This window comes from Rosa chinensis, chromosome 5 (genome assembly GCF_002994745.2).
Source record: "Rosa chinensis cultivar Old Blush chromosome 5, RchiOBHm-V2, whole genome shotgun sequence".
Lineage (NCBI taxonomy): Eukaryota > Viridiplantae > Streptophyta > Magnoliopsida > Rosales > Rosaceae > Rosa > Rosa chinensis.
This window is the reverse complement of record NC_037092.1, coordinates 32,268,024-32,340,112: the sequence shown is the minus strand read 5'-3', so window position 1 is coordinate 32,340,112 and position 72,089 is coordinate 32,268,024. Positions and strand designations below refer to the sequence as shown.

The 72,089-nt window shown below is 38.3% G+C and overlaps 4 protein-coding genes, 1 long non-coding RNA gene and 1 pseudogene across 16 annotated transcripts in view; 1 reads left to right on the top strand and 5 right to left on the bottom strand.

Moving 5' to 3' along the window:
* The window catches only part of LOC121053059, an 8,433-nt gene extending 1,030 nt beyond the window's left edge, over positions 1-7,403 (bottom strand). The window contains exon 1 of the long non-coding RNA XR_005810600.1: positions 7,192-7,403. This is a non-coding gene — a long non-coding RNA (uncharacterized LOC121053059). The remainder of the gene's footprint in view (positions 1-7,191) is intronic.
* Positions 7,404-8,093: 690 nt separating this feature from the next.
* Positions 8,094-9,188, top strand: LOC112168127 (protein NDR1). The gene has a single exon (XM_024305246.2). The coding sequence runs from the start codon at positions 8,274-8,276 to the stop codon at positions 8,901-8,903; it is 630 nt and encodes a 209-aa protein (XP_024161014.1). The 5' UTR covers positions 8,094-8,273; the 3' UTR covers positions 8,904-9,188.
* Positions 9,189-11,010: 1,822 nt separating this feature from the next.
* On the bottom strand, positions 11,011-16,062 carry LOC112201930 (annotated as a pseudogene).
* Positions 16,063-17,917: 1,855 nt separating this feature from the next.
* On the bottom strand, positions 17,918-21,984 carry LOC112202167 (putative F-box protein At1g19160). Of its 6 annotated transcripts, XM_040519439.1 has the most exons (6): positions 21,808-21,984; positions 20,719-20,944; positions 20,266-20,311; positions 19,776-19,934; positions 18,686-19,470; positions 17,918-18,449 (listed from the first exon to the last, which is right to left on the bottom strand). In XM_040519439.1, the coding sequence occupies exons 4-6, from the start codon at positions 19,820-19,822 to the stop codon at positions 18,403-18,405; spliced, it is 879 nt and encodes a 292-aa protein (XP_040375373.1). In that variant the 5' UTR covers positions 19,823-19,934; positions 20,266-20,311; positions 20,719-20,944; positions 21,808-21,984; the 3' UTR covers positions 17,918-18,402. The 6 variants fall into 6 exon arrangements, with proteins under 6 accessions (XP_040375373.1, XP_040375371.1, XP_040375372.1 ...); XM_040519437.1 differs by having other exon boundaries at positions 18,686-19,934; XM_040519438.1 differs by lacking the exon at positions 20,266-20,311.
* A 12,273-nt stretch (positions 21,985-34,257) lies between these two features.
* Positions 34,258-36,285, bottom strand: LOC112201976 (polyubiquitin). The gene is made up of 2 exons (XM_024342903.2): positions 36,130-36,285; positions 34,258-35,576 (listed from the first exon to the last, which is right to left on the bottom strand). The coding sequence occupies exon 2, from the start codon at positions 35,574-35,576 to the stop codon at positions 34,431-34,433; it is 1,146 nt and encodes a 381-aa protein (XP_024198671.1). The 5' UTR covers positions 36,130-36,285; the 3' UTR covers positions 34,258-34,430.
* Positions 36,286-52,004: 15,719 nt separating this feature from the next.
* Positions 52,005-56,316, bottom strand: LOC112202627 (putative F-box protein At1g19160). Of its 7 annotated transcripts, none has more exons than XM_024343624.2 (4): positions 56,058-56,316; positions 55,877-55,963; positions 52,188-53,328; positions 52,005-52,022 (listed from the first exon to the last, which is right to left on the bottom strand). In XM_024343624.2, the coding sequence occupies exons 3-4, from the start codon at positions 53,296-53,298 to the stop codon at positions 52,015-52,017; spliced, it is 1,119 nt and encodes a 372-aa protein (XP_024199392.1). In that variant the 5' UTR covers positions 53,299-53,328; positions 55,877-55,963; positions 56,058-56,316; the 3' UTR covers positions 52,005-52,014. The 7 variants fall into 7 exon arrangements, with proteins under 7 accessions (XP_024199392.1, XP_024199394.1, XP_040361290.1 ...); XM_024343626.2 differs by having other exon boundaries at positions 55,877-55,948; XM_040505356.1 differs by lacking the exon at positions 55,877-55,963 and adding an exon at positions 54,625-54,704.
* Between the last annotated feature and the right edge of the window lie 15,773 nt (positions 56,317-72,089).

The following is a 72,089-nucleotide window of genomic DNA, read 5'->3' as shown; positions in this document are numbered from 1 at the left end:
GCCAGTTGATTTCCAAAACTCACAAACCGTGTCTTCATTGAACCATCTTGGATTTTATCCCTAATATGGTGACAATCCATTTCTATATGCCTTGTACGTTCATGAAACACTGGATTTGCTGCTATATGTAAAGCAGCCTTGTTGTCACAATAGAGCAATGCCGTTTCCTGGTGTAAAATCCCCAAGTCTTGAAGCAAATAACGTAACCAAGTCAACTCACAGCACGCTCCTGTCATAGCACCATACTCTACTTCAGCTGAAGAAAGAGAGACTGTTTTCTGACGTTTCGACCTCCACGAAATTAAAGAAGGCCCTAGGAACACACAATACCCTGTAGTAGACCTTCTTGTAAGTGGACATCCTGCCAAATCTGAGTCACAAAAAGCTCGTAGCTGAAGATCACTATTTGAGGAAAAGAACAAGCCTTGACCAGGAGCTGACTTGAGGTAGCGTACTACTCGCAAAGCTGTCTCCCAATGAGCTTTTCGAGACTGATGCATAAACCTGCTTAATATATGAACATGATATGTAATATCTGGCCTTGACACTATGAGATAAATCAATCTTCCAACCAAACGCCTATACTTCTCTGGATCTTTGAGTAACTCAGTCTTATCTGACAACTTTAATCCATGTTCCATGGGTGTGTCAACAAGGGCAGCACCCAATAATCTTGCATCTTTTATAATTTCTAATGCATACTTACGCTTACAAATAAATATCCATTTCTTAGATGCTGAAACCTCAATGCCAAAAAAATACTTTAAACTGCCAAGATCTTTCAAACGGAATGTTTTATGCAAATATTTCTTGGCATTAGCTATACTCACAGGATCATTGCCAGTAATTAATATGTCATCAACATATATCAATAAGACTGTAAAAGACTTGCCTTGCCTCCTGGTAAAAAGAGAGTAGTCTGCTCTAGATTGCACAAAACCAGCAGACCGAATAACTTCTGAAAATCTAGAAAACCACTGCCTTGAAGCCTGTTTCAGACCATACAAGGATTTATGCAACCGACAAACCAAATGCTCCTCCCCCTGTCTCCACGAGCCCAAGCGGTGGAGACATATAAATTTCTTCATCCAGGTTGCCATGGAGAAAGGCATTGTTGACATCGAGTTGAGAAAGAGACCAACCACCAGACGCAGCTAAGGCAAGGAGACAACAGACTGTAACGATTTTAGCAGTAGGAGAAAAGGTCTCCTGATAGTCAATACCTGCCAATTGCGTGAAGCCTTTGGCCACCAACCTGGCCTTGTATCGTTCAACCGAACCATCAGACTTGTGCTTGACCTTGTAAACCCATCTACAACCAATAGGGATCTTCCCAGGAGGCAGCGAGGTAAGAGTCCACGTACCGTTGGCCTGCAAGGCCTCCAACTCGGATCTCATGGCATCCTTCCATTCGGGAACAGTAGCCGCCTCAGAATAAGAGGTCGGTTCAGTGACTGCACGAAGCTGAGCAACAAAAGAGGAGTAGGCAGGAGTGTAGCGATGATAAGAGACATAATTTTCCAACGGATACCGCGTACCTTTGGGAGGACCTGGAGGGAAGGAGGGCGATTGGTAAGTGCAAGCATTGGATTGAGGCTTAGAGAAGTTGATATCTGCGAACTGAGCAGGCGGCGCAGTGGAGCGGTGGTGGGCCGAGAGGAGGCGGGTCTGGAATAGCGTCGGGTAGAGGCGAGGGAAGAGGAAATGGAGAAGATGGCGGGGAGGGGGACCATCCTGGCACCGGGGACGATAGAGGGGTAGGAACAGAAGTGGAGAAGGACAATGGAGGAGGGACGAGGTATGGTGGGACAGGCGGCTTGGGTCGGCGGGAATACTGACGAAGAGGCGGAGGTGGAGGTGGTATAGAGGAATCACCAAGATCGGCGTCTATGGAAGGACGGGCAGGTTGAGAAGAAGAAGGAGGGGTGGGCAGGTGGACCTGGGAGTCATAACTAGAGTAAAAAAAGGAATCAGGGAGAAGCGGAAGTGGGCCTGGGTCATGGGCCAACAAAGCAGAAGGAAGAGTGGGCTGATTGGAGGCATAAGGAAACACATCTTCATGAAATATAACATCTCGACTTGTAAAATTTTCTTAGTCGATAAGTTAAAGAGTTTGAAGGCTTTTTGTCCCACCAAGTAACCAATGAAAATGGAAGGAATTGCTCGGGTGTCAAATTTATGAGTTGGGTGCACATAGTGGCATAAGCTAAGCAACCAAAAACCCGAAGGTGAGAAAAAGAAGGTGGTTTTGAGTAAAGAAGCTCAAAAGGAGTTTTGGAAGAAAGGATGGGTGAGGGCAACCGATTGATTATATGAACCGCTATGAGAACACACTCCCCCCAAAATTGTGGAGGAAGATGAGCCTGAAATTTGAACGCATGAGCCACCTGGATAATATGGCGATGCTTGCGCTCCACAACCCCATTTTGTTGAGGCGTGTAAACACAAGAATGTTGGAAGGCAACGCCATTATCATGAAAAAAAGAGCGAAGTGAAATAAATTCACTACCATTGTCACTTCGGAAAGTTTTAATGCGAGAGTCAAATTGAGTGAGAATGTGAGCAAAAAAATGCTTCAAAGGTGGTTGTGTTTCATCTTTGTGCCTCATTAAGAAAACCCAAGTAAACCGGGTGAAATCATCCATAATAGTAAGAAAATAAATGGCACCAGAAAGAGAAGGGTGTCGATAACGACCCCAAATATCACAATGAATCATTTCAAATGGTCTTGTAGAAGAAATAGAACTAAAACTAAATGGTAATCGACTCTGTTTAGCCAAGGGACATACATGGCAATTAGTAATTGGCTGAATGGAAAAATGCAGAAAATGCTTTGCTATGTGACTTAAACATGGAGAAGAAACATGACCCAAGCGATTATGCCAAAGATTGGTAGAGGAAATGGCAAGGTTGCGGTTTGTTCCGTCGCTAGTGCCATCAAATAGTATAGCCCATCACGTTCTTTACCCAAACCAATCGTCCTCTTCGTAGCCAGATCCTGCAAAACACACCAATAAGGATAGAATGTCACGGAACAATTCAGACCTCTTGTCAAACGGCTAACCGACATTAAATCTACTTTAAACTTTGGCACAAACAGTACATTATGTAGATAATATGCGGTACTCAGAGGCAAAGAACCTGTGGCTTCAATATGCACTTTTTCTCCACTACGTAGCAAAACAGGAGGTAATGCATATTTTTTATTTTTATTCAACAATTTAGAGCACGAAGTAATATGATCTGTCACCCCGCTATCAATAATCGAATTGTGGGAAGCAACTCTAGACAAACCTGGCTGCATTACTGCATTTGCTTTGGAACTTGAGTCAGTATTTGGATTGGGCTTTTGGGCTTGTTGGAGAGCAGCTAAAAACTGCTTGAATTGGGCCTCAGAAAAAGTAATTGCTGATCCATTCTCCTCTTCTACGATGCCTGTCGCACTAACCTGGTTAGCAGAAGGAGAGGGCGCGACTGGTGAAGCAGCGTGCTTCTTGGGGAAATTTCTTGATCCTTGCTTTGCTTGGGGATGACCTAGAGGAAAACCAACCAAGTGAAAGCATGTTTGGACCCAATGTCCTGGATCACCACAATAGGGACAGTGCGGCCTTCCCCTTCCTCGACCTGAACCAAAACGCGGGGTGAAGCCTAGTTCTGCATCCCGACCGGTCTAAAAATTCGGTCTGTCACCACGACCGCCTCTGCTGCTGATCTGGTTCGGCCGGCCGCCACTTCGAATTGCCATGGCAGCGGCGCTTGAACTGGACTCTGCTGCTGCAATGAAACGTTGCTTTTCTACTTGTGCAACGGCAGCATATACTTGTCTGACACTTGGAAGAGGATTCATCAAGAGGATTTGACCGCGGGTTGCACTGTAAGTCTCATTTAATCCCATCAAGAACTGCATAAGCTTTTGTTGATCTGCCTGTGCTCCTTGTGATGCTTCTGAATAGGTTGCCAATTCATCCCATAAACTTTTCAATTTCGTGTAGTATGCTGAAACTGATTGTTGTTCCTGCCTGACTGAAGCAATGTCTCGCTGAATTTCAAATATGCGAGGTGCATTGCCTTGTGAAAAACGCTCACTTAGATCTTCCCATACCTCATGAGCTGTAGGATAGTAGATGATACTGTCAACAATTTCAGAACTGATTGTGTTAACGATCCATGAATGGACCATGTCATTGCATCTTGACCAAGTTGCATATCCTTCTGGATTAGCTTCAGGTGATGAAACTTTGATTGAACCATTCACAAAGCCGAGCTTGTTTTTAGAATTGAGAGCCAATGTCATAGCCCTCTTCCAACCTGTGTAGTTGTCTCCATTCAACGGTTTGGAGACTAAGACCAATCTAGGATGGTCTGAATGGTGAGTGAAGAATGGATTTGAGATATCAGATGTTGAATGATTGGACTTGCTAGGATTGGTTGGTGGTGATGGGACTTTATCACCAGCCATGGTGATTGTGGTTTTTGTGAATTTGTTGCTGGGAAGGCTAGAGAAGAGTCAGGATCGTGAGTCCTACTCTGATACCATGTAAAACAACAAAGACTGATCTGCAGGAGATATTTTGCTCTATTGATCAGTATAACATATATACAAGAATACAGCTTGATTCTAGGATACAAAAAGGAAAACTATTCTATCCCTATTAATGCCTAATAACATAGAATCAATGTGATGATTCAGAGTGAATGTGTTAAATGTTGACAGCTTAGTGTTGACAACTATACTAAGCTAATTTTGCTCTACTTTCCAACAACCAGTTCAACAAAATTGCAACAAATTGTTACCTGCATGTAAAGTAGATCTTTTCTATTTACTACAACAGGAACTACCTATTTAGAATGAACAATCTCTCTATTTACAATTACTTAAAGGAATCAATTACAAAAAACATAAATAGATTACAACTAACTTCATAGAGGGTTTTGCAATTTCGGTGCTTCAAACATGAGCTTTAATCAACAAATTTGATTCTTGAATATTTAAGTATTTGAGACTTTACTTATCGTGTTTCAAATAGCTACAATACGCTATTCATATTTTCCAAAGACAACCAAACAGGAACTCACCTTATTAGAATACATGATCAATCCTGCTTAAACATATAAACTCTCATGGGGTAATAATGGTTAGTCAATTATTGAAGAATATGAAAACGATGCATGCATAACCATGTGAACCACACCTTAAATTCAAGACTATTTGGGAGGGAAAACACTTCACCTTTCCAATCAAAACTTCATTAGCCTGTGCTCTATAAACATCAGATGTATCGAATAATGTTATTCCTCGTCATATGCACACTTGATCATTCATATGTTAAAACTTTCAGGCACGGTACATTATAGTCCCAAACACTGATGTGCTCATATTTTCCTACATTTCTATGCCTCTTAATCTTGGTATTTATATTTAGTTATCTTTATTTATGATTTATTTATGTTATTTAAGTATTTTTGTAGGTTTGTTCCATAGAAAGAAGAAAAGAAGCTAAAATGAGCTAACTAGGATTCAAAAGGCAATGTGCAATACCAAGTCTCAGAATCTGGCTGTGCAAAGCACCCAACTTCACCTAATTACTGAGAAATTACCACATCAAATCAAACAATGATCCTTATATCATTGGAAAGCTACATATGTCTATTTTCTTTATAATTTTACGGATCTCGATTTTGATACTTCTAGACTAAGTTATGATTGTTTGAGTGAAGATAGGTCAAAACAGAAAATCTACTTGGCATTTTACAAACATTTGTGGAGAACTCAAGTTCCGCGGCACAAGATAGTCAATCCTAATGTTTCGAGGAAGTTAATTCAGATGAAGATTCAATGATGAACTTATTCCTACTTTTACTAGAGATATTTCAAGCTTTTCCCATTCCAAATGAAGAAAGAAATATAGCCTAAGTCTTACAAGGAAACTTAAAGCCAAAGATGAGTATGAATTTTCCGTATGTAAGGGAGCACAAATTTCACATGAGAGGACGTTTCGGGAGCACATTGAAGATGTCTAAGGAGCAGAGACGACTCATCCATCTTCCCCTTATTTTTCTTTTCCATCTTTTTATGTTTTTCCTATGTTTTATTTAGTTATATGTTGCTAAAACTTTTTCCAAAGTTAGAATGATGCCCTAGTATGATTGTTTATGTAACTTGATGTTATATTGATGGATTTATAGTTTCTTTATGAAGAATTCTTAGTCACTATTTGAATTGATGCTTTATGTTTAAGTTCTTTGATTGATCACCTTAGCACTTTGCATCTAGTAATTAGAAGGTGAATTTGAGGCGTACCTGCAATATAATTTAAATTAGCTTCTTGTGTGAATTACATTATTGTCGTATCTGAAGTAATGGTTTGCATGATTCCCTTGTTTTCTAGAACGTAATGAGTCATGTGCGTTAAATTTATGCCGTACCTAGATAGACTGCATGCTGGGATATACGACTTTTGCTATACCTGGAGAGAATCATACACTTAAGGAAAACTATGGTCTAAATGTCGTACCTGGACTTAGATACGAGAATTGTCATAAAAAAAAAAAAACAAACGAATTTGTTAATTACATCAAAACATAAAAATGATTGTTAGTAGTTGATTCTAATACCCTTTGTCCATCAGTTTTGCTTTTGAAATTTATAAATTTTGCTGTTTGTTTCTTTCTTTAATATTCACATTATTTGTTTATTCAAAAATCCAAAAACCATATATTTTTTTATTAATTGTTTTTGTGATTTTGTGTTTGGATTAATTGAGATAGGATTTAAATTGGAAACCTGCATAGACAAATGGAAAAACAACTTACTGCAATTCAACTGAGAAACATAACCATCCTTTAATTCTAAGTCATCTGGACTAAGCCTAATCACTTTGGTGCAATTTGTGTGTCTTTGAACTCTGGAAGCTACAAAGTATAAAAACCAAGGGAGCTAGGTGTACTTAAACTTAAGTAAGAACATAATTTTAAACTATCTATCCAACTAAAGCTATTTCCTCTCCATTTCAATTTTCTACCACCTAAAGTTGCATGCACCGACAGTTTCATTAATCAAGGTTTGAGGGCAGCCGCACCAGCCCTTTATTCAAAAAAAAAAGTTGCATGCACCGAAATTCAAAACCCAATCAATCGCACCCAAAATTCAAAACCAAAATGTCAAACCATTCGACCAAATAAGAAGCTTACCTGAAGCTTAATCTCTCACATATCTCTGATTGTTCAAACGGATCCTCCGATTTGATCAAATGGGTGCCAGCTCAATCGATTTGATCAAATGAGCTCAATTTCACAAAATCAAAAGTTTGAAAACTTCCCAAAATGAATAGTAAAGAAGGCTTTCAAATGATATTTGAAACCGGTCCAATCGATCATCGAGGTCTTAGACTCAGCACAGACAAAACCCCTAAAAGATGAAAACTCATATCGGTTCAAAACTAACGAAAATAAAAAACCTAATAAAACAATAGCAAAAGGAGATTTCCAAACCTCCGACAGTTACTCTCCCCCACACCCAACTCAGACCAATCCCTCTTTTTCTCATTTCTATTCCAGCACTGTGGCGTCTTCTATTGCCTATACACACAGATGCCAAGCATCGACCTTCTCATTTGTACACCAATGACAACCTGAAATTGTGGAAAAAATAAAGGGCGAAATTGTATTTTCATCTCTTATAAACAGGTGTGAATAATTACCCGGGGCTTTAGTATATGTTCATTTCCTCGAAATATAGAAAAAACTATCACATATAAGTGATGAATAGTTTTGAGGGTTTCACATTAGAAAAGAAGCTTATCTGTGAATTTATAGTTTATACATCTTAGATTTCCATTTTGCAGAAGGAGACTTTACTTTTCTGCTGTATTAATATCACTGAGTTTAGTCTTTAGGTCATTTTCCCAGTAAAACTCACCCTCCTTCCACCAAGTTAAGTTAGAGTTTCTACTTTCTACCATCAAGACTTGACGAATGCAGAGTCAAGTCAATACGCGCGAAAACACCCACCAGCAACACGCCCCAAGTAACATTTCCCCGTAACCAGTTAAAGCAAAAGCTACACGCAAGAATACAAAACCCGGTACCAGAGAGTCAGGAGACTTTTCTTTATTAAAGCCAACACCAACCTCACTCACCAATAATTATATTCATCTAATCACAATTTCCCGGCAATTCCCTGCTATATCCCTTTCACTCTCTCTATACTACTCTTATCTTCCTCTTCTTCTTCATCATCATTCTCTCTGAAACTCCATCGATCTAAACCAAACATGGGATCCAGCGGCGGCGGCTGCTGCCAGTGCTGCTTCAGCTTCATCTTCACCGTCGGCCTCACCGCGCTCTTCATGTGGCTCAGCCTACGCACCTCCAAACCCAGCTGCTCCATCCAGTACTTCTACCTCCCTGCCCTCAACAAAACCCTAAACGACACCGGAAACAGAACCCTCTACGTTTCCCTCTCGTTAAAAAACGGCAACAAAGATAAGGGCATTTACTACGATAACGTCAACCTCAACTTCAGCCTCCCCAACACCAGCAAGCCAGTAGGAAACGCAAGCATACCCAAGTTCTACCAGGGCCACAAGAAGAGGGCCCTCAAGAAGGTGGATTTGGGGTCCGATAAGCTCAACTGGACGGCCGTTTCTGGATCGGTTTATCCCAACGGGTCGACTTATTTCCGGGTGGATTTGGAGACTAAGGTGAGGTTCAAGATCATATTTTGGAGGACCAAGAGGCATAAGTTGAAGGTTGGGGCGGATGTGGAGGTCAACGCTTCGGGGACCAAAGTCAACAAGAAGGATGTTAAGCTTTCTGCTGCAGATCATCAGCTTGCTTCTTATTCTGGGCAGCTCTGGGTTTTGCTCAATTTCTTGGTCTTCATTTTGCTCAATCCTTGGTGATTTTTCTTTTTTATAATATTCGACTTGAATTTTTTTTTTTCCCAAGAAGTATCTCTCAGCTGCTTTTAGTTTAGGAAGACACTGTTGCTAATTGCTTGTAGGCAGAAGATTTTCTAGGTAAAAATAGCAGATTTTTGAAATGCGATTTTCAATTTTTGGTGGCGAAGTATTTGGCTTGTATTTTTTATATTTTATTTTTGTATTATTGCATCAGTTTTCCATGCTTTAAAGATTAATTGTATTGTAAATTAGAAAACCCACATTCATGTGTGTGAATTTTGGGTAGCTGATCGTTTTGATGTTTGGTTTAGAGCTTAATAGGTCACTGTAATGTTTGGTTTTAACCCTTAGCGAGCCCATCACCAAGAAAACTAGACTTGAACCAAAACAAGCCCCACCGAATTCGAGGTAGTAGTAATCAGTTTCGATCTATATTATTTCCACTATTTTATACTGAAATGGATCAATATCACATAATTTTTAACTATGAACACAAATGAATTTATTAAAAATGAATGCGGATCACGGTATAGTATCTCAAAAAGTTTCTTAATTTATATTAATTATTTCTTTTCAAATCGCTAACTTTCTTTGTAGTCCTTAAGTTTCAAATCATTAGTTTCTTAAAAAGTTTCTTTATGTAGTTCTTAAATATTCTCAAATAAAAGCAATTATAGCAATTTTTTTAAGTTCAAATATAGTTAGTTAGTCTATTTATGTACCCCTGTGTTTCTCCACAAATTTTTGTTTTGGTCATTGTTATGTGTCAGCGGGTGGGTATGTAATGGCATTCTTGACATGCGCTATTGTCAATGGAATTACCGTTACTTCAAAAATAAATAAATGCAATTATAACAAAATATATATATATATATACAGATCCAATCCAGAGCGGAGCTCCGCTTTAAAATTCACGTGTAAAGTTCGAGTTTTGGGCCACTTTTCGGTCGCATATCCACATCTCGACCGTTCAATTTTTAGGTACTAGTGTATAGATCATCTCTGCAAATTTTCAGCCAAATTGATGATCGTTAAGGTATCTAACTCGCTTAAACTAATGGACGGACTGAATCTGTCAACATGAACCGTACTAGCTTTAAGGCAATTATCAATGCCTTAACGATCATCATTTTAGCTGAAAATTTGTAGAGACGATCTATATACTAGTACCTAAAAACTGAACGGTCGAGATGTGGCTATGCAACCGAAAAGTGACCAAAAACTCAAACTTCACACGTTAATTTTCAAAGCGGAGCTCCGCTCTAGATAGTATCTGTATATATATATATATTTTTTTAGAAAACATATATTATTTTTGTTTGATTAGCTTCAATTTGAGCTACTCGTGAATCCGTCCAAAGCAATTCTAAATCGGTTTGATTCAGAGTATTAAATCAGATAAATTTTTAACATAAAAGCGAGTACCAAACCAAAACTTCCGGTTGAATTTCCGTTAGTTTTGGTAGGTTTGAACCGGTTTCTGCACACCCTTAGCCAAAAGTCATATTCACATTATAACTTCAGAAAATTCCTACCATTTTTCTTGGTAATTGCCCAGAGGTATAGTGGATCCCACATGTTTCTTCTTCATTTGGCTGTCAATTGACGATGTTCTGGGAATCACATACGCTGTAAAGGCCTAGTGTGGAGCCACTGGACCACTCATTTGTGTTTTTAATTGGGTGAAGGGAACTGGCCATTCATTGGATTCTTCAGATTTCCAGCCTAGCTAAAATAAAAATAGCCAGGGACAATAGCCAGGAATAGAAGACTGTCCTCTGCCCAGGTTTAGGACCATGTTGTGCCTCTTAAATGCATTTCCTTTGTGTATTACTAAATTAATTTATTCTATATATACTTTGGTAGACCAAGTTCGTACCGTGATAGATTAGTATTCTACGTGTATGAAGTTTTATATCGATGTACAAGGTCGTCTATCTTTGTATTTTAGCCTAACTAGCGAGAGTTAATGTATTGATGGATTAATGCAGTTAAGAGAAACCCAAAGATGCACTATTATTGAGTTATGCAAGGCATGGTAGGAAAACTTTGTGACATACTAGCATGCTCAATCAAGGTGATTACAATATTTGTGTATCAGCAAACCTAAATGATTTTCACCTGCAATGAAAAATGCACCTAAATACAAATTCCTTTTCATATTGACAAAACCTCAGCTAACCAATTCAAAGACTACAGTCCATATTTTATGCAACATTTCCTTAATATCTGGTCACCATTTCTACCTTGGAGGTGAGCTACCAGTTTGTAGCTTTATCACCGAGTAGTATGCTCCGCTGCGCCCTAATGAAATCAGTTCGTTATGTGAACCTTGTTCCGCAACCTTTCCATTCTTGATCACAGCAATGGAGTTTGCCTTCTGTATTGTGGATAGCCGGTGAGCAATGACTATACATGTTCTCTTAACCATCATCTTCTCTAGTGCTTCTTGAACTGCGTTTTCTGACACGCTGTCAAGTGCACTTGTGGCCTCGTCCAGGAGGAGGATTGATGGATTCTTCAGAATCGCCCGAGCTAGTGCAATCCTTTGTTTCTGGCCTCCTGATAGCTGAACTCCTCTCTCTCCACAGTATGTGTTATAACCATCATTCATCCCACTGAAAATTTAGGAACAGAAAAGTGAAACCAATTATTAGTATACTTGATATGAAGCTAACATAGCAATGCTCTACATTATGTAAGCTATAATGTCATACCTTATAAATTCATGAGCATTGGCCAGAACTGCAGCCCTCTTTATATCAGATTCCTTTGAATTCTCTTTACCATAGGCGATATTTTCACGGATAGTTCCAGCAAACAAAGTAGGCTCCTGACTAACCAAGGCTACATGTGCCCTCAGCAGTCTCAAGTTGTAGTTCTTAATATCCTGCTCATCTATAAATACTGATCCCTTCATTGGATCATAAAACCTCTCAATCAGCCCAATAATGGTGGATTTTCCTGAACCACTCTGCCCAACTAGTGCCACAGTTTTGCCTGCATCAATTCTGAGGCTCAGTCCCTTAAGAATCATCTGCTGAGGTCTTGTTGGATATGCAAAGAAAACATTTTTGAGCTCGACACGCCCCTTCATCCTCCTCTTTATCTCCAGTCCCCATTTGTTGTCCGGATCAATCTCAGTTTTCCTATCTAAAATTGCAAAAACCGCTTGAATGGCACTGGCCCCTTTAGATATATCAGAAGTCATGCTTCCAGCTTCTGCAATAATATAAGCAGTGAACAGCAATATCAAGAAGGCCTGAAAAGATGCTTTGGGGTTATCAACTCTAGCACCAGTAGCCTCCCACCATACCAGTAGGCTAAAGCTGTAGCCGCCGTGTTAAAGAATTGGGAGCTAAATAAGCCAGCACCAGAAACATAGGATTGCTTGATACTCTCCTTCTTAGGACCAGCCAAGGTTGCACCAAACAGCCCCAGAATCTTTTTCTGTGAAGAGAAGGCTGTTATAGTTCTGTGGTTAATAACGGCTTCACTTGCCAATTGGCTTCCTTCTTTTTGAGCTTTTCTCGCCTTCTCACCCATACTCTTCATCAAGATACTCCTTGCATAAAAGCTCCCAATGACTAGTGGCTGCACTGCTATCATCACAAGGGATAGTCTCCATGTCAGCACAAGTCCTACTGTGTAAGCAAAGGTAGCCCCGAAAACTGCTTGGACCAGCAATGACATTCTGTCACCAACAAGAGATCGAACCATGTTTACTTCAGTGGCTAGCCTTGCACAGATAGCTGCACTTGTGTTCTCATCTTCATCAAACCACCCAATTTCAAACGTCATAAGCTTTTCAAGCAGTTGCTCTCTTACCCTCGTGGTCAACTTTTCTCCCATAATTGCAAAGTTATAGTGTTGGATGAGATTGGTGAAGAAGTTGAAAACACCAATGCCTATGAAAACAAAGGTCAAGACTCTTGATTGGGACTTGATTTCTGATTTATCCTGGAGGAAGTAGACTGATATAAGTGAGCCTACACAGTAGGCATTAATAGGTTGTACTGCCCCAGAACCTATTGCACCCAAGCATCCAAGTAATGCTTGTCCCCACTCTGGTGCATTCATCTTCAGCAGGCGCCATTGAGAAGGAGGAGGATAAGTTGAGTTCTTTAAGTCTTCATCATAACTCCCATCATCAGGATCGTATTGGACAGAGAACGAATAGGGTGTGCCCATGGTAGACCTGGGTGTCCCCATGGACACGGGGGTACCCATAGAGATGGACATTCCAGTACCACTGAAGGAGTATATTGGAGTGTTGTGAGTACTTGATCGGGCACTAATGGGGCTTGGTGCAACACTCCTCCTACGCCAAGGTTTATCATATACTTGACTATCTTCCGGAGCTTCATTTTGGGTTGCCATCTGCTGCAACTGGACCATCTTGAAGTATTCACCTCCCTTCTCCCCATTCTTTCTCATTAACTCATTGTGTGAGCCTGATTCAATTACTTTCCCAGCTTGAAGAACCACAATCAAGTTTGCTGTTCGGATTGTTGATAGCCGATGGGCAATAATGATTGTTGTCCTCCCTTTTGATGCTTGATCAATTGCCTCCTGAACTACCCTTTCAGACTGTGCATCCAATGCACTAGTTGCTTCATCCAGAAGTAAGATTTTCGGATCCCTGAGTAGAGCTCTCGCTATGGCTATTCGCTGCTTTTGCCCACCAGACAGTTGGAATCCAAATTGACCAGCCTGCAGGGGAAAACCACAGAAGTCATATTAGGACTAAACATTACATAAACATATTTGAGTTGAAGAAAACCAAAATTTTAACACTGAATGATAAACATACTTGAGTTTCATATCCATCAGGTAACTTGACAATGAAGTCATGTGCGTTTGCAGCTTTAGCTGCATTTATTATTTCATCCATTGAAGCTCCTTCCTTTCCAAAAAGTATGTTCTCTCTTATGGAAGTTGCAAACAGAACAGGTTCCTGATTAACTAAACCCATTTTGGATCTCAACCATTTCGGTTGAAGTCTTCTGATTGCATGCCCATCCAAGAGTATTTCTCCTTCAACCGGGTCATAAAATCTTTCGATCAATGAAATGATTGTCGACTTGCCAGAGCCACTTCCCCCAACTAGACCTACACTCTTACCAGCCGGAATCTTAAGATTCAAGCCTTGTAAAACTTGGCTGTCAGGTCTTGATGGGTAACTGAAGTATATGTCTTGGAACTCTATTTCTCCTCTCACATGTGACAAAGCCTTCCCCTTTCTGTCTTCAGTTTCAATACTAGGAACACGGTCAATCATTTCAAGAATTCGTGTTGTAGCAGCTAATGCCTCTGTGATGGCAGTTAAATTTGGAAGTGCACTTAAAATACTCCTGCAATTGCAAAGCTAAATTATGAGTCCAAGTCTGAAGGCAAGTAAAGAAACAGTAAACAAGGATCAGTGTTTCGGAAGCAACTCACAGGCCTCCCATGAGGACATTGAAACCGGCTACGAAGACATGCCCTCCATCTTCTCCTTTTTGAGTAACCAAATAAGTCCCAACCCATGCCTGAAAACCCCAACCGACGTAAATGATTCCCATGCTTCCCATCAGGATTCCTTTCACAAGACCCACCTTGATTCCAATTTTTGTAACAGTCTGAAGTGCAATGCTGAACCTCTTTAGTGTTTGGTTCTCCCCAACATATGAATATACAGTTCTTACCGAAGAAATTGCTTGTTCAGCAATCCCTCCGGCAACTCCATAAGCCCCAATCCCCTTCATTACAAGGCCCATCAAGATACTTCCAAAGAAAAGCCCAGGAGCTATGAACGAGATTGAAAGTGGCATCGCAGCCAAGGCCAACCTCCATGAAAGTGTGAAGGCAAATATATGGCAGAAGAAGAAAGTTGACATGTATGCTATGCAGTCAGGTATCTACATCCAGGAAAAAAAATATCTCATTTAGTCTAAAACTTAAATACATATAGATGAAAAACAGGGCTAATATAGGTTCTGTGATTCATATTTCGACTCATAATTATTTGATGCTAAAATTCTGTATGCTAGATTCAATGCTTGATTTAAGTGCAGGTTGCTGCATAAGTTACAAATCAGTTTGTCATTTTCCCACCAGATGGGCATGTATTTATTTCCTTTCAAATTAGAGTGCCTAATCCTCTTACAGACATATCTAATAAACATGCTAGGACTTTTATCCTATACAATCTTTGATCAAGTCCTGAGAACTAAACTCTGGCCTCTATATAAATGCCTTGCCAGATCCATGGTATGTTATGGCGTAGAAGAAGAAAAAGAGAAAAGAAAAACATGGTATGATATTAATATCAGACTAACAATCCAATCTGCACATTCAAATAAGAATATGCGATCAATTATTGACAATTAGTTTGACAACATAACATGCAACATTGTTTAACAAGGGAACATTAATATTAAGTTTTTGTGATCAAATCAGAACATCTTTGGACTTCTATCATGTTCATCTCATCAGCATGCTTTTAATTTTAGTTGTCCTGACTAAGAAATCTAACCTTCTCACATAAAGCAACTTGCACTGCATTGGCATCGGAGGAGATGATTGAAATAACTTGGAAGGTTGTTGAAGAACCAGCAGTTTGGGTGTCAAAGAAGGAAACTTCTTGTTTGAGAACAGAATTAAGATACTTCATTCTCATTCTTGAAGTCTGCCTCTCTGCGGTTCTTGTCCAACATAACCCTTCTGCAGAAGCAGTTGTCACAAAAACAATATCAGTTCAAGTTCTAATCAATTAATCATTCATTCAGCTCCAAACTATACAAGATAGATGATTGGATATAAGTTGTATACCAACAAATGCAGCAAGTCCAACTCCAATAGCAACATAGAATAGCCTGAGTGCAAACTGCAAAAATGAAAAGAAGAGTTGGCAAAATCTGTCACAAATTGATATGGTACTAAAATGCTTTGTACTAAAGCAATGCTATGTTATCAATAGAGTTTGCAGTCCTTACCTTGTCTACATCAACATTAGTCAAAGCGCCACTGGAACTTCCATATGAGTTGATCACCTCACTAAGAATGAACATCATGAGAGGGTTCTGCAACCCATCACCAATGCTTCCTAGAGTCCCAAAAACATCAGCAACTTGTCTGTGCCGTCTGCATAGCGAAACATGCTGTTTTTGAGCCCCATTTCTCCGAGGAGGACGGGTTGATTAACAACTTGGTTTCAGGGCTTTAAGTTTTATAAAAGTATGTACTTCATCACCTATTTAACAAGACAGAACTAAGATTGATATTGCATATTTGATGTGTAGTTTACTATTTCTAGTTTGGAAGAATATCGGCAGCTTTTTATCTTATATTGTGTTTTATATTCGTTCTGCTGATGCCATTGCCATTATGTTATAATGGATTATTAAAGCCGGCACCCCCATCTTGTACCTTGGCAAGCAATGCATGTTTGTTACCCTAATTCCAACTAATAATTAAGCAATAATTCACTTAGTTACTGTTAAATTTGTCCCCATGCTTTTCTACTTCTTGATCAGAATTATTCCCCAGTTGTTTCATTACTAGAATTTATGTATAGCCCTTGCTAGCCATTAATCATTTCACCATTTCATAGAAACAATGTTTTGTCGATTTTTTGGATCATGTAATTAGATAACCAAGTACGACGGAAATGAAGAGGAAAGACGTATTTGCCACTAGTAGTGGACACAAAATCTTTACAGATAGGCAACCCTGCAAGACAGGTATTAGCTTAGAGAACAAGATGCAATCCCCATATTTGCATCATAAGTAACGTAAGGAACTACAATATTCGAAAACGAAGTGATTTGAGAGGATTTAGAGGCTTTTTGTTCTCATTAGTTGTAATTTTCTGCCAAATTTGTATCTGGGGAGTCTCATTCTCCGTTAAGAACCATGTACCTGTTTTCTTTTCCAACCATTAGATACCTAAGCCTGCAATTTTCCACTAATTCCAAAACAGAAAGCCAAACTCCATTCAACGTGTTCAATTCAGAGAAACATCCGTATTATTATAAGGTGAAAGCTCTTTGTAAAAGCAACCCCTAAAGCCAAGTCCAGTTCAACATGTTCAGTTCAGAAAAAAAATCCCTATTATTATAAGCTCTTTGTAAAAGCAACCCCTAAATATAGTCACTTGGTTATGCTGATAGTTCAGCTTCAGCAGTCCAAAGAGCATAAAATTAAAAAATAGATTGATCTCATCTTCTTCATTGTTTTTCTCTCGTGTAATTCTCCAAGGTAGGACCATTGAATGTTGTCACCTATAAGATCTCTCTTTTAGGACATGTAGGCGTAGCTGGAAATGAGTCTCCACTGTTTTTATTGAATCTGTCAAATGAGTCATTTTCTGCTGGACCGCTGGTCAAATGACTCAACACTATCAACTCAATGGAAAGTTCTGTATATGTTAACATATGCTATACCAACAATTACTACTTTTAGGACTCAGACAAACCTATTTTACTCTAATGACAACCTTACTTACCTTAACAATGACTTTTTCATAGTTACCACATGAGTTGTCTTTGTATCATGAGTTCTCAAGTGGTAAAATATTAAATGAAATAGGACAGTCGTGTAACGTAATGATCAACCCACTACATTCGTGTTAAACACAAGTGTTACTATCCTGTCAATTAAACCAACCCCTATCTTTACCACTTTGTCCAAACCAAAATAATGATGCTTGTCAAATCCAAAGTAAAGATGCTTGTCAAATCCAACGTAAGCCTAATGGTACAGAAATTTGTGTGTCACAGTCACATGACTTATCATACGCATAACATTTCACCTGATATTGCAGTTATAAGGAGCCATGCCATTGTCAGCCAACTGAAAATCAAGCTGCTGCTGTTAGCACTTTGCAGCAAAGATGCTGTACGAGGGTCTCTTTCATCCAAAGATGAAAGGAGGAATGAGCTGAAAGATGTAGGAGAGCCATCAGGCAATCTAGCCAATATTAAATCATCTTGTCCAACATAAAGCGTAAGATGAAAAGCAACCAATACAAATACCTGATGGAATTGAGTTTGTTGATGAAATGATTCAAGAGTTTGCAGCATAGCATCTTATGCCAACAGTTTTTCCACAACTCATCAATAAGACGAACAATATGACTTTTAATACAACTCAGAAAAAACTCTCATTTCAAACATACTATTGGGAAAAAGTAGCAGTTGTTGCTCTGATTAAATCCTACTTCAAGCTGTAAAACTATACGGATACAGAAATGAAGAAGATGGATATTCCCGGGCATTTCAAAAAAGAAAAATCTAATGACTTACGATGTTTCATAAATATTCAGACTAATCAAGTTCTAGGATGTCATGGTAGTAATCCCCAATTTCTCCAGAGGAAAGGTGGTGGCCCCTTCTGCAAAAATCCAAATACAGGCTTCTGGACTTTTAACTCGCAAGATAAAAGCAAATTCAAGCTTCAACATCCAAGGGACATCAATCTGGAAGAGAAGACAGAACAATCAGAACCAAAACCAGAATCACGCTGCTCTTTGATTGTTCACCTCCCCTACAAACCGTCCACTACCTGTTTAAGAAGTTCAAGGACAAGTCAGAAGATGCTTGAGTTCATAACACTTAAATATAACCTAGGAACTGCTCGGTTAATTCCATACCCAGAATATCAGAATGGTTGCATTATAAGTCAAGATTGCCTACTTGTTTCAGATTACTATAGGATTTTCTACTCATTTAAAACACAAGATATAATATTCAATTAAACTGTTAGGAAAAAGAGAAATCTAATGTGATTATCATACTTACAAGGGAGGAGGCTTTCTGTGTATGGAAAAACAGCGTGAGCATTAGGTTCAAACTCTTCAAACTCAACAAGTTCCCAGGAACTGTCATCTGTGTCTAAGATAATATAATCGTGTGCAGTTATGAAAAAAATGTCACTTTCTCTAGCAGCTACAGAGTGAAGTTCCTCCATCATTCCTTTGTAGGGAATACCAGCACTGCATTTCTTCTCCCAAACATATTCATTTTCATTCTTTAAAATCCAAATAACCACAGGCTCATCTTTATCAAAAACCGCGACTACTGATAAGCAGCCTTCAAAATCAATTAAGAAGGAGAGTTCTGTGAGTGTATCTGGAAGCCCGACAACTTCAAAATGTTCCTCCATATCAACTGATAGAATGGATCCAGGGATATCATAATTTTCTTCTGAGGGAATAAACCAATAAACTTTTCCGTTAACAAATACGTGATGTGCACCCATAGGACGATGCTGAACAGGACCTATGCAACTCCAGGTTCCAGTTCTGGATGAATATATCTCACACTCTGGAGGGAGGACTGTTTCAGGTCTGGATGTGGGAAGCAAAAACCAATATGGCACAACCTCTGAGTCAGGGAGGACTATTTCAGAATTGGATTTGGAACGGAAAAACCGAAATACTTTATACTCACTGATCTCTGGGCCAAAGGCAACACCAATGCCTAGGTCCTCTTCCGATGGGCTACATTTTGGAAGTAAACCAACTTCATGAGTGGCGGGATTGCAGATCAGGATTTCCAAGTCTGCCACTGCCACTCCTTGAGAACTATATGAGTAAAGAGTCACGGGAAAATTGGTGAGACAAATCAAACCATTATAGGAACAAACCATACTAAGAGTTGATAGATTCTCATCAGTAGGAAGAGTGACTGTTTCAGTGACTACCGCATCAGCATCAATGATGTATATGTTTCTGTTAATTGGCATAAAAGGGAAAAATATATACAAGGCATTTTCTCTTGACCGACTTAAATGCAATCTAATGAAAGCTTGACTACGAATCAAATCACGCAAGAATTTAGAAACAGCCTTAACATTTAGAAGGCACTTGACAGGAAGCGATGAAAGTACATTATCAACCACACCTTCGAAAGATTCCAGATCCAACCACTCAACATTCTTCCTTTGGATACAATTACCAACAAAATTCACCATTTCCATCTTCTCTTAATGGTTTTGCTTCAAGAGAAATTCACACTCTGCCACTTGGACAGTGAAAATGAAATCTGACTGCATTATGAAAGGTCAAAAAAATTTTGGTTCAGATTTATGATTAAGTAACAAATATCAATAACTGCACTCAAAAGCATAGAAACAAAAAGGAATGTAGATTTGATTCTGCTTAATCCTTATATTTTCAAAATTTTTATTTTGAAAGAAAAAATTTGCAAACTCTCAACTGGGAGATGAACAGTTTACACATGGAGATGTCACAGGTCATCTCAAGATTTTGTTAGTAAATATAAATATAGCTCCCTGTCCAAATGATTAACAGGACATGATAATGAACTTCAGTGAGTTTGTCTTTAAAAAGAAATATCCGCATTTAGTATTTACAAACCAGTAGGATTATATCTTGGATGAAGCACTCCATGTCTCATTTGAACCTGATAAACCAACATTATTAAATCCTATCAAATTGACCAGGATAACCATCAAGAAAAGGCAACAGCCAAAAAATTTCTAGATCCGTATTGGACCAAGGATGTATATAGCTTGCAAAATTGCAACCCTCACATGAAATGGGAGTGAGCAACAAGTTTTACCAAGGTCAAGGTCTGAAAATTGATCAAGACTATGCACTCTAACAACCATGTAAGGAAGTCTATTTTGTCAAAGACAATTTTGCAATCTTAGATGATGAGATCCGTACTCATTTTTCCCTCTTTCAAGATACAAGCTTCATTTGGCTAATGGTTTTGTTTAGTGCATCAAGCAATAAAAACTGGTAAATCATGAAACGATTATCAATTGAAAACATTATTTAACAAAAAGAACAAAATAGCAAACTCACCGATGCTCAACCCTAGAGGTCAGCGTTCAGAATGAGACTGGAAATTCTTCTCGAATGGGTGAGAAAGAATCTCGAAAAGAAAACTTATAAAGCTCATCAACCTGCACAATTTTGCAACCTGGCAAGTGACGTTCCATGCACTGGAACAAGTGGCTACCTTGTTAGACATTTATCACGCTCTCGCAATGAGACAACTTTTAAGGATTTTTTCTGCACCTGGTTGTAACTTTACCAAGTAAATTTAGTAATATATTTAATAACATACTAAATATGATGAATACTATATGGGGATGCCGAAATAAACGTGCAATTCATTGAACTCTAACATAGTCCAATGCAAGTTAATTCTACTGCCTAAAGTATATATAATTAAAATAATTTCAGCAATGCCCCAAGGCTGAGATAAGACCTGGACGAAAAATGTTGTGTATAGCAGTGTGCAGTCTTATAAATGGGATTTCAAGCAGCATTTGTGGCCATCTAATCCCCTTCAATATAGTTTCATAAATCACCTATTGTTTATCCCATAGATGTCAGTTTTTCCTTACTCTTCATATTCAAGATTCACAGATGAGTGCCATTGCCTACTATTGTGAGTTTCAGTAGCCATAATAAAAGACTGAAATATTTGAAAACACCAATACGGCAATACTAACACATCCATTTCACTTACATTGCATTAAATTCTTCCATTCCTTAGATATCTTTTAAAGAAGAATTCATATATTCACAATTTTAATTCAACCACGAAACTGAGATTCCTTCAAAAGTGTACAATTCATTTTGACCATCAAAACTTAGAAAACACAAAACCCAACTTGTATAATGGTCATCGCCAATTGTATTCATATGAACTAATAATTTTCATTAAATATCAAAATTCACAAAAATTCCTAAATTGTGTGTCCTTATTCACATGATCATCATTAGCAATACAAAACTAACATTCAAACATTACAACTAGTAAAGAATTCTACAGAGGTTGAGAAACCAATTCATGCAATGCTTAGACTAAGAGGGATTATGTAACTGTTACAATGGAAAGCTAAAAATGGTTAACAAAATTGTGAGAAAAAGTGGAAATTGTACCTCCGGTAATGTGTGAGTTTCCATGCACAGAAGAGGAGAAAGTTGGGCCTGCAGCGAGCCCATTTCCCAGAGAGAGAAGAAGAAGAAGATAGGAGCGCAAAGAGGAAAAAGGGTGTTGAGCATGTTGATGGAGAAATTGAGAGATTGAACTGGCTTTGGTTGGAGAAGACGAGAGAAACTGAGAAAGAACCATTTGGAGTCGGAACACTAATCGAAGGCGTTTATAGTTGAAAGTTATTGGGCCGAAGCCCAATTCCTATGCGGAACAACTCTTTTCACCGTTTTCGTCGAGGAAAAAAGAGGAGGAGACCAAGATACAAGAATTTGAATACATTAATAGTTGACCGGTCTTCATAAAATATCTGAATGATTGACTTTGGATTGAAGGGAGGTCTGAAATTAACATAAAAAAAACCGAGCTGCATCTTCCACTGGGATCAACTTCGAAGGGGCTATCTTCGTAGTTTTGAATATTTTAATTTCTTTCATCAAAAGAAATATGTTCGTGACAAAGAAATATTAGAATAAAATGCAACCTTGTTATGCAAGATAGCACAATACAAGTCATAACACTCAGAGCCTTAAGTTCACAGTTTGAAGCAAAATTAAGGGGCAAGGGAAACATTTGGGGCTTTAGCGTTCCACATTCTGAATGTAGTCGACACAAGTTCGACAATCACAGTTCTTGAAGTGGCACATGCTGCAACCCAAACACACACGAGGTGCATCTCTTGCATGCTGGGGTACGAGGGCTGCTCTTATAGCTTTTTCTACCGGCACACTCTTTATTTTGGTTAAAGCATACAAAAAAACCATCTATTTTTTGTACTAGTAGTGCGCGCGCGCGCGCGCGCACACATATATATGAGAGATCGAAGATGAAATGTCAATAAGAGAGGCAACTCACTTGTCATAGTGGTCAGCACATCTCCAATTTATGTTTGTCGAGGTGTTGTGGAAAGCTCTGCACTCATCCATTGTGCGCAGATGAAACCGTCGCTCTTTCTGACACTCACTACAGTGAAGGAATTCATCCCGATGGACGAAATTTGATTTGCGATGGTCCCAGTGGCTTTCATTCGCAGCATGCTTGTAATATCTCAACATGCCTTATTTCTGAAGAGAGACTGTTTTTGTCTTCCTTTTTAACCCATATGTTGCCCTTCCATCTCCTCACTCCACTCCTTGCATGGCACTCAAGTCTACCCTTGGCAAGCCAATACTGTTCATTACTTTTTGCCTTTCATTTCCATCATCTAGGTTGACTGGTTAATACTGTTCACAAAAGGTCACAAAATATCAGTTGGCAGGTTAAGAAATTGACCCAACTAGAGTAATTTTTTGTGAATAGTATCTGACCAGCCAACCTAAATTGTGGAAATGAAAGGCAAAAAGCAGTGAATAGTATTGACTGGCCAACCTCAACAGGTGGACTTGCTCTTATCGGATCAGTAGACTCGATAATATCTGCATTAAAAATATAGAAGCGTTAAGTTGACATAACAAGAGCAAGTAGTAGAAGTACAGAAGCAAGGAAAGAGATGACGAAGAAAGCATGTACTTTTCTCTTTGTCCTCTTTTGCATGCTCAAGAGGGCATTCACAAGTGATTATGAACTGCCCAGTTGAGGAAATCATAAGCGTTCCAACAGTGTCACCATATTTTGGGTCGGTGCAACCGCACAAGACTTTGATGACATCTTCACCTTGGTTGAATTCGTCTATAGTCTGGAGTAGATTCAACTCTTCTTCTGCAAACAAGGTTTGTACTGGCCTGGTCTTCGCATATGAATGACGTCATTATTTTGAGCTACAATCCTTCTCCTTGAAGCTGATGATCTCTTTGGGCCTGTATAATGTAATTGAAAGAAACATATCAATTAACCCATGACAAACAAATTAGAAATCAGACTATCATAAAAATTCTTCTAGATATAGTCATCAAAGTTAATCAACCAAAGACCTCAATAGAATCAACTAACCAAACACAATGTTGAATGAAGTTTCAAGCTCAAATCTTCTATTTTCCAAGAAGCAAAAACTCCATTGGTTATAGCATAAGCATTCATTCAAAAACTTCCAAATTGTAAACCAAATTTGTCTATGAATCGATAAGAAACATGGGTGAGAGAAACAGCTAAAATGTACTGATCAAGTGCATCTAAATTACAAACATATAGAGCCGAGAAAAAGATGATTGAGACAAAGAGTAAAATATTTTTACTTAATAAATTTATAATCCAACGGTCTATATCTTAAATTATCCTTTAAAGATCATCTATGTAAAAAAATCAATCGAATCGGAAATCGTTTAATCATCTAATTGAATCAAACAAATGGATGATTCTAACAATACTTACTACTACTATGATAAACCGTCCATGTATTTCATAAAAATAAATAACTAAAAGGTTTTCAATTTGATTTATTTTTTACAAAGCTAATCTTTGTATTATATTATACAACATAAATGATTGGATTATAAAATTATAAAATTATTATGCGTTAATCACAAAAGAGTGTGAATATGCTTATTCACCCCTAAGAATTGTTCCTTATAAAAAACTTAGAAGCATTGTTCGGTAACATTTTTGAAAATGATTTTTTTAAAACGATTTTTAAAATAAAAAATTATAAAAGGAGATTGTATTTTTGAAATTTGGAAATGTGTTTAGTAGTTTATTGCAAAAAATATTATCCAAATTTTCTAAGGGTGGGATTTTTGGACCGATAAACCGAGGAACCAACCCGAAATGGTCGGTTCGGTGCGGTTCTTGAACGGAAATTGTCGGTGCCGTTTTAAAACCGAACCGAGGAAGAGGAGATCAGTTCGGTCTCGGTTTCATCTGTTCTTCACCCCTCAGAACTGAGGTATTACAGACGTGTCTCCACTTATACCCTAAGGCCTAAACATATTAGCCAGTTGACCAAACCCGATGAAATCCTCTCATGAGTCTCCTCTCATGTGTTCTTGAGTTCTTCCCCAATTCGATAGAAAGTTCGAAACCTAAACATATCACTGTATCAGCCCCAAAATTCAGTCAGATTGAATCGGAATAGCACTTCGAAACACGATTAGTCTATTTTCATTACCAAATAGCCAAACTTGATTAGTCGATTTTCATTCCCAATCGAAACACCATGCCCCAAACAGTCCAAGCTCCTGGTGTCGAAGTCGAACAATCTGGGTCTAGCCGATCTGATTCCGAGCAGTCTAAGCCATCCTCTGCTTGCAATGAAATGGTTGTCGCAAGCAACAACCCGGAAGCTGCCCCAAAACCTGGCAATGCTCGAAGCACTGCTGCTATGAAAAGAAAAGGAGGAAAGAAAGGCCAGCAGAGGTCAGATGTTTGGGATCATTTCAGAAAGGTAGATCATCCATTAATCGAGACTGTTGATGGAGTTGAGAAGGTGGTTGGCAATACCAAATGAGCTCAATGTAAGTATTGTCCGACGCATTTGGCATGCAATCCTTATGATAATGGTACTTCATCTCTTAGGAAACACATAGAGATAGCCTGTAAAGGGTACCCGGGTAGAGTTAAGGTAGAATCTGGGCAACAAGTGTTAACCAGTGATGGGAAAGGAGGGCAGGGCAGTTTAGTTTCTGTGAATTGGAGTTAGGATAATTGCATTGAAGCTGCTACTCATATGATTGTTGTCGATGAACTTCCATTTAGTTTCATCGAAAAACCTGGGTTTAATTACTTTTGTAGTGTTGTTGTGCCTCTTTTTAAAGTCCCTTGTAGGAAAGTCATAATGAAAAACTTTCTTCGCATTTATGATGCCAAGAAGGATGAGTTGAGGAGGGAATTGAAGTCTCATTGTGTTAGTTTAACAACAGACACTTGGACTTCTTGTCAAAACATAAACTACATGGTAATTACTTCTCATTTTATTGATAGGTGATGGAAAATGCATAAGAGAGTGCTTGCATTTTGTGTGGTTCCAAATCACCAAGGTATAATGATTGGTAAACTGCTAGAGTCTTGTCTCCTTGATTGGTTAATCAATAAAGTTTTAACTATGTCTGTTGACAATGCATCTGCGAACAAGCATGCCATTGTTTATCTTAGGAAGAAAATGTGTAGTTGGGAGATTAAACCTATTTGTGGAGGCAGGTTTATGCATGTGAGATGTTTAGCTCACATTGTAAACCTCATTGTGAGGTTTGGTTTGAAGTTGATGGAGAGGTCAGTGGCTTGCATAAGGAATGTCGTAAGATATGTTAGGAGTTTAGGTTCTGTTGAGGAAAAATTGCACACAGTGAGCGAAAATGTCACCCAACATAATTTCACTCGTATTCATTTAGTGAATAGAATTTTAATTAGTTCGGGTTCGACCCATTCAAGACAGAATGTGTCTCTTAATTATATTCCCTTGTTACAGGGAAACACCCTTTGATTCCATTTATGAAGAAACCAATTGTGGATGTGTGTTTTCTTTGTTTTTGCAGCTGCACCCGGATATTTGAATGGGTTGCCTACGTACCCTTGGAGAGGGATCAAGCCACTCGTAGTTCAAGAATTCCAATGGGTGAATAAAGCCATTAAAAGGTATTGCTTTTTAGAATAGTGTTTGGACGAATTTGGTGTAAGTGAACTAGGGATTCGATTTGTTTAGAAAAGTTGTGACGTTTCCTAGTGTTTGGTGGAATTTGACTGATGAGGTCAGGGATTCGGATTGGATGAACCATGGAGTCAGAGATTTTGTTTGGACTTGCGGTTACATCCAGTGGGTCGCTAGATTGCCTACATACCCTTAAAGAGGGATCAAACCGTTGTAGTTCTTAAGAATTTATATCTCTAGTGTTGGGAGAATTTGACTGGAGTTAGTGATTCAATTTAGGACTGGCTGAATTTGACTGGTGGAGTCAGGGATTCTGTTTGAATTTGTGGTGTGAATTTGACTGGTGGAGTCAGGGATTCGATTTGAAATTATGGTTGCATCTAGTGGGCCGCTAGATTGCCTACGTACCCATTATGGGATCAAACCGACCGTAGTTCATATGAATCTGTATTTTTGGTTTTGTACCAAATTTTGTGTTCGACGGATGTATATGAATTTATTTTTGAATCTGTCAAATGTATTTCTTCTGCAAACACCTGAATTGGTAGTCTCTGCTGATCTGATTTGGGCACTCAATATGCCTCATTCTGTAATAGGCCGTGGAATGGGCTTTTGCGTTGTATTCGACTGGGCCCAAATTTTTGAAGTAAACTGTCTTGAAGTGGGCTTTGTAGTGCTTCGGAATTTGTGGGCAAACCCATAAACTGATTTGGACACCCATTTTTCTTTCCAGGCCTTTTAGCTTCGGTTCGCATTAGGCCCAAGTAAGAAAATGATCTATACACCCATGTTCTTTCTTTGGGTTTTAGTCTCCACTTTAGATCAAGCCTAGTTGTATTTCTTTCTTCTAGCTCATTAGAAACATCGATTATCACCTGGCAAATCTGATGGTTAGCAGCTGGAACTAGAGAACAAAGTGGGAAATGGGAATCGATATCCTCCATCCAATTTGGAGAAGGGAACATGTCCCCGTACTCTCCATAAAATGGAGGAATCTACCAATTCTTCTTTGACACTGAGTTCTACATCCCTGTCTTCAGCGTAGAGTCTGGTACTCCACCTTTCTTGAACTTTGTCATCTCTTCTTGATGGGGACTTCGATTAATCAGAATTCTTGTTTGTGTACTGACGGAGGCTCCTCAATTTTTGCTATTGCAGGTTTGAACTTTCATTGCTGCAATTCGTCGATTAGCTGGTGTGCAGAGTGCTCGCGGCCCATTTTTTTGACTTCTGGTACAGCCCACCTCTCTGAATGATCAGTTATACTTTTTTTGTTTTCTTGTCGATCATGTGTAGCACCGCTTCAAACAATTATAACTACCGCGTAGAAACCCAACAATTGTTCAGGTGTGAATTGTTGTTCAAATCGAGTTTTGTCTCCATCTCATTGCTTCCCTGCTTATAGATAGCACCTCCATTTACGCTTTGTCTTCTTACTGATCACGTCATGTCCTCAAAAGATTATTTAATTAATCATGCCATCATTTGTCTTCTTGCTTATGACATGCAGCAAGTCCAAATTTGAGTTCATGTTCTAATTAATCAATTAAGTACGTTTGCCCCATTTTGTTGTCTTCCACCACTTCAACAAAGCAATACTTTCATCTCAAAAAAAAAAAAAACAAAGCAATACTTTAATCATTCTTTGTCTTGCTTCTGAGCATCTGAGCCTTATCTTCTAATTAATTTGCATCCACACTCAGTGGCGGACCCAGCATTTTTTTTCTATGGGGGCGTAGAAAAAATAGATAATTTTTTTTTTTGGGGGCGTAGTGAAACATGGGAACTTGGGTTAATCAAGTGGTCATCAGGTCATGTTGGGGGTATTATGCTTTTATATTTCTCTCAGCATTAAATATTTCTGTTTTTTTCTTTATTTAATTACACATTCTCTTGGTTGGCTCACGTTTCACTCCAATTCATGACAACTTTATCAATTATATATGTATATAATTGTTAAAGTATTAGATTAAGTGGGGGCATGTGTGATAAAGAGAAGACAAAATATTATATTATATCAATTAAATACATAAACAAACAAAATTTGAGTGGGCGCGTCAGCCCCCTCTTGTCCCTACCTCGGTCCGCCAGTGTCCACACTCTGACAATTGCTTTTGTATTTGTATGCAGACCTTAATTGTTCTTCCACCAAACCTTTTACCGCCAAGACATCATTTTGTTTTATATTTTGCTTGGTGTGGTTTTCTTTGGGTTTTGTATGGCTTGTTTGGATATAGTGTGAGGCCGTTTTATTATCATGGTGAATGGGAAGACAGAAGGCTGGAAAGCTCTTTGGTGATGGCTGGTTACATTTATTTTGCGAGGCGGTGAATGTGATTTTATAGCAGTGTTATGTGCATAGTCTTGGCATTGGAACTCGATTGTACATGAATGGCTTTGTGTTCCAAGGCTGCAAATTGCAGCAACCATATTTTATTAAGACCCCGGCCATTCTTGAACGACCATATTAGTCTTAATGCAAGAGGATCGAGATCTCAAAGAAGCTCGGAAGCTCGGCCATTCATGAACGACCATAGTTGTTTCCGGTAGCCAACAAAAGGGTATAGGTTGTTCATGAACAGCCCCCTTTTGTTTGAAGCAAGTGTGCTGGACCGACATGTTTCCCTGTCAAATAAGAGAAGCATAGCATGGACGTGAGGTATACCTAAGCTTCTATCTTGGAGCTTGACTTGTTGATGGATCTGATTACTGCTTTTCACCTCTTCTTTTGCTGCTGTAGAGAGCCTTTTTATAGGCAATTGAGGATCACAATATGAGTTGAAGATGACGATAGCTCCCATTCAAATTCAAATTTGAATATATGATCAAAGCAGCAACTAACTCCCATTATCCACGTTGCAAATCTGGTGGCTTTTGTTTTCCTTGTTGGATGGACAATTTCAAATCTCACCTATCTTGAATTAGTTTCCAATCTGAAGCATATCCAAGACTAGTTTTGAAACTTGATTAATTGCTTCGTACAAAAGAGCATTACTCCACATGAGGAGTCATCTTGGTTGGTTTTTTTTTACCTTATTTAAACTGAGAGACCTGCATGTGTTCTTTTTCTTTGTTTTTGCTTTGTACGTGTTACAATGAAGCAAGGAGTCCACTCTTTCATATTTTACAAACCCAGCAGTAGTTAACTTGGGATACTACTATATTCTTCAAGGCTTGAAACTTGTATTCGTTTCCTCTTCTCACTATAAGTCTTGTTCTTTTAATTCTCTAAGCACTCAACAAAGTTTGAGGAACAAGGACCCATTTTTTAAAAAAATGAACCTGTAAATTTTCGGTCTCAACAAGTTCTAGGCTTGATGAATTTAAAAAATGTGTGGAGAAGGAGAAAGTTGAGTGCAATAGGATTTGCATTTTAGATGTTCCGACATAGTGGAATTCTACATTTCTTATGTTGGACACGGCTTTGGAGTTGGAAAAAAGCATTTGAGAGATTGTGTGATGATGATGAAAGGTTCTAAAATTATTTTGATGAAGATGAAGAAATTGCTGAAGATGAGGCAGAGGCTGCAAGTAGGAGGAGAGAGCCTACGAAAAGAGTTAGGCCACCAATTGAAACAGATTGGGAAAATGCAGGCATTTTTGTGAAGTTTTTTAAGGTCTTTTATGATGTGACACTCAATGTGAGTGCTTCACTTACCCCTACTACACACAAGGCCTTCCATGATGTTGTTACCATTGAAGAACTTAGCTCGCTTGGTATAGGGCCTGATTCAAATGAAGCTGACCAAGTCTTCTATGACATGGCAGTCCAAATGAAGTCCAGTATGACAAGTACTTTGCTTGGATGACATGAACCAACTTTTCCTAGTTGCTGTGGTCTTAGATCCTAGGTATAAGTTGAGAAACATTGGTAGAGCGTGTGAAGTGTGGCTGAATAGTAAGAGTCGAGGCAGATAGTTGAATACTCAAAAGGCATAAAAAGAAAGTAGCTCAAGAAAAAATATATAGTTGATAGAAATAAAAAGAAAGTAGCTCTCAACGTTTTAGGTAATAATATGTGATTGAATACTCGAAAGGCATAATTTTCAATTTGCTACCTTAAGTTTTTAAAATTAGTCAATTTTCTACCCTAGAATTTTTAATTAGCCAATTTTCTACCTTGGGTTTATTCCAGTGCTATCGTCTTGTCACATTTGTTACTGTAGGCTTTCAAAATTAGTCAATTTGCTTTCTTAAATTTTCAAAATTAACTTTTTGATACCGTAAGTTTTCAATATTAACCAATGCTTGGTAAGAAGAATTAAAATGAGTTCAATTACCTCCCCACATTTTTCACATAAAATCGTTTGTGCCCCCAAATTTCTAATTTGATCGCATGTGCCATTGTACTCTCCAATCTGATCGATTTTAGCCAATCCATCAATTCTTTTTCATATAGTCTTTCCCACTCAAACTAGAATTTTGCCTCGTTTGTACCCCCGAATTTCTAATTTGATCGCATGTGCCATTGTACTCTCCAATCTGATCGATTTTAGCCAATCCTGAACTAATCTATCAATTCTTTTTCATATAGTCTTTCCCACTCAAACTAGAATTTTGCCTTTAGTCATGCAAGAGACACGCTAATTATATGGTCAAGGCTAAAAATTGACTCTGAGCAGACTCGCATGATCACCAATTTATGAAGAAATTAACGAATTAGTTTACTAATTAATGACTAAGATTGATCGTATTTGAGAGTATAAGGGCATTTGTGATCAGATAAAAAGTTCAGGGGCATAAACGATTTGGTGTAAAGTTCAAGAAGGTAAATGAGTTCACCAAGATCCATCATAAACGTGATGGAACTCATTTTTCATCAAAGAAGAAAAAAATCTAGACATTTCTCCAAGATCCCAGACATGGAACTCATACGAAAACTCAACATAGTTTACCCAAATGACTGGCCCTAGATTGAAAACATCCCTAACCTAGAAGCCTATTCACTCCAACTGCTAAGGTCACCCAGAGACTTTCGAGAGATAATATACCTGCACCATTGCCAACAAGCAAAACCAACCATGATTCTGATGAGAGCAGGATTGTACTACCGCACACCACCGTATATACCATTGATGTAATGGCGATCCGATTTCATTCAGACTTGCCCTGTCATAAGCCAAGACAAACCATATCCATAAAAGATACTGGATCGACCCGTAACACTGAGCCATACTAGTCCTATCATAAAAATCCAACAGGAATTCACCATAGCAGAATGTGCACAAACCTTGACAAAATCCTTCAGCCTTCCTCTGTTTGAACAAAGCTTGAATTCACTACCAAAAGGATGATGGAAGCAAAGTACTCGTCGACATCTATCGATGCTGGACGCAGCTGATGAAAATGCAACTGGTGTTTGGGTCAATTTTTTAAGGATATCTGGAATCGGTGTTTCTTTTTGTTTTGTGTTTTTTTATTTTTTGTCTCTCGGGTATGTAATATATCCACGTTATTATAACAACTTAAAATTGTGCATTTATTTTCAGCCATTAGATTCATTTGTCCCTCACAGTCCCTTAAATATTGTCCCTTAGGTGAGCATACCTTCTATTATAAAAACCTATTTGAAATTAACATGTGGAGTTCTATTTGTATAAGTACAATAAACAAAGGTCTCAACATATCACCACCAACTGTCCAACCCCCTAGAAATTCAACAGCATTTTTCTCATCTATTGGATAGGATAATGGTAAGGAAATACATTTGGTAGACATGCACTACTACTTTGTATTAGATTTGTTAAGGTGAAAGAAAGTAATCTCAGCAAATGTGGCCAACAAGCACAAGAAAGTCAAAGTTCTGATAGAAGTTTGTTACAGCTTTCTGTTAGTAGAGTTTTAGTTTAATTAGAATAAGCCTGAAAAATACTACGCGAGTTTCACCGATTGAAAAATGAGTTCCATCACGTTTCTTGGTCTTGGATCTGAACAGAAGCTAGCTAACCGTGCAGCTGATGCTGCGGCCAAGCTAGCCAAAGAGAGGTTGAGCACTTTGTATTGGATTGATGGTCCTCCAACCTCCATGCAGTTAGTTCTCACTAGTGATGGTCTTCCTGGTCCCCCTTGGTACTAGTATTTATATCTATTGTGTCTTGGCTTCTTTTGTCATGAACACTAGAACTTTTTTTGTTGGATTAAATACTGTTTACTCCCTCTACTTATAGGGTTTCATCATTTCAATCCTTGACCTTCGAATTTCATCTAAAAAGTCTCTGAACTCTCAATTTCCTCCCAATTGGTCCCTTCCGTCAAAATTTTCTGTTAAAGTTTCCAAAAATGTCTATTATGCGAGGACTTACTTTTTTTTTTTTAATTTATTTTTTCTCTGTTTTATTTCTTTTTTTCGTTTCACCTCTTGAAGGTCTGTGGATTGGAACCATCTTGATGAGGAGATGAACAGTAGGAGGCGAAAGAGCCGGAAGAAAAAGAGGTAAAAAGGAGGAAAAAAAAAAGAGGAAGAGAAATATATATATATATATATATATATATATTTTAAAGTAAATGAGGGTATAATAGACTTTTTAGGAGAAGATAACGGAGTTTGTGACCGATGCTTGACGGTAGGGACCAATTGGAAGGAAATTGGGAGTTCAGGGACTTTTTAGGTGAAATTCAAAGATCAGAGACTGAAACGATGAAACCCTATAAGTATAGGGAGGAAGCAATATTTAACCCTTTTTGTTCCATGTATTTGGATGTAGGCTTTCTTCGTTTTCTGTTTCTTCTTCTTCATCTTCTACATTTCATCACCATCATCAAAAATCTAGCATGGTTCGTAGCAAGTTCTTCTGCAAGATTTTCAGTTGTTCGTACTGATTTTTCTCATCAAGATTCCCGTTTTAATCTCATATAAGCAATCAGAGGTATAAATCTTCAAGATAAGAAATTATTTCATTATTCAAGAAATTGTAGTAGCTCGACCTCAAGATTCAAGATGGCAATCGCAAATCATATCTGCAACGCCGTTTCCGTGCACTTAGATGAAACCAACTATCCCACATGGTTCTTTCAGATGTTCCATTATCTTAAGAGGCCATAGGCCACGGTCTACTTGAATTCGTTGATGGATCTCACCCTTGTCCATCTCAGTTCCACATTGCAGATGATGGTTCACCCACTTCTGATAATTAAGGGGTTTATGAACGCTGGCTTGAGCAGGACAGTTCCTTGATTTTAATGATCACAAATACTCTTCAGCAGAAGCACTTACCCTAGTCATTGGATGCTTTGCATCAATGGAGGTATAGCCTACTTTGAAGCAAAGATATGTCACTGTGTCTGCAGTACATATTACGCAATTGAAGGCAACACTATCCATAGAAAGTACTTGTTGCGTTTTATATCTATAAGGGATCAATTGGCAGCAGCTGGTGTTTCTATGTCTGATCAAGATGCTAAGATTTTATTTCTTGTGACTTGTATGGTCACACAAACATCATACCATGGATGACGTCAGGTCCTTATTCTGCTGAATTTGAGATCGAGTCAGTGCACAAGGCATTGCCTTTATCCCTTTTAACTGCTACTCGGGCGATTAATAATATCTATAGTTTAAGCATACATTTGCCCAACTAAGGGACACTACAACAAATCAGTAGCTGCAACAAGAACGCACACAAAAATAAACTGGCAGCCTCCAAAGACAAATTTGCAGGGAATCTGCAATGTTATCGAGCAGAGCTGCAGCCGGTAAACTCGATCAACATAGATTAAACACACAAAGGTCATGTCAAGAAACTAATCAACATCCTTCTCGTTCCCGTCCAGCAATCCACGGTTAGGATCGTGACACTAATATAAAATTTTGCCAAGTAAAATCAAAATAGAGAAAATCATTCAAATCAATCTTGATGGATATAACAAATGCAAACAGAGAGCATATAGACTAAATGTCTTTGCCTTTTATTTATCAACTAGAGAGAAAATAGTCATAAGATGAGCCATCCATTGGCCATTTTAAAAGAGTTCAAATATCAAGTACATAACCAAATAAAACTAGAATCAAAGCAGTACTACTCAGACAGGATGGCACCACCACGATCATTCAGAAATTCAGACACCACCACGGAGGCGCAGGACAAGGTGAAGAGTCGACTCCTTCTGGATGTTGTAATCTGCTAGAGTCCTCCCATCTTCAAGCTGCTTACCAGCAAATATGAGCCTCTGCTGGTCCGGAGGAATGCCCTCCTTGTCCTGAATCTTTGCTTTCACATTATCAATTGTATCAGAACTCTCCACCTCCAAGGTTATGGTCTTTCCAGTGAGGGTCTTCACAAAAATCTGCATCCCACCACGTAGACGGAGCACCAAATGCAGAGTCGACTCCTTCTGGATGTTGTAGTCTGCCAGTGTCCTACCGTCTTCAAGCTGCTTTCCTGCAAAGATGAGCCTCTGCTGGTCTGGGGGAATGCCTTCTTTGTCCTGAATCTTCGCCTTGACATTATCAATTGTGTCCGAGCTTTCCACTTCCAAAGTAATTGTTTTCCCTGTCAAAGTCTTCACAAAAATTTGCATTCCACCACGCAGCCGGAGAACCAAGTGCAAGGTCGACTCCTTTTGAATGTTATAGTCTGCAAGAGTTCTTCCGTCCTCCAACTGTTTACCTGCAAATATGAGCCTCTGCTGATCAGGAGGAATACCCTCCTTGTCCTGGATCTTTGCCTTGACATTGTCAATTGTATCAGAGCTTTCCACCTCCAAGGTGATTGTCTTCCCAGTAAGGGTCTTCACAAAGATTTGCATTCCACCACGGAGACGAAGCACCAAGTGAAGGGTGGACTCCTTTTGGATATTGTAATCTGCAAGGGTGCGACCATCCTCTAGCTGTTTGCCGGCAAAGATGAGCCTCTGCTGATCTGGGGGGATACCCTCCTTGTCCTGGATCTTTGCCTTGACATTATCGATTGTATCAGAGCTCTCGACCTCCAAGGTGATGGTCTTCCCTGTGAGAGTCTTGACAAAGATCTGCATGCCACCACGGAGTCTGAGCACCAAGTGGAGAGTGGACTCCTTCTGAATGTTATAGTCAGCAAGCGTCCGGCCGTCCTCAAGCTGCTTGCCAGCAAAGATCAGCCTCTGCTGGTCTGGGGGAATTCCCTCCTTGTCTTGGATCTTCGCTTTGACATTGTCGATAGTGTCGGAGCTTTCAACCTCGAGGGTAATAGTCTTGCCTGTGAGGGTTTTCACAAAGATCTGCATCTGTTGGCATACAACAAATTATATCAGTCACCTTAATCAATTTAACAAAGAATCCCTTCATACAGATTGTCTTAATAAAAATAAACAGATTCAAAGACACTTTACAATCAAACAAAACTTGTTGCAGAAGGAATTTCCAAACACAACTACAAACCCCTTTCGAGATGTAAAACAAAACAAAAGTGACCAATCCTTATCATAAACAAATTTCAATAATTAACATAAACAAAGAAACTAGTAGAATCAATTTTTTTTATCAACTCTGACGTTCAATTTTCATCCAGTATTGGCGTAAACGGATTACAAACACAAAGCCCAACCAAAATCAAATTCACATCCAGTAATTTCTAGATCCATAACAAAACAACACCTCGGTGTTATCCGATTCAACGCAGATCAATCCAAATTCGCTATGGTGCTAGAAGGAATCAAAGAATTTTATATAAATCGTAAACAAACACACAGATCTAAACGAATTACACAAGAAATTGATAGATCTAAACGAAATACACAATAAATTGATAGATCCAACTGGAAGAATAGAACTACGAACCTTGAGAGCGAGAGAGATATTCGAGGAGCTTCAACGAACGGTTTTGTTTTGCCTCTGAAATCTGAATGATGAAGGGTTTGGGATGAAGCAGCCTTCTTATATAGCACCATTTGCCGACTCACCTAATGGAGCTGTCCAATGGAAGCGAGCCACGTGTTTTGACTCATCGGTTGGCATGCACGCCAAGTTTAGCTTCCCTTGCTTTACCAAAAGGGGAAATTATCATTTGGGGTTAATTAACCCCTTTATCCAAACACTCTAAGAGATTGCCCACTTATCCAAATGTTTTAAGAGATCATTTCAGTAATACTCAATTAAATTTTTTTTAAAATTCATTTTTATTTATTTTTGAGACAATTTTACCCTCTCATTCTTTTTGTCACTTAGAGAGAGAAGTCATCAGAGGCCTCGCCAGACTCCGGTGATCAGTGGCCAACCGCGAACTCCGGTGACCGAAATCCAGCAACCGGTCACCGGAATCCCTAATCCAGCTACAGAACCAGTGATTGGATTCCGACGTCTGATTTTATTACCCCCCCAATAATTATATTATTGCCCCTCAATAAACATATTATTGCTCCCAAATAACAAGTTTATTGGGGATCAATAATTAGTGAAAAATGAAGATGTTTTGAATTTTGAAAGCTTTCAGAGGTTTATCCAAATAAATAATCTTATTATTGCCCCAATAAACATTTTACTGTCCTTTAGTAATCTTATTATTGCCTCCCAATAATCTTATTATTGTCAACCAAATCACAATATAAAAAAACAATCACTACTGGCAAAATTTCTTTCCATCATGATACAATAAGTTACACAGCAACAGGAAACACTGAATCAAACCAGTGCATCGTGCAACCAAGAAGGCTTACAGATGCTGGTTATGTAAAGCTGAATGGCACTATGCCAATGAATGTCCTTAGAAAAATACAAGATCTACAAAAGCTCTATTTGAAGAATATGAGCCTATAGTAGAAACAGCAAATATGAAAGGCTATGAAATAGCTTATTCTGATGAAGAAGATGATGACAGGTCAGTATACTCTGCCTGGTCTGAAGGAAAATCCTCATCTGATTCTGAACAGATTCTGAAATAGAATATTTAGAATCTAGACAAATGAATGTTCTTAAAGTCAAAAACTGGGAAGAAAGCAAGACAGAAGCAATAATGTCTTCATATCAGGTTAACCCTGGTACATTCATTTATGACTATTGCTTATGTCATGAAAAGAATGGACTTCATATGTTCAGTGAAGAATCAAAAAAGACTTATCACAAAGAATGCTTCATAGTTGAAGCAAGAAGAAAAACCAAGAATGGCCTTATCAGCCAATTAGTGGAACAAGAATGTGAAGAATATTTCTCCAAACAAAAAGAGAAAAAGATAGAAACTTTGTTCCAAGAAGTTACTAAATCTTCCTCAAAAATAAAGGAAGAAAATATCGATAAAATCTATGAAAATATAGAACTGGTTGAAATAGAAAACAATCCAGAAGAATGTAAATCATTCATACCACAAGAACAAACTCAAGAAAATGAGCTTCAACAATCAAAAATCGTCTCTACTAGTAGATACAGCAACTACATAGAGATTGGATTAAAATTCCCTAATCACAAGAAGTATCATTTACATGCATTTATAGATAATTCACAGTGGCAAAAGGGTTTGCAATTCCAGAAGAACTTTGGAAATAAGATAATAAAAGAATTGCTACTGGCGTTCAATGAAGCCATTTGACCATGACTAAGATAGCTAGAGATGGTCACATCACCATTGGTGGAGGAACATTTGTCATCAACACCCTTTGCCAATCAGAAGGCCAAGGATCAGATTTCTTGTTGGGAAATGTTTTCTTCTCCAACAAAGATTCATTCAAGATGAAGAAGCCATAGACTTCAGAAAAGGAGATGGGTGTTTTGTTACTCAAGCAAAAAGTGTAGTAGGTCCAAACTTCACTACTCAATATCAGAGATCGCAACGAAATTGTGGTGATCATAAGCCCTATAAACCCAAATTTGAACATGTGCTTCAAATTAAGCAACAAAAAGAATTGCTTATCGAAGATTCTTCTTCTTCTGAAGAAGGAACTAGCGAAGATGAAGTTAGTTTCATCCATGAGCATAATCTCAAGCATTTCCAAAACAAGGTTGAATCTCAGAAAATTCCTACTCTTGATAAAATCAAGAAAATTCTCGAACAGAATATAGATGTTGACCCTCATAAATTTTGAGAAAAAGACCCAGTGATCTGTGTATTAAGATTACATGATATGAATTCTATATGCCATGTCAAAGCTATTCCTCAGTATAAAGAAGAAGATAAATAAGAATTCAGAACAGATATAGAGATCTCCTGAACAAGAGATTAATTCGACCATCCACTAGCCCTCATCATGCTCCAGCTTTCTACGTAAGAAACCAAGTAGAAAATGTTAGAGGAAAAGCTAGAATGGTGATTGACTACAGAAATGTCAATAAAAAAACCGCTAAAGACGGTTATCAAATAGCTGAAGTAAGAGTCTTGATCAATCAGCTCAAAGGAGCTAAGGTCTTTTCAAAATTCGATGCAAAGTCGGGATTTTGGCAAGTCAAGATGCATCTAGATAGTGTTCCTCTCGCTACATTTAGAACATCACAATTTCATTATGAATGGTTAGTAATTCCGTTTGGCCTAAAACAAGCTCCTTCAATCTTCCAGAGAAAGATGGATGACATCTTCAAACATGTTGCTGAATTATGTGTCTTCTACATTGATGACATCCTTGTCTTCTCCAAAAACATAAAAGAACACATGAATCACCTTCATGGGGTTGTAAAGCTGATAGTTCAGCATAGAATCATCCTAGGAGAAAAGAAAATCTTCTTTATTCTAGATGAAGTTGATTTCCTTGGGATAAACATCAAGAATGGAGTCATAAAACTCCAACCCCATATCCTTGAAAAAATTTGGAAATTTCCGCACAAGATTCTTGATGCTAAGAGTCTAGAGAGATTCTTAGGAGTCATCAACTATGGAAGAGATTTCATTCCCAAAATATCAGGACCAACAACAATGTAATCTCCTAAAACAAGTTCCAAATGAAAATGGAACTTCACAGAAGATGATGAAAAAATTGTGAAGCAAATAAAATCCCTCTGCAAGAATCTCCCTCCTTTACAACAACCAGAAGAGAATGATGAAATCATACTCCAAACTGTTGCTAGTGATATTTACTGGTCCGATGTTGTTCTGGCAAAAACACCTGGAACTAGCATTGAAAAAATCTGTAAATTTTGTAGTAGCAAGTACAGCCCTGCAGAACAAAATTATCCTACAGGAGAAAAAGAAATTTTGGCTGTCAAGAAAACAATTTTAAATTCTCCAGCTTTTCTAGGAAACTTTACTATACACACTGATTGTGCTAGAGTAAAGAATTTTAAAAATTGTAAACTTGATAAAGTTGCTGATAGAGGAAGATTGGCAAACTGACAATTATTTCTTAACCAATATGATTATAATGTTGAATTAATTGTAGGAAACAAGAACTATCTTCCAAACGCCTTAACAAGAGAAATGACAATGTTCAACCGAGGAAAAGGCGATGAAGGTCAGAATCTCAGAACAGAAGAACAGGAAAAGAACCTGAACATGCTGAGGAATCTAAAGAAAAAATCCTCAAAAGATTTCTGCTAGGTCCTAAAAGACTAGCCACAACTGATCAATCTCAGGGGAAAGGATTAGCTAGCCCGTCTCAAACGGCAGAAAGTAAAGGCTCGTCAAGACAGTTTAAGGCTGTTGCTTTGCCAAAAAGCAAACCAACTCCATCTAGAGTAATAAATGTTTTTAATTATGAATTGAAAACCTTTGAAGAACCTGTGTTCAGAACTGACAGGAAATTAGCATATCACCAGAAAGCTATTTTAGATAACCTTTTATATGCTTTTTAGGAAAGAAACAGTGGTCTCATGTTCCCATCTTTGTTTGCCCTAGCTGAATAACTTCACGAAAATGTCAAACCACAGTTTGAAGAGCTTCATACACAGCAGAGTGCTGTCCAGAATGAAAAAATCCAGTATTTTGAAGATCCTGAGAGTGCTAAAGTTCTTATTTTAGCATTAAACGAAGCAGATTGGTTAGACTTTCACAATCTCATTGGAAGTCACAACTCTGATTCAGGTCTTCCTCCAACCCTCTTCATTGTCCCTAGATCTTATGTTGGAAGATATGCAGTCAATGTTCAGAGTGGACATCCTTAAGAACACAAGTTTTGGCTTGTTGAAAATGGTTTTGTCCATAATCTCTGGACAAAAACCAATGAAGATCTCAAGGGTTTGACACCTATCATAGTTAACACTGTCAAGAATGTCAGGAAAAATGACTGCATTCTTAGGTTGAAATTCAGATCTACTCCACCAGAATGGATTCAAAAGAAAAATGGTGAAGTTGAGTATATTTCTCCATATCATTATGTGAGAATTATTCAAGGAAGATATCTTTAGCCTGCGTGTGTAGGATATAATGGCCAACCAAATTCCAGCATCCCTTGGATGAAGGCTGTGTCCTAGGAATATATCAAGAAGATCATTGAAGAAGATACAGAAAATACATTCCTGGCAGCAGGAGAAAAAATTATTGTTACTACTTATGACCATTCTGAAGTTATTAGCAGCGATATTTTCCTATCTCTCAAAAGAAAAGAGATAGACTCCACGTTAGCATGTCTACAGTGGATCGAGAAGCTTGAAAATGACAACCACTATAAGATGTATAAAGATACAGACGTAGAGGAAAATGGAACCAAAGCAAGGATGGAAAGCAACTCTTTTGTCCTTTGCCACAATTCATAAACAGATGAAAATATGTGAAGCAATAGGTGTAAAAACACCGAAAGCAACTTTGGCATTTTCCCAAAAGATGCTTTTGCTTTTCAAAAAAGAAGAAGGTGAAAAACATTTTACTTAAAGGAATTTGCTATTCGTCAATCGACCTCAATCATCAGGAGCACTCACGAGAGCAGAAAATAATAGAGTTGTTATGTATATTTTTATGTTTTGAATTCCAGTTTGAGTTCTGCTCCCTATATAAGGAGCCTTAGAATTAGTTTGTAAGACATCAGAAAATTGAGCAGAAGAGTCTTCTCTCAAGAAGTAAGAAAGCCATAGTAGTAGTGTGCTCTTTCCTTCCTGTCTAGTATGGAGTAGTGTGCTTTTTTTCTCAAGTAATTATCTGTAATCATTCTTATGGATAACTAAACAACTTTTTAGTTGTTTACCTGAGAATGAGGCTCTGAATTTTTAGCTTGTAATTATGTTTAAATAAAATAATGGACTAAATTCAGTTTGCCTCCTCCAACTTAGAGGCAAACATCATGTTAGTCCCTGATTTTTTTTTAATCAAGATCATCCCTAAACTTCCCAAATGCATCATTCGTGTCCAATTCTCATAAATTAATCCAATTGTGACGTCAGACGGTGACTTGAAACTAACAAGCATGGCCCACTGTTCATCATTTGAACCCCTAAGAAGAGCAAAATAGACATATCACCATTTTGGGTCTCGTCGGATCTTCCACCTTCGAATTTCTGATGGCGTTTCACTGTACAAACCTCACGCTCTCTCTCTCTACCCTCACCTTCTCTGCCTTCTCTTCCGTCAAAAACTACCTCCTTGACTGCGGCTCCACCGTGGACTCCACCTTTAACGATGGTCGCAGCTTTGTTCTGGACTCGTCCACTTCAGCTCGCTCAAAATCTTGGGCTTTGGGGGCTCAGAAGATTGAGTTTTGATCATCTGAGAAGGACCCATTGAATGAATTAGAGGTGCGAGTTGATATGTAGGAGGACCCAGTAGATCCGAGATTGAAATTTGGGGGCTTTGAAGAAGAAGAAGAATCAGAAGAAGAAGAAATTTGGTCTGATTTGCTGAAGCGCTTGAAGCTGTAATCGGAGCTTAAGAGACCCAAGATCCGAGATGAGTTTTCTAGAGCTTAAAGGAAGGGTTTTCTGGCGGCCCAAATTGGAGCATATTGTAGTTTGGAGGTTTCAGTAGCGGTCTAGAGGTTCAGATGTGGTCACTACAAAACATTCTTTGCTTTTCATTCTCTTGCTTTAGTACATTCTCAGACTTCTTCGATTTTTGCCGAAGAGTATCAATTATGGTTTTATGGATATCTATGAAATTCAACCGATTTGGGTTGGGTTTGACCGAGGTTTGGAGTCACTCACTAACAGAGAGAGAGAGAGAGAGAGAGAGAAGAGGGGGATGGCTATGTATCTATGAAGGGAGTTGATGCTGGAGCAGCCTACAATCCTCAAACCGTTAAAGAGATTTTTAGAGATTTCAGGGGCTGCAGAATTGGCTTGATCAAGGCCCTAACTACTGGTCTTTTACCTTTTCCTTTATTCAATTTCTGCTCAGTAGCTTCTACTTTGCCTTTTGAGAACACCCAGAAATGTAATTGATGATTCTGGGGTTTATGTTGATTTGAAGTTGAATTTTGAATTGGAAATTACCCTATTTTTGTCTCTTGTTGGGTCTAGCTTCTTTTGAATTTGGTTTCTGATGTAGCTCAGGAAGTAAAACTACCCCATTGAGGTGCAGTTCTAGGCTGATGGGGAAATATCTCTTTTCATGCATTTTTGAATTGAGATTTTGCTTATTTGGTTATTTGTGTTTTGTATCTGAAGAAATAGATAGAGGAATGGTGAATTGAGTTCATTTGAGAAACTGATCTGTAGTCAGAATTAGAGAATTTGGAGATATATAATTGCTTCATTTCATAACTCTGTTAATTAAAATGGCTTCAATTGTGACATCACATAATGACATGGCACCGACAGCATGACCCACTTTCATATTTTCAACCTACAAGAAGGGCAAAATTTTCAAAATAACCTTTTTTAAAAAATAAAAAAAAACTAAAATGTTAAAGGAAAAACATATTGTGTGCCTTCGTCAAAGCAACTGATTGAGAGGGAATCAAGGAATCAGTGATTACCATCAATCAGCACAATTACGGATCAATAAGCATTTAGTATCATTAATGTAATCGATATTTTCGTTGTAATTCTATCCATATATAAAGGGACTATGAAATGAAATGAGTAGACCAATTCCAATTGTTATTTTACTTTTACACGTTATCAGCACGCTCAGAGCAAATAGCCAAGAGAAAAAAAAAACTTTGTTTTCTAGTTTCCTTCTTCCTGCCGTCGAAAAAAAAAAAACTTCCTGTCTCGATCCCAGCCAAGAACAATTTGCTCTTCGCACCCAGCCCAAAGCAATTTGCTCTCTGCACCCATCTTCCTCTAGCGAACACACTGCAACCCATCCCCGCGCTCGTCCACCTGTTGCTGTGCTGTCTCTAGCCTAGCCTGCACAGCCTGTGCGACCTCCCTGCCTGCACCGGCCTCTCCCCTTCACCTGCAGCAAAGTTCCACGGCCGGTCAGACCGAGCCCTGCATCTGCAGCACCAGTCCCTGTAGCACTGATCCCAACCGCCTGCAGCACCTCCTCCGCCTTGCACCAGAGCCTCACCTGCTCCCCTTCACCAGAGCGTCATCTGCAGCACCGATCGCACCGATCCACACACACGCCCAACCTCCATCCTCTGGCCCAGAAGAAGAACAAAGAACCAAAAGAAGAAGAAGATGCGGAGAAGAGAGAGAGAGAGAAAGAGAAAGAGAAAAAAAAGAACAGAAAAAACTGGGACCCGACCCGAAGGAAAAGAAACAGGCCTGAGGTCCAAGAAAAAAAAGAGAAGCAACGAAAAAAAAAAAGGCCCAGAACAAAGAAAAAAAAACAAGAACAAGGCCCACTGCTGAAAAGAAAGAGGAAGCGGCCCAGTTTTTCTCAAGTCCAAAAACATCGCTACGCACGCCTGCATCAACACGCGCGTGTACTAGGATTGTTTTATTTTCTCGACAATAAGTATGTTCTCTTTTATTTATTTATTTTCATACTCTGATATATTTTTATAATTAGACCTTTTTGAGCATGTTTAGTTAGGTAATTTTGATCATTTTAAGCATGCCTTGTTATTTGTATTTTACATGATTATGTTTAAGCATGTTTTAATTATGCTATGGTTTATACATTATTTTGAACATGCCATATATATTTTTGTTATATATGTATTATGCAATTTTGAAGCATGTTTTGTGAATTTTATTTACGCTTATATAATTATTCCTAAGCATGCCTTCATATTATGCTATTGTTTTCATTTTATTTTATGTATGATATATTCTTGCTATTATTATGTGTAGTATATAATTTGTTGTATATTTGTGAAATTTGAGCGTGCCATGTAGTTTATTTTTATATGCTATATTTAAATGTGCTATGATTTTTTTTAATGCAACATATCAATTCCGTTTTGCCATGATAATGAAAATTCATGCGCATTATCCATACACACTTACTGTGATAAAGTATTTTCACATAGCATCGAAAACAAAATGTGACCATTACGAATCTTGGTCTTGAAATCTAATTCATATGTTTGGAAAATAATTCACGTGGATGTCTTTATGACTGCGTAATTTATATCTTCTCTCTTGTTTATGTAAATGACTGATCCAACTCGACCTGAATTTGACATCTTGGACTCAGAAGGACTTGAGTACCACCGTTAGGTTTCCGATGTAGAAACTGCATTTATGGCAAAAGACTACACTGCCACCATTACCGACTCCAAAGATGATGAACTATCTAATAAGGTGAAAGCAAATGCCTTAATGTTTCTGAGGCGACATATTGATCCTAGCCTACGCCGGGAGTACCTTCAGTTAAAGACACCCAAAGAACTGTGGGATGCCCTTAAAGGACGTTTTGGGAACATTCATGACACCTTACTCCCAGAACTAACCGTTCAGTGGAATGAAATCCGCTTGCTTGATTATAAAAAGGTAAATGACTTCAACAAGGATATGTTGCGCCTCAAGGCACGTCTAAATTTCTGTGGAAAGGAACTCACAGAAGATGATATGATTCAGAAGACTCTTTCTACTTTTCCTACTTCAGCAATTATACTAGCGAACCAGTATAGGTTAGAGTATGACAATAAAAGAATCACAACATTCAATAAACTGATCAACCTACTGCAAGTGGTTGAGAGTCATAATGAGGTTCTTTTAAACAATAATGCCAGGCCGGTTGGGACAAAGAAAATTTCCGAGGCTAATTATGGCAAAGTGAAAGGTGGAAAGAACCCCAATGCAAAGGCGGTTGGACGTACTGATCCCTACCCACGTGGTAACAATGCACCATGTGGCAAGGGACGTCGGGGTCGTGGTATGGGCCGTGGAGGCCCTCCCAATGTATAGAGCATACATGGTGGTGTTGGCCCTAATGCTCATGGAAACAAGGTGCAAAGGGCACCCAAGAACCCTTCAGTCAAACAGGATAGAGTTGGCAATGAACCATGCTATAGGTGTGGAGTCATTGGGCATTTGTACAAGAACTGCCAAGCAAGCAACATAGTTGCGGCCACTTACAAGAGGTATAGGGAGTCTAAAGAACAAGAGGCTCACTATATGGAAGAAGGACATGACCCAGATGTCAACCTCACTATTGCATACTTCAATGGCAATAAGGAACTTGCTCCGTCAATGGATGCTTCAGAGTTTGACTAATCTGCTTTATTTATTTTCCAAAGACATATGTGAAGGCATAATGCCTCATTTCTAATTAGACTATTGCTTGGTCTTAAAGAATGGTTTGATGAATTAGATTTTTGAACAAGACCTTGATTTGATTATCGTTGGCATATTAATAAATTTTGAATTTTATTCTGAAGCATTGAATTTATTCAAATTTATTTACTACACATATTTACATGGTTCGAAATAGCACTATAAAGATGTAAAGCCATACATCTAGAAAAAAAGAAAAATTTAGAATGAAAAGATTATCATTCTACCTAAATAGAAATACTCTAAAGAAAATGAGATATGCTCTGTATGGACCAAGAGCTAATCGAACCTTGTTAATTTTCAAAGATATTTGTGCCAACGGCTATCCAGTAGAAACACACTGTGAGAATGGAACTGAATACCTTGATATTAACTCTAATGAATGTGGAAGGAAACACATTTTAGAGAAACTTATGAGTCAACCTAGTGGACTGTACCTCACTACGATTTGGATAATTGAATCATATGCTGTCACCAATAATGAAATGTGGGACACTGACTCATACAGGCTTTGACATGATGATCCGTATTTTAAAGAACTCATATGGACATCCCTTATTTCAAGTGAAAAATAAAGTGGGAGAAAAATCCGTCACATTGCAAGGTGTCGGTCCTAGCACTGCTCAAATGCAGTCATTGCTTTCTGAAGTACCAGAAGCACTACCTCCCATTATGCCTCATTGACTATTTCAAAGGCACATCACTCGTTTTGCAAAGCCTGCTCTTTAGCAAAAACAGGATTGAGACATTCCTATGCTAAAGATATAAAACAAAACATTCCATTCTTACAAAGGATACAAAAAGATATTTGTGGACCTATCCATCCAGAATGCGGACCATTCAAGTACTTTATGGTTCTGGTGGATGCTTCAACACACTGGTCACATGTCGTTTTATTGTCCACAAGAAATGCTGCAAAACTCCTAGCACAGATTATATGTTTAAGGGCTCACCACCCTGATCACCCTATCAAGTCTATAAGGCTTGATAACGCTGGAGAGTTTACATCAAAAGTATTTGATGATTATTGCATGTCTATTGGGATCGATGTAGAGCATCCTGTACCCCATGTGCATACACAAAATGGTCTCACAGAAGCCACCATCTGTGGCTACAGATGGTGGCTAGGGCATTGGTTATGCGCACCAACCAGCCTATTTCTGCATGGGGTTATGCAATATTGCATGCAGCTTTACTTATTAGTTTCAGACCCACTGCTAGCCAACCATTTTCTACATACCAGTTGGTAACTGGATATGAGCCTGACATTTTCACACTTACGTATATTTGGTTGCGCAATATATGTGCCCATTGCGCCCCCACAACGCACCAAAATGAGTCCCTAGAGACGATTAAGTATTTATGTTGGATACGAATTCCCAACAATTATCCGCTATTTGGAACCCTTGACAGGCGATCTCTTTATCGCTAGATTTACGGATTATCACTTTGATGAGATAGTCTTCCCGTCGTTAGGAGGAGATAGGAAAAAGGATTTTCCAAGGAAACGACAGGAATTGTGGTGGTTTGTCCCCACTCTGTCTCATTTTGATCCCCGCACTTCACAAAGTGAAAGTGAAGTGAAAAGAATAATCGATCTTCAGAACATAGTAGATTCGGTGCCTGATATGTTTACTGATATCGCAAAAGTGATGAGATCACATATACCAGCTGCAAATGTGCCTGTAAGGTTAGAAGTCCCCAACAAGGGGCACGGTGTCGCAGATAGAGGCACTGCAACCACACTTAGTGGAGGTGTGGTTGAGGTCGTGGCTCCCCAAAGGAAGAGGAGGAGGCCACTTGGTTCGATTGACACTCACCCAAGGAAGAAGAGGGTGAGTAAGGCATAAACCGATCTATTAATCATCAATGTAGAGAATCCCTCTCATGAGATTGTCTCTGATTACAGTTATGTCCATGAATCAATACTGGAGGACGCTCCGATGTTTGAAATGATTCCAGAGAACAAAGAAATCTCAAAGGATTATGAGAGTGTGTATGAGTTGATAGAAAGATCTTCCATACACATTGATGATATATACTATTGCTCAAGGAATCATAGAGCACGATGATATCGAACCACGCTCTGTTGCAAAATGTCAACAAAGAGCAGATTGGCCTAAATGGAAAGAAGCAATCTAGGCAGAATTAGATTCTCTGACAAAGAGATAGGTATTTGGTTTGGTAGTGCTAACCCTACCAAGTATAAAGCCTGTAGGACATAAATGGGTCTTTGTCAGAAAGCGTAATGAGAAGAATGAAGTCCTGAGGTACAAGGTTCGCCTTGTGGCGCAAGGTTTCTCACAACGCCCTAGAATTGACTACGAGGAGACATAATCTCCCATAATGGACGTTATAACGTTCTGCTACTTAGTTAGCTTGGTAGTTTCCGAAGGACTGGAAATGCAGCTCATAGCTCATGGATGTGGTTATTGCATATCTCTATGGGGATCTAGATTTAGAGATATATATGAAAGTGCCTGATGGCCTTACATTACCCAAGTCAAGTGACTCTAAACCACAGAGTGCGTTTGCAATTAGGTTGAAACGCTCACTTTACAGATTAAAACAATCCGGGCGGATGTGGTATACCCATCAAAGTGATTACTTGATTGGGAAGGGATATAAGAACGACGAATTAAGCCCATGCGTATTCATAAAGAAAACAAGTTCCGGATTTGCAACTGTAGTTGTATATGTCGATGATATGAACATAATAGGTACTCTTGATGAAATAAGAGAAACCGCGAGCTGCTTGAAATCCGAATTTGAGATGAAGGATCTTGGGAAAACTCGATTTTGTCTAGACCTTGAACTGCAACACCGAGTTTGTGGAATACTAATCCACCAATCTGCGCATGTCCAAAAGTCAGGAGATATAACATGGACAAAGCGCATCCTGCTAGCACTCCCATGATCGGTCGAAATTTGGATGCAAGGAAAGATCCATTTCGTCCAAAGGAAGATAACGAAAAGGTGTTGGGAGCTGAAATTCGATCCTTATCTAAGTGCAATAGGCACATTATTGTACTTAGCCCAATTTACTCGACCAGACATTGCATTCTCAGTGAACTTGTTAGCTAGATTTAACTTAGCGCCAACGCAGTGTTACTGGAATGGTATCAAGAACATTTTTCGATACCTAAAAGGAACCATTGACTTGGGACTATTTTTTCCCTACAGAGAGACCAGAGGGACCGCAGATGGCACTGCAATCCTTAAATAAAATGTTGATGGCGAAAACGCCACTCACTACACTAAAACCCCAAATGACGTTTTGGTCGGTTTTGCTGATGCTGGGTACCTCTCTGACCCACATAAAGGTCGTTCCCAAACTAGGTTATGTACTTACCATTGGGAACACGGCGATATCTTGGAGATCAACCATGCAAACCCTTGTGGTACCTCCTCGAACCACTCAGAGATCATTACTCCACATAAGGTGGTTCGTGAGTGTATATGGTTAAGAGCTATCATTACACATATTCGAGGGACTAGTGGTTCGAGTTCTACCACTGAACAGCCTACTTGCATTTATGAAGATAATGCAACTTACATCGAACAGATGAAGTTAGAATATATCAGTGGTGATAATACAAAACACATATCGCCAAAGTTTTCCTACAATCAGCAATAACAAGCCCTCCTCAAGATTCAAGTGAATCAAGTAAGGTCTGAGGAGAATGTGGCACATTTGTTCACTAAATTATTGCCCAAGGCCACATTTGAGAAACATGTGAAAAACATAGGAAACCCCCTTGATTAATGCAAGTATCAGGGGGAGGTGTAGACGTCAGGGGGAGTCTAACACACGCATGTCAGCCTCAAATGTAGAAGGTGCGTTGTGCTCTTTTCCTTCGACCAAGGTGTATTTTTTGTCCCACAGGGTTTTTATTGTTACTTGGCAAGGTTTTTAGTGAGGCAACAACTCATGCACCATTTCGTCTTTGACTTGGCACAAGGGGGAGTGTTAAAGGAAAAACATATTGTGTGCCTTCATCAAAGCAACTGACGGAGAGGGAATCAAAGAATCAGTGATTACCATTAATCAGCGCAATTACGGATCAATAAGCATTTAGTATCATTAATGTAATCGATATTTCCGTTGTAATTCTATCCCTATATAAAGGGACTATGAAATGAAATGAGTAGACTAATTCCAATTGTTATTTTACTTTTACATAAAACAAATTTTCATCTCACCTCCGTCTCTTCTCTCTTCTTCCGTAACACTTCTCCATATTTTCCAAAAGTCATTTTGCAGGTAAAGGAAATTGACATATTAAGGACAAACGAAGAAAGAAAAAGTAATATCAGATCCAACAATCATTTCTAAGAATTGGACATGAATGATGCATTTGAGATGTTCAGGTATGATCTTGATTAAAAAAAAAATCAGGGACTAACATGATGTTTGCCCCTAAGTTGGAGGAGACAAACTGAATTTAGTCCTAAAATAATTCTAGATTGCTCATCCACTTCATCAAAATTTTAAGTTCAGAATGCTTTATGTTTATATCGTCTTTCTATTTCTTGTCTGTATCCTGTAGAACCTTGAAAGTTTAGGATTTTTTGTTTACTGGAAGCACTAGTTTTGGATTAGGATAGCAACAAGCAGCAGTGATTTCACCTGTTAAAGTAACCGTTAGGTGAAAAACTTGGGCATGTTGAAGGCTAGTTTTGTTTTGTTTCTTAAAATTAGGTTTTCCTAAGTAGAAAGTAAAATTCAAAACTAAAAGTCAACATATGATATAATAGGCACTACCCTAAATAGGACTACCCTTATAAGTCTTTTCTTAAAAGAATAGTGCAATACAAACTTGTTGGTGCAAGTGGGTACAATACATGTTGTTTCTGGGTATACGGGAAATAACCATTCTTAAAAAGTAAGTAAATCAGGCTACACATGAAAAACGGTATTATTGAAAGTTTTGGAAGCAGCTTTCGAGTGAGGGCAATCATCACAGTCAACTAGCATGGGCTGGAACTGAGATTTTGAGACTCGAGGCAAAAACGGTACATGTAGTGAATCTCACAATCTTTAACAAATCTCACCGCTATCACACATGCATCGTCTAAATTTTTATTAACATTTTAGTTATAAATAATAACTAGGTAGAAAGTTGGCCTATTTCTTGTCAGAAAAATACCAGACCTGAGGCAACGGCCTCTTCCAACTCACCCCAGCCCCGGCTAGTAGCAAGCAATCTTCTTAACGAATCAATTGAATCTGATAAAAGGGCTTTATTTGAAGTTTTGACTTGCTCCCTTATCTTTTAAGAACATTTCAACTTGTTACAAGAGCATTAAGCCTTGGAAACCTAGAGGAAAAGTAACCCATAAACCAAGAATAAAGGTCAACTGAGAAGATTATATAAGATCCTATTGCTGTCCCAAATCGAACTCCATTTCCTTTTCATTGAAATAAACAAAAATGGTTTTGAAGGTGATCAAGAAGAATCGTGTTATTGAGATGGTCAATGAGACTGAGGTTGAACAGTAACAACAGTGACAGAGCTTCACACCAAACATATAAGCAAAAAAAAATCACTACTATAATGGATAAGAATCTAACTAATGGTAAAAAACCAAGAGAAGGAAGTTTTTTTCTTTGCTTGAAAAGGATGTGAAGGCAAGAATAGGATGGATCTTGAGTAAACAATATCGATCTACTATTTAGAGCTGATCAGATCACTGAACAGATAAAAGAAAACTCTGAGGCTTATTTTAGAGAGACTATCCATTTACCATTTGGTTACATTTTCAAAAAGGTATTTCCCTAGGGAGGCTATCTCTGCAAGTCTGCAACCACCACCAGAACAACATTACAGAGTAAATTAATGGGGAAGAGCCAACTTTTGATGAGTTTCCATCTCACTTCTTTCACTTTGAATATCATATGAGGACAGGATTAGAGTTTAGGAAACTTGGTAAAGGAAAAGTGTCACAAGGGAAAGCAAGCAAGCATAATGTATGGTAAAGAAAGAAGGAAGAGGATATTATTAAAACACTCATGCATATCAAAAATGCCACCGGTAGATCTCACATGTATCATAGAAAGAAAAATAAAATAAGAAAACTAACAGGAGGGATGCCAAGTATGAAAAGTATCCCACCACCAGAATGTTGTCATACTTGAAACTCACAACCAAAGGAACCAGAATCATGCTTCTCTTCAGCTGCCCTCTTTTTTGTAGAATGCACAAGTCAGTGACCTGTTTTAGATAATTAAATACACATCATAAGATGTTTCAATTAATTGGTAAACAAAACAATACACTTGGAGACACAAACTAGTTTGAAGCAGGGGAGATTATAAGAGTGAACTTCAACAATTAGAAAAAAGAAGAATATAAACTGAAAGGATTTATACTACTTACAAGGGAGGAGGCTTTCTGTGTACGTAAAAACAACCGGAGAATGTTGTTCAAATAGTTCTTTGAAATGAGTTTCTTTCCAGGACATTTTTTTCATACTGAAGATGAAATAGCGTTCTTCAGTGATGAAAAAAATGTCAGTTTTTCTTGCAGCTACAGAGTCAAGACACTCCACAGTTTCATAGGGAATACCATCACGACATTTCTCCTCCCAAATGGACTCATTTTCATCCTTCAAAATCCATATAACCATAGTGTCATCATCATCAAATACAACGATCAGTGATAATTGACCTTCAAGATCAACCAAGAAGGCATGTTCAGTGACCGCAACTGGAAGTCTGATAATTCTAAAATCTTCGTCCAAACCAACTGAAAGAATGGATCCAGGGATATTATGATCTTCTTCTGAAGGAATAAACCAAAAAACTTTTCCATGAACAAATACATGATGTGCACCCATAGGACAATGCTGAACAAAACCTAAGCTTCTCCAGGTTCCAGTGCTTGATTGAAATATCTCACACTCAGGGTGAATTACATCAGATTTGGATTTGGAACAGAAAAACCGAAGTACCCTATACTCACTGATTCCCGGGCCAAAGGCAACCCCAATTCCTAGCTCCTGTTTCATTTGGCTCCCATTAGGAAGTAGCCAAACTTCACGAGTTGCAGGATTGCAAATTCGGATTTCCAAGCCTGTCACTACTGCTCGAGTCTTAAATGAATGAGGAAACCAAGGATAATTAGTGAAGCATATCAACCCATTGTAGGAAGCAATCATACATAGAGATGGTATATTTTTTAAACCAGTAAGACTGATTGTTCCGGTGATCACCCCCTCAGCATCCATGAAATACAGACTTCTTTTAGCATCCAGAAAAGGATAAAGTATATAGATGGACTTTTCTCTTGATTTGCTTAAATGAAGTCTAGTGAAATTTGGACTGCAAATCAATCTATGCCAAAGTTTAGAAACGACCTTGATAGTTAGAAGGAGCTTAACTGGAAGCCTTGAAAGAATATTGCCAAGCAGATCTTCAGCAGATTCCACATTGAACCAACCAGCACTCTTCCTCTGGATGAGATTAACAAAAAATTTATCCTGCTTCATCTTCTATTTTGCTTCAAGAGAAATCCAAAACTGCAATAAGAAGATGTCAAAGATTTGTTTTAAATTGTTATGTCGAGGGAACAAATATCAGCAACAACATCTACAATATAGATAAAAAAAAAAACATTCCAGCTTAGGTTATTCTGTTCTACACTTCTATTTTAAACAGTAGCAATATCTGGACAAAAAGAGAAACACTACAGGGAGATGCTCCAGCGCATTCAAGGTTTTATAGTTTATTGTCCTTCAACTTTATTATGAGGAAACACTAAATTTTTTTCTTTTTGACAGAAATAACAGTACTACTGACGAGACCAAAAGTTAATATCAATCTTGGGCAAAGCCTTCCAACTTTCCCTTAGTGTATCATTTTTAAAAACTTAAAACTAATAATTGAAGGAAATTAGGAGAAATAGTTTGGAAATCAAAATGGATAAGACACCAAGTAACTGAGGGATATGGGATAGACTTGAACCTAGGCTTTTTATCCCTTGTGAAGTTAATTTTCCACACAGGTGCCTCTGCACCCACAGAGACATACAAGACTATTTAATCAAATATGTAACCGGCAATAATGAAAAAGGAAACGAGAAAAGGTACAAGCAGAAACATTAACAAATAGTCCATATCTAAATCATAGAGTACACTCTTCCTAACAAGAATTATCTACAACAGCCTCGAATTGTCACTCAATTCTGACTGTCATGTACAATCTAATTGAGCTTTTGTATCACTAGCCAACTAACTGCAGGTGAAATCTCTTTCTCTAAACTGCACACACAAATGTTGGATAAAAATTCAACTTATGTGATCCAACTTGATCCAATTAGTATCATTTTTCCATTACAATAATTCTGCTGAGAAAATAATTTTGAACTGATTAGATAAGATAGAATTATTTAAACTAACAATCTTATAATTGTGAGATCTGGATATTTTCTACGAGGACATCAGGACATGTAACACTACAGGAAATCACCAGGAATGAATATAAATCCAAGAAAGCAAGGTCCTCCTTACACTGGGGCAAGAAGAGTTCTCCCTTCTTGCATAAGCATGCAAGATTTACAACCTAACAAATTTCTTGCCCCCATCATGAGCTTGCAAAATCAGAACCTTTGTTTAATAACAATTTCAAGGTCTGAAATTTTACTTCAAGATTTGCAACCTAACCGATTTTTGTGGAATTTATTTTGTTAAATGACACAATTTTGCAATCTTGATGAAATCCTTAGTGATTCTTCTTCCCTCTTTCAATACAGATCCAAACAAAATGTGAATGGAGTAGTAGTTGAGATAAATTGGATAACAAAACGGGGAACTTACCAGTGAAGGTGTACCTACAGACCTGTCTTTAAAGGGAGACTGACTATTCTTCTCAAATGAAGGCGAAAGAAACTTGAAACCTATAAATTTCAGCAGTTATGGCACACGGCAATATAAGCCTTTGCATTGCAACAAATGGTAGGTGAAATGGGATTAGCAAGTGAAAATCTCGAGAAAGGGATACTAAACGGTTGAATTTTATCAATTGTCAGTAGCAAAAAAGATTGCTATAATGATTAATCAGTTTCTGGTTGAGGAATGAGCAAAATTAGGGACATTTTGTCATGACCTTACTAAATAAGCTTGTTCCCTTTCTTGAAAATATTAACTATTATCTTACATACTTTAAAAAATGATGACAGCAATAACAATATGCAGGAAACAACGAGTAATAGCTTTGATATGAGTGTAAGATTCGAAGGTTTAAGTTGTGTGTCCTGCCAAATTATATTTATAACAGACCATAGTTTGATTAAAAACAAAGCTGAGATAAAATCTTCCATAGAAATGTTATGCATGTGTGTAATTGGCACATGACACTTCATGAAACAGAGGAAAAGCCAGAGAGAGACACAATTTTATTCAATCAACTGCTAACAGCAAGTTAGTATTTTTTTTGGCACGAACCAGTTGAACACCTATAAAAAGAGGCAACTGGCAATGAATCATGATGATAAAGTAGCAGAAGGACAACATCAATAACATCTGCAATTAGGCACATGTCGCATTACAATCACACCCTGTTAGTACTAAGATTGAGATCAATAGCTCATAGATAGTAAATTCATCGACTCATTATCTAATAATGCCATAATACAGCAATTTGCAAGAAAATCAATCCCTCAGTAAAATTTGCTATGAACTAAACAGAACAAGGGACTTTGAATATGTATTTATATGAGAGAAGTTCGAACGCATTAATTTTCATTCCAACCTCACAAATCTCTGGCCTTACTTTACATTAAATCTTTCTTATTCCTTGGATAGTTTTCTCAGTCAGTAACCCTATAATTACTAGTTGGACTCTACCACAGAACTGAAACCCTCTGAGTATTCTCAGTATTATAAGGTTTGCTCTGCCTACACTTCTGCCATCAAAATTCAAAATCCAGAAAGAAAACCCAAGCAGGGTATAACCCATCATAATCATTGAATTAAAAATCATCACTAAATACCATTGTCCAACAATTCTGTGGGCTTTAATTTTGATCATATTCATTAGCAATAAAAAACTGATATTGGAAAAACATACATATACAACTTGAAAAAGCTTCCACTTATCAGATCTCCATCTTAGATCTCTCCCTGTTTCATATTGCTGTAACTGAAGAAACAGCAGCTAAGAAAGGTAAAAGAAGCAAGCACTTACCATTTTTGAGTAAAAGGAATGCAGTAAAAGTTCATAAATCCAAAAGAAAAGGTGAAAATTGTACCTCTCGGTGATCTGTGCAGAATTGCATGCAAGGACAAATTGCAGAAGAGGGAATTGCGGCTGACGTTTCCCAGTAGCCTGAAGAGAGTTCCATTGAGAAAGAAAGGTCTTGACCATCTTGATAGGATTCTTCATTCTTTTGCGATGCATTGCCAAGCCATTTGCGCCGAAACGACGCGAATGGCGGCAAATTAAAGAGAAGGTTGTTAGCATTTTTAACAGCTAAAGAGATGCATATGGCAGCAAGCGTCCATGAGATGACTGAGTCACTGACATGTCTTCGTTTCTGAATCAGAAACTATTTAAAGCGTGTCCCTACGCTTTTTGTATCGGGCCATGCATGGTCCAATCCGACCCTTTAACTGTACCCGTGTGGTCCCTGTGGACCCAAAAATCACTTTCTGAAACATTTCATAAAACTTTATTTTACGACTCACGGTCTATATTTTTTTCCTTCTTTTTTTATACTTAGATTTTCATCTTTAGTAACTTAATTTTGTGTATTGTAAAATAGGGGGTGTGAATTTCACTCTTCTAAAATTATGTATGCACTCAGTCACAAATGTAGATACGAAGACGAATGAAATTCTAAATATTTAGATCGATTTGAGTTTATTAGAATCAGTCAATTAAGAATATCTCGTACTAGCCATACACAGTTTTAAGCGAGGATTCAATTATTTGTCCTACCTTGATTGCATTGTTTGGTCCCACGTGCCAATAGTAGGACCTAGAGACTTCTTGATCCATCATTCTCTACTAGATCGATCGCTCAAGATCTTTGGTGAGCTCATATTAGATTGACATGCTAAGAAACTGTAATTTAAGTGTTAGTTACAATGGTGATCCGTTAACATGATAAGCACCTATTGAAAATGAAGATATTTTTTACAAGAAATATTATTACTGTAAAATCTCAATCCAAAGTTCAAGACTGTATTATATGTACGATCGCTTAGGAACTTTTTTTTTTTCATAACAAATCTATTGTCATGCAGTAACATTATGCAATCTCACTACAGTAGAATAATTTTAAGATTATTGATATCTGTTAACGTTAGAAACCGAAGGCTCTAGTTAACGTGAGAGAGAGAGAGAGAGAGAGAGAGAGAGAGAGAGAGAGAGAGAGAGAGAGAGAGAGAGAGAGAGAGAGTATAGTGGTTCGTCTCCCGCCTTAGCGGGAGACTACGTCCACTTGAAATGTTTAACTATAAACTTTTGCATAGTCACTTACTTACCCATAGATGGTGTATATGAAGGACTGAGATTAAATGAATATGCTTCAAGTGTTTTAATCTAAATCAAAAGTGCCTTTTTTGTTTATATAAATAAATAAGGATCATGCGATGTTAATTATTTGGAAGCAATTAATGTATGGAATAAGTTTCAAAGTCAATCTTGGAGGAAGTTTTGTCACACTCTAGGAACCCACCCCATGTCTGTCCTATTTAAATGTAATAAGGAAGAGAGAAATACACAAAGGTTTGGGGAGGACCAAAACAAAAACCCAATCAAGAACAAACAAGGAAGAGACAAAGCCTATTCTGATATACAAATGAGAACGAAAGTAGATAACAAACCAAACCAACAAAATAAATGGAGTAAAAACATTAATTAAACCTATAAGGAAGCACTGACAACAAACCCCATGTTGGTGATGAAAATTTCCGATTGGAATTTCACTCACCAATAAATAAAGACTGGTGCGGGAATTGATCAGGAACAATCGAGAAGCTTCCCTTTATCATTGACTTCATATTTGACTGTTGACTTTGAAGTTTGGTTGTCGATTCGAAGAAAGGGGGGGGGGGGGGGTACCTCCAGAAAACCCTCTAATGCCAAAGTTAGTATCTTTTTTAGTCGAGTGTACGTAGTAAACTAGTTGGAGATGAGATATATAGTACCCCAGAAATTCGTTATTATTTTCCTAGGATTTTCCGGAATCTAATTTGTGGTTATTGGACGGTTTCGTGGCTCGTGGAAGGAGTGGAAGTGTTTTGGACAAATAATCATTCAGGAAACGTCATTTTAGGGGGGGGGGGGGTCGCAAGGGTTGACTTTTTTATTCGCTGGATTTCTTTGAAAACTTCCTTCACAAAAGTCGTAGAGCGCGTCGATACGAGTTCGTGGACATACTGAACGAGGCAATCAGAGTTTGTATGAAGAAGTTATGGCCATTGGCAAAAGTTTCCATTTTGGTTAAATAGGAAAATTTCCGGAAAAAATATCAGAGTTTCCCTTTTTGGAAATATTTTCTCTCGCCTCTCTCCCGAGCCTGAGTCACCTCTCCACTTCGCCGGCTTCGTTCTCCACCGTCTGTCCACCATAGGACGTCAAACAAAGTGGGTTTTCTTAGCCTCGATCTCCTCTACAAGTCTGTGGAAGAAATTCACCAAGATTCGAGCTGCGGAAGGAGAATCATCAACGAGAAGAAGTCACGGCGGAGCTGAAATAGCCTTGATCAGAGTCGGCAATTCCGACCACCATAACCGGTGTTTCTTGAGGGCTTTTGGAGCTCTGAGGACATAGAAGCTTCTCCCCAAGGTGGCTTGCATCGATTCAAAGCGTGGAGCTTGAATTTTGGAATTGAAATTCTAGGGTTTCAATCGGCCCAATTTATTCTAAGGTAAAATTTGATCGATTGGTTTATAATTTGACATTGGCGTAGTTATGAAAGTTGTAATTGGAGTTGAGATGAAGAACTTTTGTGTTGGAAATTTTGTCAAATTTCACTTTTGGTCTGCGGCGGCAGCGCCGCCACTGTGGTGGTGTTTTCCGGCCACCTCAGGGATAGTTTCTGTTCCTGACTTTGATCTACTCGTCGATACAAGCATTTCGATATACAATACGTAATTTTTGGAGATCATATGAGCGCGCATGTTAGGGTTTTTGTGATTTTGATAGTTTCGGTTATCGATTAGTGAGGATCCGACTATCCGATCGACTTGTGATTTTGTCACATCGATCGTAAAAGCATTCCGAAGACTTTGGGTGGTCGTGGATGTGGGTTCGCCTCGATTAGCGTTACTTTTAGGGTTGTTATTCTATTTGGGGATTCGAACTTTAATCACTTGGTGATTCGTATACTGATTTGAGTCCTTTGGTGATTAGGTACTTCTCAAGGTGATTTAGACGAGTTGTTGATGTGAGTGTTAGTTCGATTCTGTGTAGAAGAAGCAGCAGGATTCTGAGGTGAGTAATCTCACAATGTTCATTTCCGAACGGGTTTACCTTATCGTGTTGAGAGTTATTTAGTTAACTGCAAATTATAGTTGGTATTAGTAGCATTCCTTAGTGAATATCTACGTGTATATATATATATATATATATATATATATATATTTACATGAAATATATATGTGTAGGTGGATTGTGTGATAAAACAATAATTGTGGGTGCGTTCATTTTATTGTTTTGGGTGTGACTTTTCGGGAAACAATATTTTGTGAAAGGGTTGATTTCTATTGTTTTGAAAAGTGTTGTGTATTGTGGAACATTTTAGTTCGCGGGTGAATTATTTAAATGTGGGTCTTGTACCGAGAGTAATTGATAGGGATCAATTACGGGGAATATTTTATTTTAGATTCGTGTAACATTTTAGGTCTAGTGCGACTCCTTTAAATGTTTTGGTATTTATACCGTGGATCCAAAGACTTACGAGTTGAAGATCGTGGATCACGAAATGTGATTGAGGGAGGGAAAATCGGGACTTCACGCCCTTGGCCGGGTTAGTGGATACGATCAATTAGAGCTCTAGTCTGTCCGCCGTGATTTGCGTGAGTTGTTTCTTGATTGAAACGTGTGGGTTTATCCCGTGATTTGCGTGAGTAGTTTCTTGATTGAAACGTGTCGGTTTATCCCGTGATTTGCTTGAGTTGTTTGTTGATTGAAACGTGTGGGTTTATACCGTGATTTGCGTGAGTTTTTTCCTTCATTGAAACGTGTGGGTTTATCCCGTGATTTCATGGGGGTTTTTCCCGTGATTTTGTGTGAGTTGTTTTGAGTTACTCATACGAGCTTTCATAAGCTTACCGGGTTTGTTGCGTGGCAACCCGGTACACTATTCAATGGTGTATGGGTTAATCCTGCAGGTCAGGGTAATCGTGGCTGAAACTGAGGTAGCGTGCTAGCAATTTTACAGTAGGAAGCCAATTTTGTGACTTTACCGTTATTAAGACTTCTGCTTGTAGTAAGCTCTGAGGAGCATTTACTTATTGTGGCAATTTAATTCATAACTCGTGTAATATATAGCTCTGCGGAGCGAATATATATTGACTTTGTGGGTTTAGGGCATCAGTATGTACTTGGTTTTCCAGATATTTTGTATTGATGGCTGAATGATACCCCCAAAATAGGCGCTCAACTTAACCCTACAAAATGTAGTCGTTAGCAATATAGAGTAAGCAAGGATCGTTAGATGCCAGAGATTGAGGGTAACAAATTAATCACACAAAATAAAAACAAACTAATTTAAACTAACTAAAGCACAAAACAAATAACAAAACTAAGAGACAAAAGAAAAATTCACACAAAAAACCCTAGGAGAGTTTTTCTCTCAACCTAGTGTTCTACGGCACCCTAGCCTCCTTCCCTAGCCTCTAGCCTCTTGCTATCGCTTCCTCCTCCCCATGGCCTCCATAGATACCGTCACAGCAAGTTTTATTGCTCCTCTTGCTCTCGCAGAGGGTGGTAGCGCCCCGGATCTGGGATAGATTTGCGGTGGTCCTGTACGTAGATCCTCCCAATATTTTCTACTTGGCAAACTTTTGATCGAGGATGACAATGATGTGCCTCTTGTCACTCTGAAGAAGAAGACGGGTAGACCGCTAGAAGGAAGAACAAGTGCCAACGTCTCAGTAACTGCAATTGGAGATTCTGTTTATTGCCCTAGAGATAAGGGCAAAGGAAAGCCTTTAGGCTGGCTTTCCTGGTCTCTTGCCTACCACTTGAAATTGGGTCTTCTATTACTTTCTTCTTAGTTTTCTCTAGTTGTACATCAATTGAGGTCTCTAGGCGACTAGGTTTACTTTTCAAAGAGGGGTTAGTAGTGAGGACTTGATTTCTTGTTGTTTAGGCTCAATAAGTGAGTGTATGTGTTAACAGTGAGGGTCACCTGCCTTTTGCTTGGCGACTTGTGCCATTTAGATTTTTTTTTTGTATGAGACAACATCTGATGTACGTGCCTTCTGGCCATGGATAAGTAATGAAGTTATCTATTTTCTCAAAAAAAAAAAAAAAACTAAGAGAAAGAAAAACGGCAAAGAGGAAAAAGAAAAGATGGCACAACAAGATGGGGATAGAAGGGTGCATTGCAATCTTAAGTTGAACAAATTTGGGGTTTTTTAATTTCTATGAAAATAAAAGGAAAATAAGAAAGCAAAAATGATTTTAGAGTTTGAAAAACAATATGGAGAAGACGTTAGAGACTCGGAAATCCACCACCAATTACTTCCGAACAATATTAAATTAACCTAGCTTCAATTACAAAGGTGTGAAGAGAAACCAACCAAGAAAAAAGTCAGAGCAGATCATGTCCCTTATTATTGTTTCCCTAGTTACTTAGTCTACGTGAATGCACAATAGCTAAGCCTATCAAACATGCAATCAAGGTATAGAACGCTATCCTATCAACAACACATATAGTGTCAACACATTTGAAGCATTAAGATCTCATGGAAATGATTGGTTATAGAGTTGCATCCTAGTGTGGAACACCTACCTAGCACGCTCTTCTAGTTGTTTAAAACATCAGCTTTTGTCCGAAGTCTTGCATACTTATGGATTAGAAAACAAGACGATTAGGTGAATTATTTTCTAAATCCTAGCTCCAATTACATGCATAAATCCTATGTTGGCCACCATAAAACAAACACATGCAAAAAATTTCAATCAATCAGAGATAAACAACCAATTCACACCAAAGATTAAGAAACTAAATTTAAATAAAATAATTTTTCTACATAATTGGGGCTTCAAACCTCGCCCCTAACAAAAAGTAACTAGTCACACATCGTCTTAAATTCAACAAATAAAAACATGAGTATTAGATTACAAGATGATAAAAATCGTAAAATGGAGAATATGAGAGCCACGATCTACTTTTAGGCAGCCTTAGACGCAAGCACTCCTTCGAGATGGTTCAGAGCTAAGCTTAGTGGAAGATGGATGATGGTATGCACGGTTTTTGCTCTTGGAGGACTTGGGAATTTCAAGACTTTGTGAACTAGGGTTTGGGAGCAGAAGATGGCGCTGTAGGGTGTTTGTTTGCAAGGTGTTCAGAGCCTCTATATGTATGGAATACACAACCAAAGTTTCCTTTTCCAATTATGCTTTAAAGACCTTCCCAAGTTGCTTGAGGATTCCTCTAATTGGTGCACAATTAAACGATTTTCAAGCCTTAGTAATCTTCTAAAATCTTGAGGAGTCATTCTAGGACTCTCCTTGTAATTTGCAGCATCAACAACCTCCCAAAAATGCACCCAAAATCCGTCCATAGATGATTTCTACCAAACTGTCCTGTTTTGACTGGGACTCAATTTCTGTCTCTGAAGCTTCCTTCTTGGACAAGGAACGCCTTCCTCTCGCCACTTTTCTGGATGGTTCTTGACTCCTACGTGTTCTATGACATCATATCTTCTATAATGATCAACAATCTTCTGGAAAAACTTTAAGTAAGTTGCCGGAAAAGATTTCCAAAAAGCTGATAGTTTCTACCTTATCGGGAAGCCTACTTTGAGCTTGAATTCCTGCTGCCTCGTTGATGCTTTTTACCAGTTCTTTGGCTCTAGTTGAATTATAACATCATGTCTTCGATGGTCGCTGGCCCTTTCTGCAAAGATGCAGCTGCAAGAATGCAAGAATTGCTCCTCAAAACCATTCCCAGAAAGCTGATTTTGAAATTGCAGTTTTATGCTTTGCAGTAATTGTTTTGCACAACGATTTCCATGGACTTCCCTTGTAATTTCCGGCAAAAAGGTTGATTAAGCTTGGTTTTTTGCATCATTAATTCATGATCCATAGCTTCAATTCTCCCTTTAAGCTCCTATCTCTCTTGAACCACTCCACAAACTACCTAAAAAGAAAACAAAGTTAAAACTGACTTTTTAAAGGAAATAGCTAAGAAAAGTGTAAAGGATTGGACATTATATTTGTCACATTTTATGCTCCTATCAAATTTCCCCACACTTAGCTTTTTCTAGTCCCTTAGCAAAATCAAAACCAAGAAAATAAAACAAGGACTCAAAAAAACTCAAAACAAACTATGCGTTCAACATTGTTGTCTCAGAAATCTCTTACTTTCATAGCATCAAGATTAGCACGCAACCAAGAATCAATCATGAGTAATTCGAGAGTTAATTAAAACATATATTCCACATATAAACATGTAAGATACATGGGTGACAATGGTGATGGGTGGAGCTCAGCATGTATCCCCCACACCCCACCACATCTAGAATCAACATTAGTTGCACTAAATCTCTAGATAATTGTTTTTTTTGAATAAAAAATTTCTAGATCATTAAGTGATTTGATTTAAGAAAAAATGAGCTAGCTTGATTGCAAAAAAAGAAAAAAGTTTCTACTTGACTTCTTACATGTGTTAAACTCGTGATAGTCTGTGATTAACGTGTTTCATATCAAGGCAAAGTTTCATAAATGGGAGAGAATAATCATAAGCCTTAGTTTTAACTCTAACTTCTTCAATTTTTTTCTCTTCTTATTAGTTGATGTTGAAGTTTGAAGTTTCTTCATGCGTAATTTTATGGTTATGCATATCTTATGAATTTGGTTTTCTATTCTGAATTTTTTATTTTTTATTTTTATAATTTGATCTTGGTTCTCATTGCCAAAAAAAAAAAATCAGATAAAAATAATAGTTCAATGTACAAAAAGAAATTTTTTTTTTTTGAAAGGAGTTTGGAACCCAGCCAAGCTGGGAGGCTCATCCCCACGCCTGACTTATTATATTAAGATTAGAAGAGTGCATAGAGTGGGACATAAAACCTTGACCTCTAGCCTCAGTACATAAATCCTTGTAGAGTACATCCCGGATAATCATAGGAGACTCATCTACCCAAATATCATCAAGATAATTTAAACTAGCAAGGTGAGCCAATCGATGTGCTACACCATTTGCTTCACAGAAGACATGTCTAATATGAAAAGAGTGAAAAGATGTCAAATATGACTTACAATCATCAATAATACGCCCTATGTCAGATCGATCTTCCATGTTTTGTTGCAGCGCCGACACCACAAGTGAGCAATCACTTTCTAGGTCGAAAGCATCCCAACCTTCACGAATAGCCAATAGGATACCCGCCCTACAAGCCTCCGCTTCCATATGAGTAGCGGAAAGGACATGAGGGAAGTAGCGAGCCATGGATGCAATGCATGTACCAAATTCGTCGTGGACCACAACACCAATACCTCCATCCCCCGACTCAGACCGGAAACTGCCATCAACATTGATCTTTAGACGCCCACTGGGGGGGAGTTGCCATTTGGACTTGGGTAGTGCACGCTTGGTTAAACCAATTGGGTGTTGCTTCTGGTAATCAGACAAAAAGGTATTAGACCATCTAATTGCATTGCATGCACTGAAGTACGTACCTTTCCACAAGGTGTTATTGCACTCGGTCCAAATGACCCACAGATGCATGAAAAAAAGCTCACGTTGACTACCATGCAATCGACCCATAATATTAATCATGTTGTAAAACAATAGTGAAAAAAATTTGAGAGAGAGAGAGAGTTTAGACGTAGAGAGTAGAATGTGTGTCTTATTCATCTCACCATGAGGAGCCTTATATAGGACTACATGGTGTACATAGAAAGGTAATGCTCAATTACAATTCAATCACTCCTACAATTACAACATATCAATCACCAATCTATAGGGATAGGCACCTATTACTCAACATCTATTTACATGATTATCCACAAATATTTACAACACTCCCCCTTGGATATTCCATGTCAATAGTGTTGCATAAGCTGTGTGCGCTTCTAAGTTGCCTCGTCAAAAACCTTGCCAAGTAATAAAAACCCTGTGGGAAAAAACAACCTTGGTCGAAGGAGAAAAAGAGCACAAAGCGCTTGAGTGTGGAGTAGTAGTATCATAGATTTAGAGATAGGTGAAGTCTTCTATTAGCATCATAAGTAGGTGGTATGTCTACGAGAGGGATGCATTAGAGTTGCTGCACCAAAACCTTGCCCATTAAACCCAATGGGAGAAACCCGTGGTCGAAGAAAAAAGATGAGCAAATGCGTATATGTAGAATCGAAGCATCTTAAGGATGTACTATAATTGGGGTGACCATGCTAAAGATGTGCCTCTTTAAAACCTTGCCAGGTAACAAAACCCAGTGGGACAAAATAACCCTGGACGAAGGACAAAAAGAGTACACGATGGTCAAGTGGGTATGCTTCAGGATACTCCCCCTGAAAATTACATATTAGGTAATTCAGATAGTTTACGTAGACCAATACCTTGGACATGCTTCTGGAATGTAGATTTTGGCAGTGACTTGGTAAAGAGGTCTGCATGATTGTCTTCAGATCAAATCTGCTTAACTTCAATCTTCTGATGCTCCTGTTGTTGCTAATTGAAGGAGAACTTCGGTGCAATATGTTTGGTGTTGTCTTCTTTGATTAAACTCGTCTTTATCTGCTCTATGTAAGCAGCATTATCCTTGTAGATAATGGTTGGTTCATCAGTGATGGAATGTAGTCCACATGTGATTCGAACATGCTTTGTAACGGCTCTTAGCTATGTACATTCACATACTGCTTCGTGAAGAGCTAATATCTCAGCATGATTCGAAGAGGTAGCAACAAGTGTCTATTTCATAGACCTCCAAGAAATTGTAGTATTCCCAATGGTAAAGACATAACCAGTTTGGGAACGTGCCTTGTGTGGGTCTGATAGATAGTCTATATCAGCATATCCAACAAGGCGAGCATCATTCAGAGGATCAAGGGGGTTTGATCCATTCCTTGATGCGTAGGGATAGAATAAGCTCATATCCGATGTACCTCTAAGGTAGCGAAAAATGTCTTTTATGCCATTCCGGTGGTGGCGTGTTGGTGTAGAGCTATATCTAGCTAACAAGTTCACATCGAATGGGATGTCCTGTCTAGGGCATTGAGCCGAGTACAATAATGCGCCTATTGCACTTAGATATGAAACTTCTGGCACCAATATCTCTTCGTTATCATTTGCAGGACGATACGGTTCTCTTTAGACTTCAGACGACCATGGGTGTGCTTGCTTTTATCCTCATTAAAGCGTCTTAACATCTTCTAGATGTTATTTGATTGATGGACCAAAATTTCATATGCACTTGTCCTCAGGCTTCAGGTCGAGACAATAATTTGTTTTCCCTAGGCCTTTCATCTCAAATTCCGACATCAAGAGCTTTGAGGTTTCCTTGATTTCTTCAGGAATACCAATCAAATTCATGTCTTTGACATAGACCGCACAATTGCAAACCCAGAACTTGTTTCCTTAATAAACACGCAAGGGCATAGTTTATTATTCACATATCCCATCCCGATCAAATATTCACTTAGACAGTTATACCACCTCCATCTAGATTTTTTCAATCTATAAAGTAAACGCCTCAAAACTAATGGAGTGCGTGTTCCGTGGTCTAGAACTATTTTCATCGAGTATCATAAGTCCTTCAGGAACTTTCATGTATATCTCTGTATTGTGATCCCCATAGAGATAAGCTGTGACCACATTTATATGCTGCATATTCAGTTTTTCAGAAACTACCAAACTGATAAGGTAGCGGAACGTTTTGACGTCCATTACGGGAGAATACGCCTCCTCGTAATCAATCACAGGGTGTTGAGAAAATTCTTGTGCCACTAGACAAGTCATGTGTATCACAATCTGTTTTTCTCATTACGCTTCCTTGCAAATATCCATTTAAATTCTACGGGTTTAACATGGGGAGGTGTAGGAACAACAGGTCCAAACATCTTTTTCTTTGTCAAGGAATCTAATTTGACCTGGATTACTTATTTCCTTGTTAGCTAGTCGTCTTTTCATTGATATTGATCAACAAAGCAAGGTTCGAGGTCATCGCATATTATAGATTCGGTGGTCACCGCAAATACTAATATATCATCGATGATAATCTCAACGCGATTCCAAATCTCACTAAATTTACCAAGTTTCTCTATTCTCGGGAGTGGGTTCAAATGTTGGAGCGTCCCCCAACATCGTCTCTTCTAGGACAGACCTATAATAGATGGATCGGTTTGAGATTGAGATGTTAAAAGGATTCATTTGTGCCAAGTTTACCCTTTTCTGAGGATAAGAATCCTTCGAACCTGATGGTCTACCTCACTTCTGGGCAGGGACATATGACTGGTTAGCCGCCATGGTCGTACCTCGTCCATCTGGGACGACACATCCTACAAGGACTTCTATCCTTGCAGGCACATTTGCAGTAGGTATATATGATCTCGTCACTTTAGCTAGATCAGAGAAAGTGTCTGGCATATTGTATTCTATACTCTATAGATCTAGAATTGTCCACACTTCACTATTTTCGTGAGGTTTGGGGATCAAGATGAGACATTGTGGGGACATTCCATGTTAATTCACGCCGTTCATCAGGAACGGTGACGTTGTTATCTCCCCCTAACGGCGGGAAGACTGTCTCATCAAAGTGACAATCCACAAATCTAGCGGTAAAGAGATCTCCTGTCAAGGGCTTTAAAGAGCATATAATGGATGGGATTCATAATCGACATAAACGCCCATCCTTTGTTGAGGACCAAATTTTGTACGTTGTGATGGCACAATTGGCACGTGGATTGCATACCCAAATGCGCGTAAGTGCGAAACATCAGGTTCATACCCAGTCACCAGCTGTAACGCGGAGTAAGGTTGGGTAGTAGTGGGCCTCAACGGGACCAACATAGCTGCATGCAAGATTGCATAGCCCCACGCAAAAACTAGAAGCTTGGTGCGCATTACCAAGATTCTATTTGCGAGACCATCTTGGGTGTGAACATAGGGAACTATATGTTCAGCATCAATCCCAAGGGATATGTAATAATCATCGAGAGACTTCGATGTAAACTCTCCGGTATTATCAAGTCTTATAGAATTCATGGGATAATCCGAGTAGTGAACCCTCAATTTCATGATCTGGGTGAGAGTTTAGCAAAAGCAGTGTTTTCTTGCAGACAATAGTGTAACATGTGATCACTTTGTCGATACATCAACCAAAACCATTAATATTTAACTGGTCCACATGGTGGTTGGATATGTCCACAAATTTCCCTTGCATTCTGTGCAGAAAAATGGTGGTGTATGTACTAGTGTTTGCATATGATGGTCTAGTATTAAATATTCTTAACGAGTATGGCATAGCGTGTCATTATATACAAGACCCTTATTCAGAAGGGGATGCACCTGCGATGAATTGAGGATACGGTGCATCATACTTTGACCTGGGTGTCCCAAACAGTCATGCCATAGCAAGTAGTTGCTTGAATTAGTTAGCTTCTAGCTAACAGATTTCAATTTCTCCAATGTACGCTTCTGGCCGCACACTCGGAGGTTATGCAAAGATATTACACTCATTTTTCTCAGTGGTTTCAACGTGGTAACTATTGGTTCCAATATCCTTAACACTCAATAACGTTCTTCTGGAACGTGGAAATTATAAGGCCTCATTAATGGTAGGTTCAGTACCATTGGACAACATACTGTGGGTTTTTCCATAACCCTCTATTAGGTTGGATTGGCCTGATACGGTTGTCACAAAGGTATCAATAAACAATAAGTTTGAAAAATATCTTCGATCTGGGAGTATGGTGTGCGTAATAGCACTTTTAACCAGGCAACAAACTTCCCCACAGAATATGCCTATTCATTTATTTAATTCAATGGATCACATGTATGAATAAGTTTATTGAATTAAATATATTCGAACATAACCACATTTTCATAATCCAAAATAATTGAAAATATAAATCACCAAAATCTGAAGATGTTTCATTCATTAAGATGAAATAGATATGGCACAAGGGGCCAATTATACCCATGTCTTCGAGTTCTAATCCTCAGTTCAGTAACTGCCTGAAAATCCGTGATCTCTAGTGTGGAATAGATAGAAAATGACCCTTTAATAAAGTTGATATTTCGAGTTCCGCGACCGGCGTAATACTCATCTACTGCTTAGGCTATCGCACAACAGGCGCGGGACCAGCAGTCAATTCCTCCACATCGATAACAAAGATCATGCTGATTCTGGTGGCAGTGGGCTGGACCAGTGTTCCTTTCAACTCGGGCTTGCTGAGTTATGGAATCATGGTTCCTACCACGTGGGCCTTGGCCACGTGGAGCCTGATTACATGGCCTCTTGGGCTTTGGCCAAGTGGCAGACGGTCATATGGGCTAATTTTGTTCTGCCAATCATGTCTTGCTTCAGCAAGAAAATGGTCATTTGATGGTGAAAGTGCTCTTCTAGAGTGACCCAAAGAGTCTGTGTATCCTCTTCATCGGATACTCAACTTGGAGTGTTTTCTCCATATGTTTCCTTTGAAAATTATGGCACTCATATTAAAAGCCTCGATGATGACATTGTTAGCATTGATTGTTGATCTCATCTTCTTTGCAGTCAGATGAATTTTCACATCTTGAGTTCACTTTAGATAGTTTCTTCTGGAGACCTCCAAAGCAACAAAGTTAAACATGTTGAGATTTGACATTTCTTACAGGAAATGAACAAATAATATTAGTGCTTTGGGTAATATCATCCATAAGCAAGTAATGAGAACTTCAGGTTCTATAACATGGTATGAAAAATCGGATTAGACATGTAAAATCTACTGGTTTTATCATGTGTGGTGAATTTATAAAAGGAAACTTCAAGTTTCTTAAACGGCATTATCGAAACTACAAGTGCGATTTATGTATGAACTGCTGGTTCATTTATGAACTTCTAGTTCATTGGGTACCTGCATTTTCTACACATATATTATAGTGCGAAAATTTAGACAAGTAACACAATAATATTGAATTGAGCAAATTGAAATAATCTCACAAATTGGATAAATAAAAATCACAAATCAATTGAGATATTAATTGCATGCTAGTAACATAACATATTAATTATAACACAATTATATGAATAAATGCTTCTGGCAATTAATTACACATATTAAATATGATGAATCTATTTACAATATCAAATCATTTTTCCTTTTATTTGATTCTGCTGGACCAAAGGAGTGGGCTTGATAGTGAAGCCTATCGGGCTTAGTTTGCAGGCTTGTGACCCGGCCTTTCATGCGTAATTCAAATGGTGTGTGAGGCCTGCTGGGCTGCTAGGTCCCGCAGAGGGAGAGTGGGCCTGCTGGCATGGGCTTAAGCTGGTCTGCCAAGGAATGAAAAGTTATTACTCAACCCTTTTGGTAACTCCAATTGAATACGACCAGGTAAGGAAAGATGAGGTTTAGGTGGAGCGAGGCTCACTTCAGTACACGGCCTCATCTGAACTTTGCCTAGACATCGCATCCAACTGGATAAGCATAGTTTGAGAAGATTCATAACTTTTGTCATGGCAACATGTGGTGAACTTTTGTTCTAGCCTTGCAACTTGGGCCTGAGCTTCTGGCTCGAATTTGTTGTTGCGACTTTGGGCTTGATTTGAGTTTCTAACTCAGCCTCTATTAATATTCACAATTATAACATAATCAAATTCAATATATGTTATTAAATCGTAACATAAATAAATTAATGCAGCGGTTATGTACCTAAGGAAATGGGTTCAAATCCTATTAATGCTTCTGGCATTTCATATAAATAAATTGGGTAAATGCTTCTGACATAATGTTTATGTAATAATCACATAATAATTTAGCCCATAATGCTAGCATAAGGAATTATAATGGCATAATTCAAATTTGTGTAACCGAAAATTAAGCCCATAATTCATGCAATAATTCAACCCATAATGCTTCTAGCATAATGAATTATAATGACATATTTCAGCCCTAAATTACATGCCCTTAAATGTCATAATGAATTACAATGGACATAATTTTGATGATTATTGCACAGATGTAATGTCTGGCATAAACGACCAAATTAATGGTCCTACCTTAGTGGTTATGCGCATTACTTCCTGAATGCATGCATGCTCTTGAGTTCGAATGTTAGAAAAATATGATGGTGAGCTTGAAGCTGCTGATCCATGTGCCTTCATGTCTGCACTACGAGGCAGGTGGCGGTGGCTAATTCCAGCGGTTACCGGCCGCTCCGATGATTTGTGATGTCATATTTTCCTTTTGTCAATCTCAAAACATGAACAAATTTATATGACAAATATATATGTATCAACCAAATAAACTAATAAAGTAAATTTGGGGGTTCATGCATCATAGGAGATTTGTTCATATAATCAAGGCTTTGAAAAACATGAACTAAAACTAGAATTTAGAAAACATTACTCAATGAAGAATGGATGAATTTTCAGCTTATTTGTGCAGAACTGAGAATGTTGTCTTCTCAGCCAATCCAATAGCTTGTTTGTGATTCAGATCCTAAACCAGATTGAACGATCATCCTTCATTTGTTGTCGATTGGTTGACGATCCTCAATCTTGTCTCCATGGTAGAACTATTCGTGCTGATAATGTGTTGTAAAACAATAGTGAAAAATTTGAGTGAGAGAGAGAGAGAGAGAGTGAGAGAGAGTTTAGACGTAGAGAGTAGAATGTGTGTCTTATTTATCTCACCATGAGGAGTCTTATATAGGACTACATGGTGTACACAGAAAGGTAATGCTCAATTACAATTCAATCACTCTTACAATTACAACCTATCAATCACCAATCTATAGGGATAGACACCTATTACTCAACATCTATTTACATGATTGTCCACAAATATTTACAACAAATCACCCATTCTACCAAATTATGACCTGGAATAGCTTTGACATTCAAATGCAAGCCTAGCCACCAGAAACCTCCAATGACGTCACACTCCCTAAATAAAT

Excerpts from the sequence above, each read along its gene's own strand:
- LOC112168127 (XM_024305246.2), top strand. The coding sequence starts at position 8,274 with ATGGGATCCAGCGGCGGCGGCTGCTGCCAGTGCTGCTTCAGCTTCATC.
- LOC112201976 (XM_024342903.2), bottom strand. The coding sequence starts at position 35,576 with ATGCAGATCTTTGTGAAAACCCTCACAGGCAAGACTATTACCCTCGAG.
- LOC112202627 (XM_024343624.2), bottom strand. The coding sequence starts at position 53,298 with ATGAAGCAGGATAAATTTTTTGTTAATCTCATCCAGAGGAAGAGTGCT.
- LOC112202167 (XM_040519437.1), bottom strand. The coding sequence starts at position 19,865 with ATGGAAATGGTGAATTTTGTTGGTAATTGTATCCAAAGGAAGAATGTT. Across the intron at positions 18,450-18,685 it reads CACAGAAAGCCTCCTCCCTT|GTAGTGGACGGTTTGTAGGG; the intron begins GTAAGTATGATA and ends CTTCTTAAACAG.